This window comes from Micromys minutus, assembly GCF_963924665.1.
Source record: "Micromys minutus genome assembly, chromosome: 5".
NCBI classification, from domain to species: domain Eukaryota; kingdom Metazoa; phylum Chordata; class Mammalia; order Rodentia; family Muridae; genus Micromys; species Micromys minutus.
The window spans coordinates 81,944,693-82,016,781 of NC_137974.1; the positions used below are offsets into that span (position 1 = coordinate 81,944,693).

The 72,089-nt window shown below is 43.8% G+C and overlaps 1 protein-coding gene across 1 annotated transcript; it reads left to right on the forward strand.

Annotated features, from left to right (window-relative positions):
- Window positions 1-6,862: 6,862 nt before the first annotated feature.
- On the forward strand, window positions 6,863-48,447 carry IL1RL2 (interleukin 1 receptor like 2). Its single transcript, XM_080917061.1, has 11 exons — window positions 6,863-6,966; window positions 7,745-7,814; window positions 8,562-8,796; window positions 10,056-10,254; window positions 21,497-21,659; window positions 24,958-25,029; window positions 30,198-30,327; window positions 31,026-31,162; window positions 38,487-38,630; window positions 45,035-45,196; window positions 47,317-48,447. The coding sequence occupies exons 2-11, from the start codon at window positions 7,757-7,759 to the stop codon at window positions 47,724-47,726; spliced, it is 1,710 nt and encodes a 569-aa protein (XP_080773187.1). The 5' UTR covers window positions 6,863-6,966; window positions 7,745-7,756; the 3' UTR covers window positions 47,727-48,447.
- The last annotated feature ends 23,642 nt before the right edge of the window (window positions 48,448-72,089 follow it).

Genomic DNA, 72,089 nt, shown 5'->3' on the forward strand with positions numbered 1-72,089 from the left:
TACATAGTTTTCTAAAGTGTACAACACCTCTAGTCATCAGGGAGATGCAAAGTAATAGTGCTCTGAGATGTAACCTCTCACCTCCGTCAGAGTGGCTGTCACTAACAAATCTGACACCAGATGCTAGGAAGACTTATTCTACACCAGTGGCGGTGCCACTTAACACGGTCATTATGGCAGTCGGTTTGGGGGTTCTTGAAACTTGAAAAAATGGACCGCTCAGAGACCCAGCTATTTCATTCCTGGGCATTGTCCAGAGACCTCTACAGCTCTCCACAGAGATATTCGCACTCTAGTTTGTTGGTTGCTCTATCAGCCATAGCAAGGAAACAAGACCAACCTAGCTGTCCATTCAGATGGATGAATAGTAAAAATGAGCTTTATATTTACAGAAGGAAATCCTGCTCTGCCCTGAAGGAAACAAAACAAAACAATAAGAAAAACGAGTCACAAGATTTTAAGGAAAACAAGTGGATGTAAATGTGAAACATTAGGCAAAGTCACCCGATCTCAGAGAGAGAGAAACCGTGTTCTCCTTATCCACAGATCCTAGCTGGTGTGCTTTGTAAAGCCAGTGGTATGCTTTGTAGAGCACGGTATGGTGCTGTGTGTGTGTGCCTTGGAGGGCACATGTTGAGGGACCCCCCCCCCACAGACAAGTACCAGCCATGAGACAGGTCTAATATAGAATGAAGTTTATTTGGGGACGAGCGAAGGGGAGTTGAGAAGGGAATAGAGGCAGAAAGAGAGGGGACAGGAAAGGACACACACACACACACACACACACACACACACACACACACACTGAGAGAGATTGGGGGGTGGGGAGAGAGAGAAGAAGAGATTGGCCAGGAGCATGTGGGGAGGAGGAAGGGGAGAGAGGGAGAAGGAGTTAGATAGATAGATAGATAGATAGATAGATAGATAGATAGATAGATAGATGATAGATAGATAGATAGATAGATAAAGACAGACTGACAGACAGACAGAGAGGCAAAGGGAGGCCAAACAGTTACTTTCATAGCAAGCTAGGCCTACAAGGCTGTTGCTAGGTAACTGTTGGGAGGAGCCTTAGTCAGAATGCTAATACTAGCCTTTAACATACACAGGTTTATATAACTGCATTGTATATATGCATATATAAAGGAGCATGCATATGGCCATAGTTTAATATGCAATAGGAAAAATAGCAAAGGGCAAACATCATGTTATGAGCAAGGACCGAATTCGGACAGTTCAGGCCACATGAGTCATAAAAGAGAATATAAAGAATACTGTTTAATTATGTCACAGGTTTTTCTTTTCTTTTCTTTTTTCTTTGTGGTAGCTAAGTGCAGTTGATAGTGAAGGTGTAAAATCTGCAGGGAAGCTCCACAGTGCACTTTGGAGCAGTTCTTGTGTGTAGAAAAGGCTACTCGGACGGGTAGACCTCTGGTCTTTGTAATATTTTTTAACTTGCAAATTATTCGTAATAAATGGATTAAGAAAATAAACCCAGTCTCACGTCCTTTGCTAGATTTCACAGTGGAGGAAACATGCCTGCTGCAAAGCGTAGGTGGATATTCTAGGAGCATTAGACGTGTGCAAAAATTAGAAAAGAAGAAACTCGGATTCAGAGAGAGAGAGAGAGAGAGAGAGAGAGAGAGAGAGAGAGAGAGAGAGAGAGAGAGAGAGAGAGAGAGAGAGAAGGCTATGAAGAAAAAGTCGCATCGCGAGCATGCTGGCCTTTGCTCTCGCCCCGCCCCGTGTGGTGTGATTGACAGCATGGGTGGCCCATGCAGTCCTGAGCAGCGCCTGCTGTTGTTCTTTTATAGACAGCCATCATTGGGCCTTTGCTTTTGCAGGCGTGAGAGCTCTTATGCAGCAACCAGCAGGCTGGACACCAGGATTCCTCAGCTCTTGGCAGCAGCCAGCATTACGGCTACCGGCCGTAGGTGTCTGACACCGCTGCTCTTTGGCCTGAGAACTTTCCGGAACTCTCCAGACACCAATGCCTTAGTTTGTCTTCTCTGCCTCTGCACACTGGTCTTTCCTCCATCAAGATTAGCGGTCATCCTTTCTCCTACTATCCTTCCTCCTACCCTGGCTGCTGACTTGAACTTCGGGTGTCAGAATACGAGAATGATTGTTTTTTTTTTCTTTTTTCCTCTTTTTTTTTAGACAAAAATCAAGGTGTGTATGTGCATGCCTGAGTGTGTGAATGTGTATGTGTGTGCGCGTGTACATGTGTTTGTACACGTGTGTGTACTCAGACAGGCTTTAGAGAACGGGAACATTATAGGAGATGGAATCTTTCCCCTCCTGTTCAGCAGTTAGATAACCTGGCATTCCAAAAGGAAAGAGTACGTGGAGATAGGAGAAAGCTCCAGGGCCTGCTAGCCTGGCTTATGTAATGGCAAAAATATCAAGAGAGACCCTGCTTCAAAATAAGGTGCTTGTCTGGTGAGATGGCTCTGCTAAAGGCACTTTCTGCAAACCAGATGACCTGCGTTCAATCCCTGGAACCCTTGTAAAGATGTAAAAGAAGAACCCACCACACAAGTTCTCTGATGTCCATATGTGTCTTAGCACATATATTCTTCATCCTATAGCGAATGCATGTGCACACCACACACACACACACACACACACACACACACACAATGATGAGACAGGAGCCAGGTCCTCTAACTCTCAGACAACTAGTTCCTCTTTCTAACCACCCACTTTCTCCAGATGACACTGAAGAGGGATGGATGCAAGTCCTTTTATTTTTGAGAAGGAAATATGTCCAAGCTAAGTTTGAAAATATGGCCCAGGATCATCAAGAGTGGGAAAGAATTTAGGGTGTTAATGTGCAAGCAGGGTGAATCACAGCTCTTGGTGGAGCCAAAACAGGCCAGCAGCTCCTGGACACTGTGACTAGGAGCCAGCACCACCTGGAGGGTGTCAGCCATGGCTCCCTGCTCACCAGGCCGGAAAGACTGGGAGACATCAACTACCAACTACCAGGTGAGTGTCCTGAAGACCTGTTGGCACATCTCACTCTAGCTTCTTGTCCTGGAGAGAAGGGTCATTGAGGAATCAGAGTAAGATTAGATAGATGAACAGCCATTCTGAAAACTAGCTTCCTCTGTCTATGGACCCCGAGGAAGAAGAGTCCCTAACTGAAACCCCACAGCGAGACTTCCTTTTTCTAGTTGGAGAAATGATTTGCTAATCATAAGGACTTTAGTTTGTAGTGGGATCTGTTGGAGGCAGTGAGTTTCTTCAAGCCCAAGTAGAAGGAATCCTGAACGTGTGCACTCATCACCATGAATGTAAATAATCACACGGTAGCCCTTAACTTCTGAGGCTCTGTGGGGCTGGTTCTTGTACCAGACATCGTCCCAAGTATTTGTCTCTCTTCCTAACATATCCAGACTTTAGGTTCTACTCCGATGTATGATTTGTGGGTCTCTAAGTTTCATGTTAGACTGAAACTGAGAGATGAGATTCATATCATAAGCATATAGATCAAAACAGGGAGCATCTCCCTCTGATATCTGTAGAGAGCTTGTCTGACTGACCAACCAGGGCTTTCCCTGGGACCTAGTGCATGGAGAAGGATAGGGGTCCTTCTCTAAATCAGGAATACCTTGGCAGAGCCAGTAATGGTCTGGGGACAGGGCCTTGGGGGAGCTGGGAAGTCAGATCCTGACATCTCAGCTTGTCGAACTGTATGGAGCTATGGTTATCAGTCCCAAGGCCAATGTATGTGTGGCCTATAATGTGCTCCAGAAACCCTATGTTCCCCTCATGCAACATTGTTTAATGAGCTTCTTACTGACTTTGTCCCATCGTAGGATAGCTTCTTCGTCCAGCCCCATCTCTCCCCCTAGAAATATTATATAAAATGGTGTATGTTTTAAATAAGCTTGCTTGGCTCAAGCTGTAGTTTGTACAAGACCTTCAGATCCCAAATTTAAAAAAAAAAATTTTTCTCTCTCTTTTAGCCTCTTTATCTTCTGATCTCCCCCTACCCCTAACCACAAGACCCTGTTATTGAAGAAGGACTTGCTAAGCTAGGCCCCAACACCCACTCTCTGAGTCAAAAGGGGACACAGCAAGTTCAATGGCATACACTGACTTTCCCGGCTTTGACTATTATATCTACTCCCATCACCCTCCCACGTCCCCCTAAGCCTCCACCTTACTTTCCCCCCACAACTTTATATATTTCTGGTTTTGAAAACCTATGGAATCCACTTGCAGTCTTTAGCAGTAAGGGTACCATTGAAACAATGAGATTATATCCTTCCTGATTTAAATATTCTAACATCTTTTAGTTTTTCCAATAATAAACTCAGCCATTGAACTGTTGTCCCCAGCCCCATGTGATGTAGCCACACATACTTCCGTACTTCACTTTACCCAACTCTCCCCTCTGTCGTGTGGTGACCACTCTTCCTTCACTCAGTTTTTTTGGAGCGTCCCAAAGTCTGTCCTTCAGAGATTTTGTACTGATTATTCATTCAGCAGGAGATGGTTTGCCAATTAGACGTGGAAGCAGATGCTGCAGAGGACCTGAGTTTGGTTCCCAGAACCCGTATCAGGAAGCTCACAACCACCTGTAATTCCAGCTCCAAGGGAACTGACACCCTCTTCTGGACCCTTGGTCACTTGCAGTCACATGCACATACCTGACACAGATATACACATATAATTAAACATAATAAATCTAAAACTTAAAAAGTAGAAAGAGAGAGGTCTTCTCCCAGACACCTGCCCGCTGGGCTCTAGGCACTGCTCAGGAGAAAGGCTTCCCACCCATCTCTTTGCTGTATTTGCTATCGTACATGCTTCTTAATAGTTAAATATCTTTTTTTAAAAAAAAATGTTATTTACCATAAAATAATGGCTTCAAGCAGTGGAAGGGCCCACGTCTCTAAGCTGTCTTTCCAACACTCCGTGTGTCATGGGACACATTCAGATGCCTTTAGTGTTTGGCAAGAACATGGGACATTGAAATCCTTCCCTAGAGAAGGTCACGGAAACAGTCAACCAGAGGTTTGCCAGTTCAGTCGAAGACACGCAGACACACTTACCTAATGATCCTGGAGCTGCTCTCAAACATGTAAGAGGCACGGCCTCAATGTGGCAGCCAAGTTATGGATAATAAGTAATCAAATGTAAAAATGGATCAACCAAACTGGCTAAGGAAGAGAGAAATACATCGGTGGCTCATGCTCACACGATGGGATGGGACTTTCTACAGGAGAAAGCATTTATTGAGAAGCACACCACCTCAAAGGTTAAATCCCGTAACTAGAGTGCTTTATTAAAAAGTAAGTTATTTAAGTGCCCGGTATAGTAAATTTAATACAGTGACTAGGACAACTTATGTAAGAATACCTTGTGTTGCTTGAGGAACTTCCTCTCTCTGTCTTGCTCTCTGCTCACCCCCCCTCTCTTACACACACACACACACACACACACACACACTCACACATACACACACACACTCACACTCACACACACACTCACACACACACATACACACACACTCACACTCACACACTCACACACACACTCACACACACACACACTCACACATACACACACACACTCACACTCACACACTCTCACACACACACACTCACATACACACTCACACACACACACACACACACACACACACTCAAAGCTCACACACGCACAAAGGGAGGGGGAAGGAAGAGAATAAGCACTAAGGCTGGGAGTTTGGCAATGGGCAGACAGACACAGGAAGCCGGGAGAAGATTCCTTCCGATGTTTGTTACTTACATGACATAGCTTGTTTGGGATTGTGTAACCCTTGACAACTGCTTGCCACACACTTCAAGATATGAAAATGAGAAGAATAGGAGGTCATGCGAGGAGACTGAAGTCAGTAAGTTTCTACCAAAGCAGGGTTTCTTCTGGCCATCCCAAACAAAGCTAAGATTGTCCTACGGACCTCTGTAAGTACGCGCTCAGTTCCTCCCTTCGTTTCTCTGGGAGGTTCTGCGTGCACACATGTGATAGTTTTGTGCTTTTGTTTTTAACACTTCAACCAGTTTTTCCCCCCTAATTTTATACATTAATGGGGTTTGGTGTGTACTAAGTGAACCCAGCCTCTTTTTACAGGGTTCTTCGACCCACCCATTATCTCTCTTCAACATCTTAGTTTCCTGTTTGTTTAGTTTCCATATAGGCAGCACTTGAAGTATGTTTCTTCTGTTTTTTCTGCTTAACATCATACTCGCCCCCACCCCCTGCTGTAATTGAAAAGCTCAGGGTCTGTTCCATATCCAAACCTAATGATTAATTCCTTATGCATAAACACACTTAATCAACACAGAGATCATCCCAGAAGTGTGAGGCAGAGTCCTTCTGCCAAGGGACAGTCTCTCGACAGACACTTGTCCATCTTAACTTAGTGAACTTGGGACAGAGAGTCAGTCTGACCCTGTGGTTGCTTTGAAAGTCTTAAAGCTTCTAATCCACAAAGACCACCAGGAATGCCCTCTAAGAAGCAGCATTTGCTTTCTCTGCTCTTCCCCGTGACCAGTGGGATCCCCCGTTTCTCTGGGGGCAGCAAGACAGGTCCGGCTAGCATCACATTATGGCAAGTTTAGACTGCAGCGTGCTCAACCTGTTGGGAGGCCGCTTTACCTACGATCTAGCACAATGACAGGGTTAATGGTTTTCTGCAGAAGCCATGTGGAATGGCTTCCACATCTGGAATAGTCCATATTAGGGCAGTGCTGGGCATGTAAGAACCTCACAAATAGTGTTTGGAAAGGAAATGATAATTTTTTTTTAGCGATGATCTGGAGTATATTTAAGCCAACATTCGACATTCCTGACAGATGAACTAGATGAATGTGTTAGCGTGGGTTCCCGGCAAAAAAACGAAACAAAGCAAAAAACAACCGAATGCCTTTCTAAGGACAGATTCTTTCTGTTCTGCTCCACTTGGGGAAGGTGAGTCTGCCCCGCCCTCGGTGGAGAGGCGACGCGCCCAAGCTGCGGAATGCGGAATGCGGTGACCTACTGGGATCCGGTCCCAAAGGGGTTTCCTCTGGACTCTAGGAGACCCCGCGAGCTCTCAGACCCCATAGGCAGGTGGAGCAGCCCTGGGGTGGCATCCTTGCTAAGGGAGAGGGGAGGGAGCTCGCGATCGTCCCTGGGCCGGCTAAGCGACTCTGTCCTGGAAAGTGGGCTGAGACTTGGGTCAAACTCCGGGATTCCTGCTGGCCCTTGCTCTTCCCAGGTGGGCCTGCGCTCACTCCTCAGCCAGCGGGTATCTGGGGCTTCAGGGGAGTCGCTCAGACCCAGGAGGATCACAGACGCACGTTGGGCGGGTCCACAGCCTGCTCTGGCTGCCTGCCGTGTGATCTCCTGGCTCTGGCTCAATCCAAGTGCCACCAAATCTGGCCCTGGACGCTAACTCCCCAGCAGTCCCCTTCACAGACAGGCCTGTCTGAGTTTCCTGGCTTCTGAAGGCTGGGACAGAAAAGCTGAATGGAGTGGGAATGGGGGAGAGGCCAGCCCTGGAATGGGGGGGGGGGCAGATGTGGAGGTCTCTGCTTGCAGAGTGAAGACCGGTGACCCTGACTGGGGTGACTGGGACTGACATTCTGGGTTCTTGGAAGTCTGAGTCCCATTGTGTGCCCCACTATGTGCGCCCCACTATGTGCGGAGAAGGTGTTAATCTCAGAGCATTCCTTACTTCTGCCATGGTCTTTTTCCCCCTCTGTAGCCTGAAATCGGGATGACATCCTTGCTCTTCTGTGGGGTGTCCTTCGCGCTTCCACTTTTTGTGGCAGCAGGTAAGTTCAGTGGGTCTGTGAGTCCTTGCATCCCTGCAGCACGTGCCATTTATCTCACATTCAGGGGTGGCACCCTTGCTAATCAAGGGCGGGATGGGGGCGGAGGGTGGGGTGAGATGGAGGGTGGGGGGATGGGAGAAATAGGAAAAGTTCATTCCCAAGTTTTTGGAGGCTCAACTCCAAATGTCACCTTGGAACTTCGGACTAACTTGAGTGATACTGAGAAGTCCTCATTCAAGCCGTACTCAGTTCCAATGCTTAAAGCCATAGGTTACTAGTGGTATCTGTTTCATATAAAGAGTTATTGATGGTCCAAAGATGCCAAAGAGTACAAGATTCTAAGAAAAACTAACTTGGTCGGAATGGGCCTTAAAACCAAGCACTGTGCGGTGAGGATACATGTGGCCACAGGTACAGGCAGGGAGTGACCAGGTTGGGTCTATGCTAAGAGAGGGCAGATACAGACACAGGGGTGGCGATTCTGTGGAGGGCCCTGGGGAAGCCTTGTCCTCCATGTGAGTTTGAAGGTCTTAGCATTATGTTTCTAAATGACTGGTTTGGGGAAATGGCCAAAGTAAACAAATCCCTAAATAAAATTTCACATTGCCCAGAGCAAAATATTTTCTGAAAAGAATAATGACTCCAGTTTTCTGTCATTTTAAACATTATTTTATTATTTATTTTTATTATTTTATCTTATTATTTGTTTTATTATTTATTTTATTTTATTTCTTTTGCTTTCCCTAGGTACATGTAAGTATGTCGAAATGTACCATGAGATGATTTCAGAGGGCCAGCCTTTCTCTTTCAATTGTACATACCCTACAGTAACAAACAGGGCAACAAATCTGACATGGTACAAAACACCCAATAAAAGCCCGATATCCAACAACAGACAGCTTCGAGTTCACCAGGACCAGACCTGGATTTTGTTTCTTCCGTTGGCACTGGAGGACTCGGGCATCTACCAGTGTTTTATAAGGTGAGTGCCTCATCTCTCACTCTCCGTTTCTAAACAGCTCTTTTAAGAGAATGGGTATTACTGACTTTCGTTTCTGAGACTTGTTCTGTCACCTAGACCAGTTTCCAACTGTTTTCTAAAGCTCTGAAGTGACAGATGTGAACCCCAACCAGCAGATGCGCAAACGGGGGTGGCCTTAAACTGGTGTGAGATGGCTTCCAGCAAACACATTTGGAAGCAGAGCAGTTTTAGAAATACTGTGTGGAGCACAGGCTGCATTGTCCTTTTCACTGAAGTGACCAGACCAGCTTGCACGGTGTCATTATCAAATACTATTGCTACTGTTTCTGAAGATGCCTAACGTTTTGGGGAAACTGGCTGATCCGGACCCAAATGGGTCATTTAAACACTTTTGATAAGGAATCTGCTTAAAGCAGACATTTAAAAGCTAGCAAATCTGGGATGTTCTAGAGACGACATGAGTCCTTGTGCCAGATGTAATGTTTCTGTAGACTATTGCGCTAGTTCCGTGGAAGACGCTTTAGCTCGGAGGGCACTTGAATCCATTGGAAAATATGTCTCATCAAAGGCTCTTCTTTCCTCCCTCTGTCTTGTCTTTGTCTTGCACTGACTGTCTCTCTCTTGTTCTCCCCACTTACCCACTCTCTTCCTCTCCTCCTTTTTAGTTTGTGAAGACTTTCAAGACATCAGTAAAACCTTGCTGTAAAACACATTTGGCCTGAGAGTTGTAATTCGGACTTTCCACCGGAGCCTGAATGGCAACAATGTATTATCTTCTCTCCCTAAATTTTGGGTTTTTTTTCCCACCTGTAAATTACATGTGTTCCTTATGCCTTTGATCTCTGTTAACCTGGAGCAGTTCTCAGCCTTGAGGTTTCACGGCATCGGTAGTTTTAAGGGATATAGGTTTTGTAGTTCGCCAATCCTTTGGTTTATCGGATGTGTCTTCACGAGTAAGTGTATGTGACTTTTGTAGCGGAAGTGGAATGTGGGCATGGAAATGAAGTATAGAGTCTTCAGAGAAATAGTTCAAAAGACTCATGGAGACCCTCAGCTTCTCCTAGCCCATGCTGAATGAGATGCCAATGTCTACCCTGCATGGAAACTACTTTTCCTTGGACAATGCATGGTTTGCAGAGGGCTTGTGTGGTGTCTAGAAATTAATAAGAAAAGGTGTGGAAATCGTTTACTGAATTCTGAGACGGCGTCAGAGTTCATTGGCTATGTCCTGCTGCATTTCTTTGTTTTTCGTTTTACAGGAATGCCCACAGCTGTTACCGAATACCTGTAAACCTAACCGTTTTTAGAAAACATTGGTGTGACTCTTCCACCGAAGAGAGTCCCATAAATTCGTCAGACGAGTACTGGCAAACGTTACCCATAGGAAAATCGGGCAGCCTGACCTGTCATCTCTACTTCCCAGACAGCTGTGCTTTGGATTCAATAAAGTGGTATAAGGTAAAAAACAAAAGACAAAACGACAACAAAATCCTCTGTTGATAATGTTTTCTTCTCCTATATAAAACCCACTCCCCTCCCCTGCCCCCAAGGGTAAATAGAATCCTTCAGGGCAGGTTTGGTATAAAGTTGATGTGCCTGGGACAACTGGTAGTAACCCTGATAATTACTTTAAACTTGCGGTTGCTAGTGTTTGGTGATGCTGCTTTATCTTCTGTATGCCCACAATGATCCGTTTTTCAAGCTCCCGTTGTGTTATTGTCATTCACCTTGGTTTGTTGGAATGGCTCTGAGATCCGGTGCTTGGACAATTACAAATGGCACAAATTCATGCCAAAGAAAGACTCCTGCCATCTCCGTCCCGTGGCTCACCAAACACTATCCTAGGTATCAACTCCTGCCTCACACAGCCTCACCTAATGCTCTGTTTAAAAGCTCACTTGTATCTTAGCTGCTCCTCTTCGAGATGTGAACAGCTTCCCATGTTCCTCTTCTCCATCCGGTTTTCACTGTAACCTGGCTTTGTCTGCACGCGGCACAGTTGGATACTGCAGCTCAGCTCCCTTGTTCCAGTCTAGCCTTGACTTTCCTTTGGGGCAATGCTTCTTAGCCTTCCTAACACTGTGAGCCTTCAATACTGTTCCTCAGGTTGTGGTGACCCCCCCTTCCCCTGCCCCCAACCACATGATCATTTCTATTGCTACTTCATAACTGTAGTCTCGTTACTGTTACAATTTGTAACATAAATAAATGTCTAGTATGTGACTCCCATGGGGGTCGTGACCCCCAGGTTGAGAACCACTGCTTTCTGGGTTTTGATCCCTTCCCCCATTTTGTCTCAGATTATTCAGATGTCTAACTTTTGCTGTGCTGAACTTTGGTAGCTTTTCCTTTCCTAGGAAATGACACATGACTTTGAAGGTTTCATTACACTGGTAAATTATTTATCCTCTCTTCCCTCCTTGTATGTCTACTTCTGCATTGGAGATCGTGTTTGTTCCTCATTACAGGGCACAGACTCTCTCAACTCCCTAACCCAAGCCCCTTTGCATGAGCAGCTTGTCCTTCAAGATGAAGCCTTCTGTCTTCTTAGAAAGCCCACTTGGCTCTTGGCGATCATCTTTATCTGCTCCGTGTTCATATTCTCTGTCTCCCTTTGTGGAGTGTGGGCAGGAGCATCCTGACACCTGTCTTGTGAATCTTTGACAGAGTGGGAAGTTCTCAAGGGTGCTAGACAACCACACCTAAAATTGCCAGATGCTAAAGACACAAATAAATAACTCAGCGTTCTACCGGTGTTACAGATCGCTTCCAAAACTTTAACTTAGTTTGACCCAGTAGGACTATCACCCATTTCTTGCAAACTTAAGATAACTTCTTGTGTAAACAAAATCAATTTGACCTGGGAAGCAGAACTAATGTGTGATCATCTAAATTAGGAAAACAGGTGGATCTTATGAGTTTAAGGCTAGCCTGGTTTACAGAGAGAGTTCCAGAACAGCCAGGACTACAGAGAGACCCTGTCTCAAAAAGAGAAAAAATGAGAAAGAAAGAATTAAATCAAATCAGTGTGGTGAGCATGAAATTGGGTAGTTGAGTTATCCTCTGTAATTACCAATTGATTGACCGTTGGCCATTTGTGTAGCTTATTGTCCATTTCTAAATCCTCTTCAGTGCATTTCTCTGTTAATTTGTTTCCTGTTTTATTGAAAACTTATGGGGGGATTCTACACATTTCTTTAAGCTCTTGGGAACCAACTGACATGAAAAAGTATTTTTATAACTTGAAGCCTAACATTTATATGTAGAAAATAGATGAATGACCTACAGGTAGACAAGGATAGTCAGAAAGTGAATACACGTTTAATTGCACTTACCACCAAGGTCTAAATTAACTGTTACCAATAGGTCCAAACACTGCCTTGGTAACTGTAAAACCAACCAACCAACCAATCACCAAACCCCATGCCTTCTTCATGCCCAGGATCACCTGATCATCAGATCACCCCCTTCCTAACTCAGAGGATCTCACAGTAGTTTTGCTTATTTCTGAACTTCGTGTTCAAATTATCTGTGAGTAGTTAGCCTCTTTGGATCAACAGTAAACCTGTGAGAGCCATCCACACTGCATTCTGTACTTCCAGGCAATTGTCCATGTCCACTGGAAGTGTTGTATAACACTTCATTATTACCGCTAGACTCTCAGACTGTTTCCAGTTAGAAGCTGGTGGGAACCTTCTTGTAAACGCCATTCCTTGTGCACGCTCTTTTTTGTGCACACCACTTGATGGGCATGCCATTTCTTGTGCATGCTAACTTCATGTGCACACCATTTGGGTCACACATGCATAGACTTTTGTCGGACGTTCTGCAGACGAATGAAGCAGTTATGTCATAGAGAATATGGCCAGTGGTAGAATCCTAATGTTTCTGTATCTGATAGAAAAGGATGTAGTTAACTGGCTCCCCCTCCTTTCCCTTCATTCCTCAGTGCTGGAGATGAAGCCCAAGAACAAGCTTTGCCCTGAACTCCCTGCAGCCCAGCTCCCTGAAAACCTGTTCCCTGTAGTGCTGGCTTTTCAGAGGATAGACTGTCCCATTCTGTCTTTATTACATTTCCAGATGACTGATAGGGTTGGTGCTTCTTCAGTTTGCTTGTTGGTAATTGCATATGAGTGAGTGAGTAAGTGAGTGAGTGAGTGTGTGTGTGTGTGTGTGTGTGTGTGTGTGTATGTGTGTGTGTATACTCCTGCCTGCCATAGCATGCATGTAGAAGTCAGGGAAAATTGTGGAGCTCAGTTTTTGCCCTTCACTTTGTGGGTCCCAAGGATCAAATTCATGTCCCCAGGCTTGGATGCAAGTGTCTTTACTGATAAGCCTTATCATCATCACTCTTTTGTTAAGTTTTTTTTTTTTAAGTATGTAGTGTTAGTTGGGGTCACATTTAACTTATTTTTTTTCTCTATGTGGATTTCTTGCTCATTTTCATGCCAACCATGACTTTGGTCAGACTGATGCTTGTGTGTAGCTCTGTTTAGGAGGTCTTGGTTTCATGACATGCTTTCTTTACCTCTTATTGTGTTAGTAGTCCAGTCTTGAGACTTTTCTGCAAACTCCCTAGCCTTAGCGTTCTCCTGTGGTAGAGAGTAATCATTCCCCTGCACATCTACACAATTTCATATTCACATTGCTCGTTTTTAACAGCAAGCTTTCTGACACTTAATTCTACTTTAGCTGGACTTACTGTGTTGGAAATATGGGAGGATTCCTTTCCCCATCCTCCTTTCAGCTTCTCCAGGCTTCTGCAGTACTTCACGTGCTCACATGGATTTTAAAGTCAGTTCATTCACTTTCACAGAATAATATTTTAGTTTTTTTAAATTAAAAAAATGAGATTAATATAATTACAGCATTTTTCTCCTTTCCTCTTTCTTCTTACAAATTCGGGTGTATAACCTTCCTGCTCTCCCTCAAATTTATGGTCTCTTATTAAATGCTATTGCAACCATAGATGTACATGTGTGCATACGTATATACATACATTCCTACATATAAGCTCAAACTGTATAGGATTTTAGATTTTAGTTAAATGGTGGTATCCATAAACCTCTCAAAGGTTGATAGCTTTTACAATTTTGAAACTTTTAAGTTATAGCACATCATTTTTTCCCATTTAAAGTTACCTCTGTGTACATACATTGCTAGCGTTAAATTTACTTTTTGTGTGCTGATGTTTACCGATGCTACTGTCTCAGTGTGGTTGTGTTTTCCTATTCTGTGTGTTGCTGCTATAGGGAAACACAATCTCTTTTTGTACATTAGCCTTGTATCCAGTAAGGATTTCTGTTCTTGTCTGGTTCTCCTCACCCCTTTGACTTTTGGTTTTAATTTTTGCTATTATTTTATGAGCATTGTAAGGTAGAGTCTTCTCATTAAACCCAAGTTTCTGGTTTATATGTGTAAGGTCATGGCTTCCTTCTAAGCGGCATCTTGGCTGATCTGCACAGGTTTTGTTCTGTTGTTCCCTAAGCTCCCCATTCTAGTCATGCCAATTTTCCTTGTAACTTCTCCTTTGACTCCAGATGTTTTTGGAGGACTACTTAATTTGCAAATGTAGCAGTGTTTGGGTATTTTTAAATTTAACTTTTCTGTTTATGATAGGAAGGCAGCATGACAGAGAACATAATTCCAAATAATCTTGGAACTTTAAAATATTGGGCTGGGTTTTTGGACCAGCATGTGTTCAGCCTCTGTAAATGCATCTTGTGTGCTGCAGAGTATAAACACTGACAGCCAGGCTTGTGCTACACAAGGTGGTGAGAGAGACGTGTTAACATACATCAGTGTGATTATTCATTTCGCTGAACATCTGACATTATTAATGTTTGCACTATGCTTTTGAGATATTGTTTACAGAAATATTTTAAGTTACCCCGGCTTCCTGCTGCATTGAGTTTCTGAGGTGTGCCTTTTTTATGTTTCTTGGAGTTTGTCTCCCTTTGGTACTAATGCAATAATACCAGTTTTCTTGTGGTAGCTGTCAGGATGCTGAATCATTTTTTTCTATATTTTTTGCCTTTACTTTTTTCTATGTATTTGCATAATCTCAGGGCATACTTAGTTTTAATAGCAGGTGTTTGGGTTTTTAAAATCTCTAGCCTGGGATTCTTTACTCCACATATTTCTCTGCAACCTTTGCACCCCTCTGCTGCTGTTTCCTACCAATCATTCTGGTTCTGAACTTATTTTCTAACTATTTTTTTACTGTTTTTTTTAATCAAGCATTTATTATTTATTTTTATTTTTATGAATTTCATGGTGGACATATTCAACTGTCATTGGCTGGTTATTTCACCCATACTCAACCTAGATTTACTGCAGCTTTATAGGGACTAGTATTTTATCACCTTCTGAGGAAATGAAGGGCTTTAGAGTTTTACATTCTCTCTAGCAGGATTTTGGCTTACACGCTACTCTAACTATTGATTTTTAACTTTTGGATGACTTAAATACCAAAGACATTCATGCTGTAGCTAATTGAAATTCTTTTAGAGTTTCTTTACACATTAAACTGTATCTTCTTCTGAGTTTAGTCAGTATCTCCAAGCTGTGTCTTTTTGTAAGACCTCTTTGTTTTCAGCTTGTGTGGTCAGTGTTCTGGATGAGTGAGTGTAAATAGAGGGAGTGCACAGGAGACCAAAAGAGAGCATCAGATCTCCTGTAACAGGAGCTACAAATGGTTGTATCCACATGTGGGAGCTAGGAACAGAGCCAGGTCCCCTGAAAGAGCAGCAAGTGCTCTTAACTCTTGACCAGAGAGGCATATTTGCAGCCCTTGGGATAATTACATATAATATTTGTCTGTCCAATTAGCATCTCTTAGGGCAAATTATGTCATTTTCTAAAAATGTTTTTATTTTCTCCAATCTTTTTTATTCATTTTGTAAACTGTTCTTCATAGATTGACATTTATTTTTGCTTTGCACTTTCAAGCCATCATTCAAGAGTTTAATATTTCCAGGATTTCCCATGCTCCTTGGACCTTTTTATTTCTGTCTTTCTGCCCTTTTTAAAAGTAATATGCCCGAACCTATGAACTCCTCAAAATCGTTCTCCTTGACTCTGGAGTTTAGAACTCTGGTAAGTTAAGAGAGAGATTTCTATCTCCTTTCTCAATGTTTTTTGAAATATAATGTATTGTGTCTTCTCACCACTGTTCCTTAGTTAACCCTTTCTTCGGCATTTTCTTAACTTATTTCCTTTTGTCTTCTTTGGAACGCTAATTCAATATATAGTACATCCTTTCTTTTTTCTTAAAATGTGTTTTCTGAATCCCATATGCATTTTCCTGTTCTAGTACTTTCTGAGCATTTGCCAAAGTGGGAATTTCTTCCTGGCTTGCTTTCCAAACTTTTATTCTTGGGTGTGTAAAGCCATCTATTAAATCCATTAGTAAATTTCATTTCTCTGAAATTTTTTTTTTCCATTTTGCATGTGTGTATTGTGGATATTTTTGCATGCATGTGGGCGAGTGTGCAAGAGTATGCAAGAGTGTGCAAGAGTGTGCAGCAAGTCATTGTCTGGCAAGATTCATCCTCAGTTGCTTTTCTATGTCATTTTTGAAGGACAGCCTCTTCGTTAAACCCAGCACTTAACCTTGTGGCCAACCTTGCTAGCAAGCTAACTCTGCAGACCTGTCTCTGCTTTCTGAAGCTGAAATCACAGGTTGCGGCCACGCTCACTGGACATTGAGCTGGCTTTCTGCAGATCCAATTTCTGGCCCTCAGCTTGCAGGGCACTTTCCACATCGAGATAGCAGAGTCAGCTACTCAGATCCCATCGGTAATTTGTCATCGTCATTTTCGTAATGTATGTCGTCATGGAGGGGTCCCCTGTACTGCTGATAAACCCCTGACCTTCGGGAATGGCCTGTCTTAACCCTCAGAAACTCTTTGCGGTTTGGGGGTTGTCATTAGTCTATCTGTTGCTGAGTCCACCTTCTGTCCATCTGTCTGTCTTCTGTCCATCTGTCTGTCTTTGTGTGTGGTTTGGGGGTTGTCGTCAGTCTGTTCTTGTGTCTGAATCTATCTATACCTACTTGGTGACTTACTGCCTCTTGCTGTGTGTTCCTAACAAAGGGATAGGAATGAGGGCTACCTTATACAAATTTTTAACAGAGTTTTATAAGGGACTAGGTCACTGTCTCCAGCTGATCCCAAAGCACTCAGTTCTAAAAACATACCATTTTCAAGTGACATCTGTATATTGGACCCAGTATTTTTGGTGGATGTTTGTATATAAGATCTCTTTACACCCATTTGATGCTTTCAGGATTGACTAGCATAACATGCATCCATTGCTCTCTGCAGCAGGAGATAGGATAGTGCATAATTTAAAATTACAGATATGTACTAACTTATGTTAGGACTGGTACATGGAAAACCCAAAGCAAGTAAAGTTGGCTGTTATGTTATTCTCTTAAAGGTAGGTTAAAACCAGGCCGAGTACATAGGAGGACATCAGGATAAGTCTTAAGAGGTCTTAAGGCACATTAATAACTTGGCTATATGGTCTAACAAAAGTTCCAGTCTCTCAGAAATAAGATCTATTTTCATAAGAATGCATCTCCATAACAATCTAAACTGGAAAAGTATAGATGACTTCTACTGTTATTATTTATGCTTTAAGTCTTGATAATCCCCCTGGAATTAAAATAAATCAAACCAGTAGAAAGTTTGTATCCTCCAGTAGATTGGGAAAATGACACTTCAGGTCACTGCAAGGGGTGGGATGTTCCTTACAGGGCAAGGTAAGTATTAATGTGATTGGTCATGTGGATAATTGGAAGAAACAATGAGTCAGAGTCGGGATTGCTCAACCATGAAGCTCGGCGAAGTTTGTGCCTAGCCAGGGAATCTCCAGTTGAACCTACAGGAGAGAAGTTTTTGAAGTCTAAGAATTTAAGTTTTGTGACTTTGAACCCCGAAGAAGTAGATCATGAAACTCATACAACAGCAAACTAAAGACAAACCCGACACCACAAAATACAGGTGGACAGATGACGCAAGGTGGGAAGAAGAGAATCCAGACGTGAACTTGCATTCAGTCAAGTCAATCCAAGGTTTCAGTGATGATTTTTTCCATTAAAAAACATGTAGCAGACATGTTTTGGTACCTCTGGGGTAAGCTTTAATGTGTCTAATGGATATATGCTGTAAATAATCTAAGCTCAAGATGCCACATAAATTTATATGTCTTATCCCCTTATTTTATAGGACATATCTAACTACAAAAATAACTGACACTCATCTGAATGCCTCATGTATTCAAAGTGCCCGTTTTATTGTGAGGGGTGATTCCTTATTCACCCAGTCCCTAATAGTTGGTCCCACCTACTGTAGCTAAGTCTCTTTCCAGAGTATCTGTTGACACAATTTATAAGGAACTTAAGAAGACAGGGGTATGTTGTAGATAAGCGTTCTGACACTATTCATGAATTGCCTGCGCAGAGTAGATTTATTCTCCTCTTCTGAGGTGGAGACTGAGGACTCATTCGTCTGCGACTGGCTAAGTAATGAGAGAATGTAACACTGAGTTGGTTGCATTTTTATTGACTTAGGATTTTATCTACTTAACTATTAGACTGTGATCTTCATGAGAACAGTAAATGCATCTAATTTCTGCCTGGCCAATGCCTCTTATTATGCTGGGAAATAAAGAAACTCAAATATTTGAATAAAAATTGGACTCAGCCAACCAAGCAGTCTCACTGTGGAGTGGAGCTCCTCAAGGAAAGGAACAGGTTTGAGCAAGTGTTAGAAGTGGGTGTGTGAGGTAAAGGCGATTAGCTTAATGCAGGGAGTTACTGGAGCATAGAAGGTGAGTGGAAGGTGGCTCATTTGGCAAGATGTTTGTCTTGAAAACACGAGAACCTTGTTTTCGCCCCATAAACACATTAAAAAAAAAAGCTGGCTGTGGTGGTGCTAGCCCAGCCACGTCAGTGTTGTCTCAAAATACAAAGTAGAAAGAGACAGAGGAAAACACCTGATATCTATGTCTCATCTACACACAACACACACAGAACATACACACATACACATAGACATTCACACACAGACACACTTATATAGACTCACATACAACACAAACATATATACAATACACACACAGACACACACACACCACACACACAGACATACACACACACCACACACACACACACACAGACATACACACCACACACAAAGACATATACCACACACACAGACACACACACAGACACACACACAGACATACACACACACAGCACATACACACACAGACACACACAGACACACACAGAGACATACACACACACAGCACACACAAACACAGACATACATACACACCACACACACACACACACACACCACACAGACACACATACACACACACACAGACATACACACACAGCACACACACACATACAGAGACACACACACAAACATAAACACACACACACACACACACCACACACACAGGAGGGGCATGTAAGCCCTTTCCAAAACACATTAAATGTGAGGCTTTCCTTGTCTGTGGTTGCTGGAATGGCAAGAGAGAAATGCGCTTTATAGACTAATGATTGGTAGTTGTTTGAGCCCTGAAGAAGTTCTGTGAGGTGTTCTTGTTATAGATGGATGTGTGTTCTCTTTCATCATTCAGGCCTCCTATATATACACTGGATTCTATAAAGCAAATTTCTCAGCAGTGAGGAGTTGAGTCTTTTGTGTGGTTGAAACCGTTATTATCCAATTAACCTGGGCTTGCAATCCTGGCAAAGGCACTTGGCATCATGGGGTGGGAGTCTGCTGGGAGAGATGGGACTTGAGGTGGAGAACATTCCTCTGCGGTAGCCTTCTTCCATAAAATCTTTGCAGCTACACAAGTTTCATTCTTCTCAACTCCTACTGGACTTAGTGTTTGTATCACCCATTTCAGCATGTAAAATATTCCTTACCAAGTCTTCTTGAGATAGAAGCAAACAGATCTCTCTCTCTCTCTCTCTCTCTCTCTCTCTCTCTCATAAATACACACACACACAGACACACCACACACAGACACACACACTGACACAGACACACACACACACCACACACACACCACAAACACACAGACACACACAGACACACATACCACACACACAGACACACACACACACACACACACACACACACACACACGCACACACACACAGACCGAGAGACAGAGACTAAGTGATAAGTGTCCATGTTCCCTTTCTCTATGTTGATTGTCAACATGATCTGATTGAGAAGAGCCAAAGAATTTAAAGAGCACCTCTGGGTGTGCCTGTCTTGATATTTCCAGTGAAGACTAATAGAGAAAAATAGCTGCCCTGCATGTGGGTGGCAGTGTCTCATAGTCTGTGTTCCAGATGAAACAAACAGACAAAAGAGAAAGCTGATTACTGCTGCCATTCTTCGTTGCGGTAAATATAATTAATGGAAAGTCTTATCTCTTTTTTGGCCCACGAGGTCTCACTCGAGGATACCGCTCTAGGCCCTGGTGCTTCTGCCCCAGACTGTTTCTTCACCCCACATGACTCTAAGGCCTGATAGCTTTTCATGTAGGTTTATATATTAATTCCCAATCCACGAACCCTCTATACCATATGATTACATAAAATGGACAAAGATACAAACTGCCCTTCTCTAAGAGATAAAAGACCTATAGAATCCCTTAAAAATATTCAATTCTACCTAATGCCAATTACGGCCACCAGGATCCAGGTCTGCTTTTGCCCACTACATCTTGATCTCCTCTAATCTCTCTTCTTCTTCCGTTTTCCTCCTTTTCAGCGCCTACCTCTCCACTGTCCAATCATGTATTGACTTAACATAAATCTACTATTCTTTCCAGTCCTGGCCTCCATGGTATGTTCTCCTGTGTTCCATCCCACACTTCTCCGAGTGATGGAGAACTTCTGAATCCACAAGTATATTAAATGATGTGTTCTTTCAGTTGTTCATGTGGAGTGTTTTTGTTAAAGTGATAAAATGTGACTAGCGCAGTAACCTCCATCTTTTGTTCATTAGCCTAACTATCCTACTGTCTGTCTATCTATCCATCTGTCCATCCATCCATGCATCTTTCTATCTTTCATCTATTCTTCCATCTATCTATCTATCTATCTATCATCCATCCATCCATCCATCCATCCATCCATCTATCTATCTATCTATCTATCTATCTATCTATCTATCTATCTATCTATCTACATCATCATCATCTATCTCTGTCATTCTGCCAATCATCTATCTTTCTATAATATTTATCTATCAATCAATCATCTATCTCTGCCTATCTATCTCTCATCTCTGTCGATTTGTCATATGTCATTGTTTCTAGTTTTATGGTTAATATCTAAGATTTAGGTTGTAAGTGACTATGTAGATATTGGGCAGTGGTTCTCAATCTTCCTGAGGGTGTGACCCTTTAATACAATTCCTCGTGTTATGATGATCTCCAACCATAAAATTATTTTGCTGCCCCTTCATAACTATAATTTTGATGCTGTTATAAATCATATGTAATGGAAATATCTGATATGTAACCACAAAGGGGCTGCAACCCACAGGTTGAGAAACAGTGATGTAGACACATTTCCCCACAGTTCATAGGGTAATGCTAACAAAGTGACTAGACTAGGCCAGCATTCATTCCCTTCTTGTGTGTGTGCATTTAGGGTTGTGAAGAGATTAAAGCAGGGAAGAAGTACGGCACTTCAGGAGCAAAGCTTCTTGTGAACAACATTGGTGTGGAGGACAGTGGAAGCTATGCATGCTCAGCCAGACTGACACACTTGGGGAGACACTTCACAGTTAGAAACTACATTGCTGTGAACACCAGTAAGTTTTCCTCAAATATGGTTGCTTGGTTCTCAGCTTTATGGAAGCCAGATAAATTCCTGTTTCAGGCTTTGGAAATTGGATCTTGATTTTGCCGAAGGGTAGCAGAGCCCCAGCCATGTTACTGTTAGATCAGGGGGCCAGAGAGTGAGACCAATGGGCACAAACTGCTTACTTTTCTCTCCTTTAAGAACAGAATATTCCAAACTCTTAGCTGGAGAACACTGAAAGAGATGGTGTGAAGGGTGAATTTCCTGGGTGCCTAGCAAAGTGTCAGCATCCAACATGAGGTAGATAGTTCAGATACTACTCTCATTTCCCATCATCTCCGCTGTGAGTGTTGTGCTGCGTCTTTCCAGGGTTGGACCTGCTGGAATCCTTGAAGTTCAGGGTCTGTGGACAGGGCTCTTAGATAACCTACCGGTCAAGCCAGTTCTTTTGGGAGCAGCCATGCCACTGCCCTGTCACCGGCACACACTGCCTTTGAACACATGATAGTCTGCAGACTGTAAGGCAGTGTCTTAGATGAGGCCAGAAAGCTTCCAATCCTCAGCTCCAGCAGACTCTTGTACAACTTCTCAACAACCACAGAGCTCATTAGAACCATCATCAAGGTTAGAACTGTGGCCTTTTGTGCCCAGGAAAATATTTTTTCCTTCTTTCCTACACACTGAATGAAGAATTCTTTTGTCTTATTTGGTTGTTCTTCTGCTTGGGCCTTCAAGGTTATTATTGCACCTAAGGGAATGCAGCTTCCCTTTTCTTTCAGACTTATTTTTATGTTGCATGTGTCAGTGTATACATATCTGTGTATCGCTTGTATGCCTAGTGACCAAGGACATCAGAGACCCTGGAACTGGAGTACAGGTGTTTGTGAGCCACCATGTGGGTGCTGGGAACAGAACCCAGGGTCTATCAGTAAGTGGCTTTGCTTCTTACCATCTCACTATCTCTCTAACCACAACATAGCTTTTATTTTCTTTAATGGACTTGCACCTTTGGGCTATCTGCTCCCATGGTGGATTCCTGCTGCTTCCGTGAGCTGCTCTGGAAAGAGTCAGGTGGATCCATGTTTTCTGTATCTCAGCCTTGTTCTTCCCATCACTGTTCTTCCTGGTTTATCCTGCACTCCTCTTAGCTGAAATTATGAAATTTAAATATTTGAGATATAATTTTAATATACAATATTTAATATATTTTATATAATTTAAATATATTATATAAGATAACAAGTACTTAGAATATAATATGTAATATTTGAAATATAATAAACTAAATATGTGTTATATTATAACATGTAATATATAATATAATATATGGTTATATATTATACAAGTATATAAAATATATAATTATATGTAACTATAATATATAAATGTTTAAATATTTTGGATACTCTTCACTTTTGGTTTTTCTACCTCTTCATTAAGAAAAGTTGCGATTGATTTTGTAATTGTCCAGCTCTTGGTCTTTCCTGCTGATGGTGTCTTCTGGAAGCCATCTTGAGCTTATTTAGAGCCCCCCACCAGGAATAGATCCATTCATTGACTGAATAGCTGACAGGCACAGTGCTTAGTCTTACATACATAGCTGAGAGTGTTTCTGAAAAGGTTAAATTCGTATGACATTGTTGAATCTAAGGTCCCTACACCACATCAGTAGAATCAACATTTATGTACAATCATGAGGTATGAGGCTGGTTTGTGATGAGAGGAACTGGCCACGGGATGGTTTGAGGAAGGGGAAGTTGAAGCAAGCCTAGAGTCCTGGAGACCACCTAGGATACATTGGCAGCAACCAGCAGTGTTGATAGTCTGGTCTTGGGCACAAGGATTATCTATTGACTTTTCACTGAGGGCCTAGGAAACAAGCCCTGTGCCAGGTGGAGAGGAAAGAATAGTGTGTCATGCAGGACAGACTTGAAGCCTGAAAGCAGGGGAAGCAGAAGCAGATGATAGAAAAGCCACTGTGAGAGCAGTCATTACAGGGGAGATGATTGCTTACATGCATGATTCAAGAGCAGTACATCCATTGATGGAATGGCTAAGATGCCTAAAGAAAGAAGACCAAAGCTATGGAGGCCTTGTGACAAGGGGAACTATGTTTTCTCTGAGGGATGGCCTCATGAACAGTGGGTTTGATGGCACAGGAGCACCTCAGTGTGCTTTTGATGTCTCAAGCAGTTGACTGTCACCAGAAAGAACATTAGGACAGTGGTTGGGGGGCAGGTGCAGATGTACAAGAAAGACATCGTGCAGGCACAGGCACATGCTAACATGGATGATGGGGAGATGCAGCATCTTAGGGTTTGACTACTGTGAACAGACACCATGATCAAGCCAAGTCTTACTAAAGACATTTAATCGAAGTTGTCTTACAGGTTCAGAGGTTCATTCCATTATCATCAGGGCAGGAACATGGCAGCATCCAGGCAGACATGGTACAGGCAGAGCGGGGAGTTCTACATCTTCATCTAAAGGTTCTGAGCATAATACTGACTTCCAGGCAGCTAGGATGAAGGTCTTAAAGCCCATGCCCACAGTGACACACCTACTCCAACAAGGCCACACTTTCTAATAGTGCCAAGCATATACAAACCATCACATGTGGATAATGTCAAAGCATCTCCAAAGGGGAAGTGTATACCTTTTAGTGTTACTTCAGTAGAAAGGAGGAAGAGGTCATGGGTTCTAGGCCTTTCGGTATATGATGCAGAGTGGAAAGTGACATTAGCCAATGAAATAAAACAGCTCAAGGAGAAAACAGGTGTTGGAGAGATTTGGTTAGGCAAGTTGAGCAGGGCATGCCAGAAAAGTGGAACAGGCCATAACATCTGTCGGTCTGGAACTCAGAGCGAGAGCTCTGGAGTTAAGACTTCCCGAGGACTGTTGTTTAGTGGGCAATTCAAGCTGTGGGAAGTTAAGATGGCCGTAAAGAAGTAGATTATAGAAGGCAGATGGTTCAGAAGTGGAGACATAGATTCATTGGAAAGCTAAGTGTGTTATGCTGTGTGGTGAAGAAGTTCAGGAGAACAGTGAGAGAGGGGTTGACTGGAATGATCTCCTGGTTTGACATGTGTGACCTAGTAGATGGTGATCATTGGCTACTCAGCTCTACGCATGAAGAGCTTCACAGAAAGCAGCCACATTCTGTTATCCTACAGTCACACTCTTGACTTTTGACTTTGCTTGACCCATGTGTTTGAAGGCCTTCTCTTCATGCCATTACATTAGGTTTCTGGGCAGCGCATGATTTTTGTGTTTCTAATGAAGTTCTTGTGCGTGTGATTTCTTATCAGAGGAAGTTGGGTCTGGAGGAAGGATCCCTAACATCACCTATCCAAAAAACAACTCCATTGAAGTTCCACTTGGTAAGTGAAGCTGTTGAAGCTGTCCAGTCACCATGGGGAATGCTCAGTGCACGTACTTGTTTCAATGAATGCATTAAAATATTGTGGTAGAGGCAACAGCTCTACAGGCCTAATTTCCAACTTGGGTGTGCCTGAGCTCACCGGGAAAGTCACATGATCTACGGGAAAGTACATTCAGGGAGTAAGGGAAATAACTACAAGACAGCCTACATTTACACAGTAAGAGACTGAAAATTCAATGCCCCAGAACTGAGACTCACATGTTTCTCATGTAGAGATAGTGCTAATAAATACACATCATGAGAGCACTTCTGAAAAAGAAAAAAGGCAATTAAATCAACTCTTCATTGAAAGGTTTCCTCAGGTTCAGTCACTATTGTAATTCAGTTAGGATTTTTATTGGTCCAATAGCTTTTCCAAAAGAGACGTGTGTAAAAGTGCATGGTTCATAAGATTAAAAATAACAACACTAAGAAGGTATGATTTACAAAAATTATCATAAAAACCAGTTTGGGTGTTTCAACCTAATAATGATCTTTCAAGACTCCAAAGAGAAAGTTACAAATTGAGTCACTTTATTATAATTAAAACTGCAAGGCTTTTCAAAATACTTTGGTGTTGTTGTTGATACTGTGATTAAACCAATGGCTTCACACACACTGGACAAGCAATGTACCAGGGTTTATCCTGAGTCCTTTCACTTCTTTATTTTGAGACTAAACTGAACTCACTCTCTATTTGGGGCAGGTCTTGAATTTCCCATTTTCCTGCCTCAGCTTCCAGAGTTACTGCTCTTCCAGTCCTAGAAAAATAGCATTTTTTTATGCCACCATGAGTCAAATACATAAAGTTAAAAGTCTTAGAAATACAAGAATAGTACAACTTGGCAGCACAATTGTTTCCATGTAATAGGAAAGCTTGATATACCGGAAGCTTTGACAAGTTTATTAGGCAAGTGAAACCCCAAGATACTGGAGATGCTGCCTGAGGAGGGGACATTGTACAGACTGCATCTGGGAACCGGTAATTACATTCAAAACAATAAAAAACCCCACTCATTAGACATGTGAGATAGCCCATCTGTTACTTAGCTTTGTCCTAGTTAGGTTAAAATGGCGGCCATGAAACTCCATGACCAGAGCAAGCTGGGGAGAAAAGGTTTTATTCATCTCACAGCTCCACAGCCCTGCTCACCAATGGAAGTCAGGATAGAAACTGAAACAGGGCAGAAAACTGAAATCAAGAGCTGATGCAGAGGCTATGGAGGGGTGCTAAGTACTGGCTTGCTCTTCATGGCTTGCTCATCTTGCTTTCCTATAGAACCCAAGATGACCAGCCTCTGACAGCTGGGTCCTCCCTTATTGATCACTAATTAGAAAACTGCCTACAGCTGGATCTCATGGAGGCATTTTTTTTTTTTTTTCAATTAAGGCTCTGTCTTTTCAGGTAACTGTTGCTTGTTTGAAGTTGACACAAAGCCAGCCAGTATAGCATGACTTAGTTACTCCATAGTATAAACACATAAACACATAGAAACATGTTGTACTGTTTAAAAATATACCAACCCCATTTCTTCTTTTAGAATTTTTAAGATTTAAAAGAAAGAAAAGTTAGACAAACCACATTTTCTACTAATTTGCTTTCTTGGTTAGAAGTTAAGTCATAGAGTTAATTCACAAGACACTGACAGTGAGATGCTGCCAATCAAATGTCATGGCATGTGGCCAGCGATGTTCCCAAAAGACATTGGGGCTCGTAAATTCCATTATAATTAGGTGTATAAATAATTGAAACACTTTTGTCTCTCTCTAAGCAGCAACTACGTAACAAAGATAAATGTGGAAACAATGTATTTCCTGCTCCTGCTAATAGTGCTAGTGAGAGAACAAGGTCTCAGTGCTGTTTCAGGAGGTGGGGCTGTGACTGTGGTGGGAAGGACTTAAACCTCCAGGGAATTTAAGCACCAAATAGCAGACTCAGAAATGTGAGCATCTGCAAAACAGTGTTAAGGACATACACATCTGCTTGAAAGACCCAGGTTAGATTGTTTTAGAAGCTCTTTAAAATGGTTGGAGAGCTCTGAAGTCCCCGACAATACCCTGGTGTACTGATCCCTTGCCATGTGGACACCTACAGACTTCACAGATACGAACCAAGACTAGCTATTAATAATTTATTTGACTTTGTTTCCCCATTTTTTAGATCGGTAGCCAATATATTTAGACAGTTAAAAAAATGTGCAGGGGCTACTGAAGTGGTTCTCAACCTGTGGGTTGCAACTCCATTGGGGGGGTCACATATCAGATATTTACATTATCATCCACAACAGTATAAAAAATTTCAGTTATGAAGTAGCAATAAAATAAAAAGTAATTTTATGGTTGGGGTTCACTGTAAAACACAAGGAACTCTTTTAATGGGTCTCAGCATTAGGAAGGTTGAGAACCACTAGGTGAGAGAGAGAGACAGAGAGAGACAGAGAGAGAGAGAGAGAGAGAGAGAGAGAGAGAGAGAGAGAGAGAGAGAGAGAGAGAGAGCTCCACAGGCAAAATGCAGAGTAAGCATGAAGACCAGAGTTCAATTGCTAGAAACCAAGTAAAAAAGCAGGGTGTGGTGACATGTGCTTATAGGAAAGGCACAAACATGTACATTCCTGGGGCTTACTGGTCAACCAGCCTAGCTTATTTGGTAAGTGCCAGGCTAATGAGAAATTTTGAATAAAAAAAAATAACATAGGTAGTTTCTGAGGGATGACACTAGAGATTTGTATCTGGCCTTCAAATCACACACACACACACACACACACACAGACATACAAAGACATTCCCTACACATGAAAACACACACATACACACAAACTCATCCCCTTCACATGTAAACTTACTGAAACACATACCTATCCTAAACATACATGCACATAAACACAAATGCACATGAGAGAGACAGGGATAGTGGAGTTTTTAAGAAGGGGGTAAACAAATCATGTTGCAGGACGTTTTTTGATGTAATATTCTAAAAAAAAATCTAAAATGACACAATAACTAATATTTTTCCTTTAAGACGATTCTCATACAATAAAGCCCTCAAAGCTGGTTTTACATGCTTGAATTACTAGTATAATATCTTGATATTAACAACATATTGTTTTGTAAATGACCCTGCCAGGCTGTTTTCTTAGGTTCAGAGGTACTTCAGAGCATTTCTTGTTGGCATACCTTTGTCTCGTTGGGCACTCCCCTTCATCACCCATCTCTGAGGTACCAAGAACACTTTTTCCAAGAATATCGGTATAATTATGTTGATATCAAGACAGTTGTTAAGGCAAACACTTTATTATAGGCCAGTAGAGGTGTAATAATGAAATTTTATCTTTAAATATGTAAACACTTTTATGTATCATGGCCTTAAAAACTTGTGCACACAGAGGAACAGTGTTCATAGTCAAGTATTGACCGTTTTTATAGGTATCTCAATGGATTACAAAAACAGTTTATGTGTTCTTTTCCATAGCTTTCTAACCAATGTTTGGCTTTATAAGAATCCATGAATTTTAAATGATTAAGAACTAAGTTGTAAGACTAATGGTTTCAAGATATGTGAATAGTATGTATAAAAGAATTTATACAGTCTATATAATAATTGAAGAAAATATCAGAGGTGGACTCAACATACACAAGGCTTTTGAATTTTTGATAAAGATTACAGAGAAGTAGATAAATTTCAGTCTTTAAAAGGAGAGAAAGTTACACATAGCCCAGCTGGTTTTGAACTCCTGATCTTGCCTCTACCTCCCTAGGTGCTAGGTTTATAGATGTGTACTACCATACTGGACTGGAAAATTAAAATTGTTTAAGTAAATAGTACTTGCCTATTAGATGTAATATAGAATAAAATGAAACTTGACCTCTCCATCACATAATATAAAAATAATTCTGGATGGATTGTAGGCACGAATGTGATATTCAAAACAATACATGGAATGTGTTATGCATCATAAGCACATATATGCACATGTATGTATCTATACATGGAATGTGTTTCTGTGGGCCTCAGGAAGCATACACAAGAGAGTTCCAAGAAGACTCTCAATCCAGTATCAAATATGATAAATGTATGTGGCACAGATGAGTAGGTCTTGATTTAGAGGAAATAAAGGGAAGTGGTGTATTCTACTGTGAACCAGCAAAGATGGGCCTTGAAGGTAAGTGTTAAGCAACAGGAGCCAGAATCTGGGGATAAATATGTAATTGGTGCCAAATAAAGCTAGGAAAGAGAGTGTGAGGAACTCCAGAAATCTCGAAATAAACTGTTTTCTTCATGGAGGAGACAATATGGATATTTATTTTATTATAGTCCACAGATACTTAGCTATACTCCATGGTTCTTATTAAACATATTACACATTGGAATGAATTGTAAAATACCACATAGAAAAAAAGAACTCTTTTTGAAAGATGAAGTGGGCCTCATTGGACTGAATGATACAGATTTATTATATATCATATAATATATATGTGTGTGTGAATGTAGGATAAGGAACAGAAAAGAATGGAGGCACAGGCCACATCTATTAATGGGGAATGTCATTGAATTTGAGAGTGAGAAGGCAGAACCTCCCCCATCTATTAATGTGGGATTATCCCTGGATTTAAGAGTAAGAAAGCTGAGTCTATTTTCCACGTCTCTCCCCAAAGCATGAGTCACCCAGAGGAAGTCACTCTGTCTGTCTGAACCCAAGGTCCTCATCTGACACCCAAGGACTACCTTCCAGTTTTCTGCTTTGCTCAATTATATCAAAGATGCGCCCCACAGTCCTGGAGGGAAATGAGCAGGAAGCACTGGGTAGACTATAAAGTGCATCACTGCCCTCTGTGGGGGTTGATGGAGTAATAGTTACATCTCCTGCCCTGGGAGACTCTCCTCAGAGGGGTGGCTGCTGGGCAGTGTGTGCAGGTCCCTTCCCAGCACAAATTCTCCTCCTCCTTCCTCCTGGCTTTTGTGCAGAGAAAGTATCAGCCACATTTCCATTAGCCTGGAGGAAGCTTCTGGCAGTTAAGAGATGGCAGGCTCAAAAGCAAGGCGCATTTGTTGACTAGATGTTGGTAAGTCTGACAACTTGAGGAGTCTGTAGCATTTCCAGTCAGTGTCTGTAACCTCCATTGCTCCAGGCTCCACCCTCATCGTGAATTGCAATATAACAGACATGAAGGAGAACACAAACCTGAGGTGCTGGAGAGTCAACAACACCCTGGTGGATGACTACTACCAAGACTCCAAACGCATCCAGGAAGGGATCGAGTAGGTGTAAGAGTTACTCCACCCATACGGAAATGTTGGTACCACTGCTTTTGATGGATAGTTCCACCATCATTTCTTCTCTTGTCTTTTCATGATCGGTGTTGCTGTATGTAGCCAGGTGTCTGTTTCGGGCAAATGCAAGATGTTTATGTTTCTGACCGAATCAATGTCAGTGCAGCATGAACTGTAGCTTAGAGAAACAGCATAAGTATGTCAGCTACCACTCAGATCCAGCCCGTCCCATCCAATGACGTTGTGAGCTTGCTGGCCTTTAGCTTGGAGTTAGCAACATCAAGATCACTGCAGGGGTTCTTGTGGGAGACTGTGCATAGTCAGTAATACTAAAGCACAACATATGGTTCTACGATTATATATGATGTAAAGGAAACCAGGACTAAGGCTCACGGGGAGGCTGGCTGTGTGGATATATCAAGGTATAATCTGGGACACAGAAGATGCGCATTAGAACTGCACACAGGGCTGTAGTTAGCAGAACTACACTTTCTCACGACTGCCCAGGAGAAAATGCAAATTTACACCTACAGAACCTCTATACATTCAACCACCCTCCTATGTATTCTTAGAGTAAAACAATGGCCAGAGAGTTCTTTAGGGATAAAACAAACAAGTATTTGTAGAAGATAAGCTATACCTTATGTTGGGTGATGGCTCGTGTATTGACGGCTGATTCTTCCTAGAACCAATGTGTCTTTGAGGAATCACATTCTGTACACAGTGAACATAACATTCTTGGAAGTGAAAATGGAGGACTACGGCCATCCTTTCACGTGCCATGCTGGAGTGTCTGCAGCCTACATCATCCTGAAACACCCAGGTAATGCCCAGGGTCTCACCCGCTGCTCAGAGCGTTGAAAGCCATGGCCATGGAAGGTTTAGTAATGATAAATGATGCCATACCTTCAGGAGGAGGAGGAGGAGGCAACAGGGGGCATTCAATACAGAACTTGGGTTCACCTTTTTGTTAAAGATAGAATATCTGGTAGTCAAGAGAGAGAACTCAGTCATACTGACTGTTCCATTCAAGATGGTGCCGTGTCTGATAGCTGTATTGGGATAAAGCTGTGGTTCTATCAAAGTGTGTTGTGGGCTGAGTAATCTTTATAGACATTGATATATATATATATATATATATATATATATATATATATATATATATATATATATCACCGAAAAGTGTGCATGGTTTCTCCCTAATGAACTTGGGTAGGCTCATTCCGTCTCTGGTTACATCAGTATGAGTGGACATACAATACTGGCTTCCTTGCCTCCATCTCTTGGGGTCCCTTGTGGCTGGGTTGAGTGGAAGGAGCATAGATCTCATCTGTATCCACTACCTGCTTGTCCTTCTGGCTTTTCAAGATATTTTTTTCCTCAGGTATCCCTGACAAGAACTCCTTTAACCTCTATGTCCTCACCCTGGCAACCTTCTTCTCTGTGGCTTCCACTATTACCCCACGGCAGATGCAAGCACCTTCTTGTATCCAACTGTGTTCTCTCTTCTTTCATGGCAACTTCATGGCCGTATCTGCTTTTTACTAGTCTAAAGATTTAAGGACAAAGATGAAGACGATATGTAACCTCCTAATTCTTTTTTTTTTTACCTTTGCTAAACAGACCCCCATATTTCCCATGTACTATAGGATCAATATCTGGTGTCATCTTGGTCTTTTCATTTCCTTATCTTGTGGAGATGGCTGACTAATGTGTTTCCTCTTCCACAGGCTTGTCTGCTACATCCTGCCCACCTGCCCATTCTACTATCTGGCTAGATGCTGGGGTGCTTCCAATCTAGGGTCTAAACATTAACATTTCTGTGTTTAAGTCCTGGCTTCAGCACCAGTGGGCTGTGGGATTGATCATCCAGTATCTGAATTCTCTCATCTGTAATTTGATGGTGGTACCTTCCACACTATTGTGGGGAAAATGCTTTGAGAACAAATTGGAATTTTCTTTTTTATTGTCAAACATAACATACACAAAAAGTGGCACACAACAGTTACACTGCCAATGAAATTCAAATGAGATTACCACGCGCATTAGAGACAAGGGATAAACACCGAGCCGGAAAGAACTTCATCCACTTCTTCAACTAGATCTCTCCTTTCTGCTTTGACCTGCTTGCAGGAGAGTCATTTTTCCCCCATTTGTGATATTTGTTGATTTCCCTAAAAATAGTTTATTTTTGTCTGCTTAGGGGCTTTGTATTAAGAGCGTTAGATGGCATCATTGTGTCTGTGACTTGGTTCTTTTCTGAGAGTACGTTGGTGCATAGATAACATAGCAGTTCACTGGTTCTCCATCTGAATTCCACTCTACTCAGAAACCAGTTACATGAAAAATGTGTGGTTATCTGGACAGTTTCCAGGTTGGGACACTATGGAAGCTTCTGCATGCCCCACGTGGAAGCATTCCTTATGATGCATTTTTAGAGTAGCATTGTTAAATAAACCCCGGTCGGTCATCAGCTTTTCTATATAATGCCTTATCACGCCACGTGGTGAGGGTACCAGTTTATATGTGCACCCCACAAAGCAAAGGGTGAGACAATCAAGTGAGATAATTCTGCAAAGCGAACAGAGACAACCGGCAAGCTCTGAAACATTGAGTTACTAGAGTTGCTACGAGTATGGCTTGGGCCGGTTTTTCTACTATTTGGATGACTGTTTTCCAAATGATGTCCTTACCTGGAGAACTTTCTCTAGGCCAGTATAAGTCATTTCTCTGAGGTTGGGGGACCCTACCATATGGACATTAATGACCCTTATTTCCTCCCGAGATAGAATAGACTCTCTTGGCTTGGCATTCTGGCCCTTCCCAAAGGCACCATATTTTGATAAAGTTGGTGACTTTAATCCAGTGAGGATATGTTTTCTCAGCCAAGGACCAGGGAACCTGAAGAGATTCAGGTTCTCGGCTTTGAGTCAAGATAGGGCCTGGCTTAGTTAGTCAGAGAAAATGATGTAAGGCCAACCCCGGAGAAAAGAGAAAATCTCACTGTAGGGCGTGCTTTGGAGGATTTTCATGATATATAACATGTCTCCAGTCTCAATCTAATTCAATGTGTTTGACCGCGTATTCAGTTGCTGTTCTGCCCCATTCTCTCTTATGCCCACAAGACCAGCAAGGAGTTGACCCAGTTGCAATCGAACAAGGGTCTCTTTTTCAAGATCTGGTTTGGGCCACACTGTAGTCTCTGAAGCAGCAGAGAGGGAGGGTAAAGGCCCAAGCTCTCAGAAAGACAATGTTTTATAGGGAATGGCAAGTTATCGAGGGGTTTTCAAGCCTGGCCCACATCTGATTCGGGGGCTGTTATGGAATTTTGATGTCCTTTAAAATAACTGGCTGGTGCAGGGAGCCAAACCATAAACTTAACTTCTGCTTTCCTTCTGATCATTGGTTGTTAGGAAGTAAAGTGTCATGGGCGGGTTTGTAACCTGGAGGCACAGGTTTGTTGGGAATAACCTAGAAACTGGTGCTGGAGAGTCCAACCTTAGGACAGGTTCTCTAAGATGGAGTCTGAACCCAAGATCTGGTCTCTCATTACCAAGCCCCAAGAGAGCCAAGACAGACCCTGTTCATGCTAACTACCTGGGAGCACTATGCTTGGAAGGATTTTGAGGTCAAGTCCAGGCTCAGAGAGGTTAATGTTAACAGTTAATAAGCTAACACCGCAATAAGGTGGTCAGTAGTGTGTCAGAGGAAAAGGGCATTTACAATTATTATATATAGGCAGGTTTATTGGGAAGCTGCTCTTGGGTAGGAGAGCTTAATGGCCCCCAAGGACTGAGGGCAGAGAAGTAATCATGGGGAGAGAAAAATCAGGGGACATACACCCAGAGAGAGAATGAGAGAGAGAAGGGGGTGGGGTGGGAGAAAGAACTCGATTTATTTGTTTTATGTACATTGCCACTGTCTTTAGACACACCAGAGAGCCCAGGCTTATAATCACTGGTATTATAAGAACAAGACACACCCAAAGTCTTTTTATCTGCCATGGTGTCCCTGATGTCTTTGACTTGGGACAGAAGGAAGCAAAAGTGGATGGACTCCCACTTTGTGGCCACATGGTGTCAGATGAATAGGAACAGCTCTCCTGAGGCACTGGAGGCTGCCTGTATTTGCTCCAACAGATACGTGGTAAAGAGTTGTGGCAAAATTGGCTTTCATATCCAGGTGAGGCTCCACCCTTTCCACGTCGTCTGTATCAACAAGATGTGGTTCTGCACTGAGACTGGCAGGCTCCAGATAGGTCTATGTGGTGCCTTTGGGAAGCCCCACGGCACAGTCTTTATGTTCATCTGCACCAAGCTGCAGAAGGAACATGTGACCGAGGTTCTGTGTAGAGCCAAGTTCAAGGTTCTGATGGCTGTGGTGTTGAGTATATCCTCAATCATGGTCCTCTGGAAAAGTGCAGAGCCCTGCATTCCTGGAGGCTTTCTATACCCTACCAAATCATGTTCAGGAATAAGTCTTGTACCCAGTCAACAACAACAACAACAAGAAAAACCAAGTTAACACTTGCCAGACATGTGGGAGTAGGAAGAACTCTGTTCCTTCTGTTTGGACCCAACTTAGGAAACTCTTGGTAAACTTTTCTTGGCTGCTCCAGGTGCCCAGTCCACACAGCCCCACATAGTGGCTTTTCAGTGGTTGGTCATGTGCACCTTGTTATGTTTGCCTTGAGTTTTCAGGAACCCCTCCCTCTTAAGTCTTAACTTTTTGGTTTACTCGCTGGAAGCTTCTTCATTTGACTTCCCCAAATTCTTTGCTTCTGAAGATATCTGCAAATTTGACTCTTACTTGGTTCATCTGGAGCAGAATTACTAGAAGGTTGTCTGGGCGGGCTGTCTCTTTCTGTGGAAGTTTTTAATTTTGTTTTCTCCTTCTGTGTCTTTTGATAATCATGTATCCTACACTCCTGCATCTGGAGGTTGCTGATTACAGTTCCACGAACTCAGACGACAAATCATATTCTATTTAAGAATTCATTATTTGTCTTCGTGTTTTGCCTGCATGTACAGACATGCACCATGTGAGAGACCAATGCCTGTGAAAATCAGAAAAGGGCAATAGATCTCTTGGAACTGGAGTTACAGGAAGTTGTGACTAGAATCCAGGTTATTTGAAAGAGCAGCTAGTACTTTGAACCTCCGAGCCATCTTTTGAGCCCATATATATCACATTTTTAATAATCTGGTATATCAGCAGTGACGTCTGCTTATCTGAGCTTCCTCCCTAATAAGACAATTCCAATGTCATCATCTTTGAGCATGTTCACAGAGCCAAACATGTCCACACTACTCCGTGCAAGGAACAGTCCGACCACACTGCGGCTGCCAAGGATTCTTTGAATCTCATTAAGTACCATGGGCTTGGTCATGGAATAGTCACATCACAGTTTATAACTCTCAGAGAGCTATCATAGACTTAGACTCTCCCAGATTAGTTCCTCCCAAAGGGAGAGACGGCATTGCTCACACAAATCTGATAAGAGTTGGCAAAAGGAAGCAGAGGATAGACATGGGGGAGACGCCATCTCATCGTTAGAAGGCAGATGACAAAGGTTATAAAGTGGAGGCGGGGCCAGATTGGGCAACAGCCTGCAGATCAGTGTCCACTGGCTGCCGAGGGTCTTGCTCAATGGACTGATTTGTGATGGGAGTGGTACCAAGTACTAAGTACCAAGTACCAAGTACTAAGTACCAAGTACCAAGTATGTTTTCTCTCTCTATACTCTGTTGAGCTGTCATGTCTAAAGAAATGCAACAGCTGCAAACGTTCAATGGAAAAAAGACAGCCTATTCAACAAATGGTGCTGGTCCAACTGGCACTCAGCATGCAGAAAAATGAAAATAGACCCTTTCTTATCTCCTTGTACAAAGTTCAAGTGTAAGTGGATCAAAGATCTCCACATTAAACCAGATACACTGAAACTATTAGATGAGAAAGTAGGGAAAACCTTAGAACACATAGGCACAGGAGAAAATTTTCTGAACAAAACAACAATGGCTCAAGCTCTAAGGTCAAAGATGAACAAACGGGACTTAATGAGATTGCAAAGTTTCTGTAAGGCTAAGGACATTGTCAAGAAAACAAAACGGCAGAGCAGCCAACAGAATGGGAAAAGATCTTTACCAACACCACATCAGATAGAGGCCTAATATCTAAGGTATACAAAGAACTCAAAAAGCTAGACACCAGAGAATCAAACAACCCTATTAAAAAATGGGGTACAGAGTTAAACAAAAAGTTCTCAATCGAGGAATATCGAATGGCTGAGAAACATCTAAGGAAGTGCTCGACATCCTTAGCCATCAGGGAAATGCAAATCAAAACAACCCTGAGATTCCACCTCACACCAGTCAGATTGGCCAAGATCCAAAACTCAGATGACCGCAGATGTTTGCGAGGTTGTGGAGAAAGAGGAACACTTCTCCACTGTTGGTGTGGTTGTAAACTGATACAACCACTCTGGAAATCAGTCTGGTGATTCCTCAGAAAATTGGACATAGTACTACCTGAAGATGCAGCTATTCCACTTCTGGGCATATACCCCAGAGACACTCCAATATACAACAAAGATACATGCACCACAATGTTCATAGCAGCTCTATTTATAATAGCCAGAAGCTGGAAAGAACCCAGATGTCCTTCAGTAGATGAATGGATACAAAAATTGTGGTACATTTACACAATGGAGTACTACTCAGCTATCAAAAACAATGACTTAACCAAATTCTTAAGAAAATGGTTGCATCTAGAGAATATCATCCTGAGTGAGATAACCCAATCACAAAAGAACACACATAATATGCAGTCACTGATAGTGGGATGCTAACCCCAGAGGCTCAGACTGCCCCAGAAACAACTCACAGACTGTGAAGTTCAAGAAAAAAAGAAAACAAAACAAAACTAACAAAAAAATAACATTATGCTCAATCCTTACACACCAAGAAAATGTTGACTAATTCTGGGTTACATCCTGTTTTACATGTACGTTTGGCTCATTGTAACTAGTAAGACCTTAATGCAGAGTATTAAACCTTAAAAAAAAAAGAAAAAAAGAAAAAAAAAAAGCCAAGCACTGACAAAAATGTATTTGTATACATTTATGCAAAAAATGTTTAAATTTTTTTTCTTTTATCTTTGTTTTTTAAAATAAAGTTTTAAAAAAAAGAAATGCAACAATATGCGGGAAATCTTAGGCCCTCAGATGTATGTGTGGCCTAAGAAGGATTTAATAACATTTTCAATGACTTTATAAACTGGAAGCTCTTGTCCCCTTGAGTTATAAACTCAAACACTTCTCCCCTGCCCTGCCAGACCCACGAACCCCCTTCCAGAGTGAGTGGTCAACCTGAATGGGCTGATGAAGGAAGTGGTTGATTTGGTGGGTTCCTTTTTTTTTCTCCTCCCTCATTCCTAGGCAGCCCTCCTCTGGAAGTACCCTTTTGGGCTGTGGCAAGTTAGGCTGCTGTTGGTTCCTCTTCCTGGTGTTCATGAGCTGTTCTGGCAGCGACCATAACTTCCCCTCTGGAGTAACTAACTCTTCCCCCAGCTGTCTGCTCCCCCCCCCCCCCCCCCCCCCCCCCCGTCATCAGAACCGCTCGCAGCACACTTGCACAGCAGAGCAGGCAGGAGCACCACCTCAGGAACTCTCAGGCAGACAGCAGCCCTGACTTCAGGAGCCCTAGGGAAGGGCTGCCTGAGGACTGTCTTGCCACGGTCTCTTGTGGAGCCAGCCCGCCAGGTTTCTGGGCAGAGGACCAGTGGCTTTTGCCATTTTTTCTAGGGGTCCTCTGCTAGCTTTGAGGGTCTTGAGAGGCAGTATGGTGGGACTGTAATCCAGATTCTCCAGGGGAACCCTTGGAGGATATTCTAGATACAGTCAGATTCTACTACACAAAGACACCCAGACTGACATGCTCCGAGACAGTTTCCAAGCAGCCTGAGTCCTGTTGTTCCCTCATCAATGTTTAGGGCTTCCCAGCTTTCAAGGAGACCATTTGTTCCTATCTGTGAAAGTTGAACTTAAACTGTCCAATGCACAAGGAAACTTAGAGACACGTTCAGTCAGTATACATTTCGTGGAGGTAAAGCTAACCTTCTGCCACCGCCTTTTCCCCTGTCGTTCGTAGCTCCAGACTTCCGGGCTTACCTTATAGGAGGGCTTGTGGCTTTCATACTTCTGGTTGTGTCTGCTCTGTGTGTCTACAACACCTTTAAGATCGACATCGTGCTTTGGTACAGAAGCACCTTCCACACTGCCCAGACTCCAGACGGTAAGTGTGTGTGGTGGTTTTGGGGTAAAGCCTCAAAATTGCTGTCCACCCACCCGAGTAACCGCTTTAGACGTTTTTCGCTTATTATTATACAAGAATTATCCTTCCTCTTGGCTGGAAAACTTAGTGTGCAGCATCTCAGCAGGATGTCATGTGTGTCAGAAAAATGGTTTGTCTCAGCCTTCCTCATCAATAAGTTGGAGTGCAGGTGATGCCCATGAAATAGTCACTAGGCAGCAGCAGACGGTGGCAGTGGGCCATCCTCTTCCTTGATACACAAGTATGAGAAGTACGGAGTTGTCTTCCAGAGCAGTCAGTGTGTACCACCCCCTCAAAGTTCAGTGGGTCCTACAGCAATGCTCTCCTCTCCTCAAACCCTGCACTTGGTACCTGAGGTAATTTACATCTCTAGCTTCCAAATGAGATCTGCCTGAACTTACTTAGAGCTCTCCATTGGGTGGCTTGGTGAGATGAGAAAGATATTTTAATCTTTCTCTCGGTTACAGAAGGGAGGTCATAAAGAGGGAGAGGAAGGAAGGGATGGAGAGAGAAGAAGGAAGGGAGGGAGAAAGGGAGGGAGGGAGGAAACGAGGCACATGGGGGACAAAGAGAAAGAAAGGCAGTCGTTTCTCTCAGTCCTCAGTAGAAGTCTGAGGAACAGGTTCCCTGTCACTGCTCTGAAGGTCAGAGCTATGTCCCCGGCTCTGCTCAGGGCCCACACTGGTGTCTCTGTCCTGCCACCGTTTTTTGACACAGAAATGTCTCCATGTGTTCCAGAACCAGCATTTCTCTCTGTTTGTAATTTAAAAACAATCTTGGAATGAATGGGATCTAGCAAGGCCCTGGGTGGAGGAAAACCAGCAAACCATTCAATCTACACTGACGTCCCTTATTCGCCTATAAAAACTAATCAAAAAGACAAGAGAAATCTACACAACTGGTGTGCACTGGGATGAGTCAATGCACATGTTTTTGGGCCAAACATTTTTCTTGAACAGGGACAAGAGAATGGGGGAGCTCAGAGTCCAAGCACATCTAGCAGATCCACCCCTCCCCCAAAGCCATTGGTTCCAAGAAAGAAAGAAAAAAAAAAACCCGTTGGTTCTAAGTAGCTGTTTGTGCCCGAAAGTCACCACACAAATCATTGTGTACACGTGGTTGATAAAACACAGATGCTGTAATTCAAACTGGATTTAGCTAAAGGTCAGAATTAAAAAATGGGTAACCCAGAGACTGGGGTGTAGCCGAGTGTCGATGGCTGAATGAAAAGAAAGAAAGGACTAGAAAAGGACGAGACAGCTTCTTGGTGTGGTGGAGGAGGAAGTTTATCATAGATAAAAGAAGAGCATAGGGGGCTGGGGAGATGGCTCAGTGGTTAAGAGCACTGACTGCTCTCCCAGAGGTCCTGAGTTCAAATCCCAGCAAGCACATGGTGGCTCACTGTTAACAATCTGTAATAAGATCTGATACTCTCTTCTGGTGTGTCTGACAGCTACAGTGTACTTATATATAATAAATAAATCTTTAAGGGTGGGGGAGAGCATAGTGTGTATGTGTGTGTGTGTGTGTGTGTGTGTTTGTGTGTGTGTGTGTGTGTGTGTGTGTGTGTGTGCGAGTGTAGGGGAGTTAGGCAGGGATATCAGGGGGAGTTTGTAGCCTTTGAGGAGAGGGGAGAGCAACTGTTGACCAAGAGGGAAGCCTGGGCTAAGAGAGTAGACAAAGGGACCAGGTTACCAAGAGAAAGGGCAGCTGGAGGAAGATCAGTTCCTCCCCTCGGAGAGTTGAGGTTGCAGGCAGGGTATGCCAGTTCAGTCAGGAGGATTCTGTCACAGGTAGGAACCAAGTGATCCAGGGAGAATCGGGCAGTCATCATCAGACGACTTTGTTCTGGGTTTGACACTGAACAGTGGTGATGTAGCCTTGGCCCTTGCTGGCCAGGCCAATACAATCTGAGATGCTGGCCTGTCTTCCTCGTTGTCCCTGGGTGAGAAGATCATACCACTTCTTTCTTTTGCAGTAGATAAGAGTGGTCTGCCTTCTTTCTCTGTTGACTCAAAGAGCATGACATTATTTCATGTGGTGTTTCTGGAAGCTCCAGCCCCTCCAGCCCCTTGGTGTTTGTGCCTCTGACTCACTGTAACTCCCAGAAGTGTGACTACAGCCTTGCCTTAGTTACAGTGAACACATAGTGTGATAAAGCTGCTTGGCAGAGAGGTTGAGTTTGTCAGCAAGAGACAGAGGGAGGAGTGACTCACCCCTGCAGAACCGGGGAACCCAACAAATGACACATCAGGACCCACCCCACCCCCCAGATCAGCACAGCCAGGGGTGGTGGCTTTGGAGATTGGAGCTGACAACCAGCCAGGGAGCCTCATGATTGTATTCTAAGTTAACTTTTTAATTTTGGAACGTATCCTATTCCCCCCCCCCCTTGTCCACCTACTCAAATGTCCCCATGATAGAACTCTGAATAATGTCTTTAAAATGAGTAGCTATGAGCTTCTGAGGCTGGTCACCAATCCCGCTGACAGCCTGAATTCTCTTGGGAGGATATTCTGGAACATATGTAGTATAGTGAGCATAGATATGGAAGAGGGAGAAACTATGCCCTTCTTGGTGAAGTTCCCTCTAGCCTGGTCGGTCAAGCTTTGCCACACGTAGGTCAAGATAATTGACTCATGAGTTAAAATATGGCAGCCATTCACAAACCTGGTTGAAGACGGGGAGTTTCATATGTTTGTGCTACCGCAGGTTCTATCAGAACTGGACTGGTAGGTGTGCCCCGGTGTCTGCCAGACTAGAAAGAATAGTCAGTGGCAGGTCTACTGAGAGCTATGTGCACTGCTGTCTTTAGTCCATTTCGACTTATGTGCAGTGTGCACATGGACTAGAATGGTTAGAACTAAGCCAGTAGGTGAACCAGGCAACAAAGGGTACTGCAGAGGGACAAACTTAGCAAGATGCAGAGTTAGTGAGAGGTCTTTGTCTCTAAAGGTAAATGTGCTTTCACAGCTAAAGCCAAGTCAGTTAATCCTGCCTTTTCCCACATACGTTTCTGTGGTTTGTGAAATAACACAGATCATTCTGCGGCTCATTTCCAAAGACAGTTTCCTGTGGAGAGTCCCCATTTACTGCAGTGCTGTAATGTAAAGACTCTGGTGGCCTTTAGCATTTCCAAAGTAAACGTGACCCTGTGTGTTACGTGCATTCCTTCAAGGCTTCCTACTCGCGCTGGGGTGGGTGGATGCTCCAACCCTCAGGCAACTTGGCGAAGGATCTTGCAGAAAGAACTTTTTAAATTCAAATTTCCTCTATCAACTGCTTGGTTCGCCATGAAATGTCACACGGAGAGAGAAGGGAACTGAAGAAGCATTAGGCAATTTCTCACAGATGTTAATCTATAAATGTGATCTCATTTGGGTTATACAGACAGAAATAGAGGCTTGAACAGATGCTTTGGGTTATAAGGATGGTTTGATAGCCTCAGTGGGGGAGGGGGAAGCTTGACAAGGCCAGACATAAATTGCCACCTCCACTTTGGAGAGATGTGGATATTGGGAGCAGCTATCAGTACCCCCTGAGTTTCCTCAGAACAGCCACCAGAAATTCTAGAAATCCCAGGAGGCAACTGACTCATCATCTGTGCTGCGGAATGCTGTTTCCTCTGCTGCTTTTCCTTTAACTACGGTTGGTTGGTTGGGAACGAGTTACCTCAGAACTTCTCAGTGCACAGCAGCTTTCATAATGCAGGTGAGTCATGTGGGTGGTGTAGATCAGAGCAGGCATCGGAGGCCTTAGTGGTCGATTGGCAGCTACGATTGGCTCTTGTCCTCACTGCAGATCCCCAGAGGCCATCTCTTGTCAGCGTCTCAAGGAGGAAGAGGAAGTAGGACTTCCTGGAAGTATAATGTTGGCTTTCAGGAGATAGGCCAAAGCCTTGTTTTCTTGTGTTTCCTCTATCTGAGGTTTCAGGGTCCCTTCATCACACAGGACTTTAGAAAACTACTCAACTCTAAAGTAGGGGTCTTATGCAGCACTGTTTTGTGAGGATCTGCAATGTTTTTGAAGTGAAATGGTTTTGAATGGAATGTTTTGAAAAGACATGTTTAACCAGAAGCATATAGGTTGAGGCATGGAGAAATCTATCCCAGGCTTTTGGTTCCAAATCATGTTTGGCCACACCAGGAGAAATGAGCACCTTGGATTTAAAACACTATGCACTCCTCTGAGAAATAGCGCAGCCCCATTGTTGTCAGCTTCCCTCCTAGGACCTTAGATTCAAGTGTACTTTGCGAATTTTATCAGAAAGTGCCCCGTGCCACTGTCTGATCCTGTCCTCCAAACATCAGAAGACGTGGGGTTGGAGAGATGCTCAGAGATTAGCAGCAGTGACTGCTCTTCCAGAGGACCCTGGCTTGATTCCCAGAACCTCCAGTTCAGGGGATAATTGTCTATATTTTCCAGTTCCTGGGGTCTGATGCCCGATTCTGGCACTCCTTGCGCACTGCATGAACATGCTTCACAAATACAGGCGAAATGTCCACACATATGGAATAAAATAATAGCAATTTTTAAAAATTTGAGGGCTGTGCCACAAAAGGCCAATGTGGGATACAAATGGGTCTTCAAAAGCAATGAATTCCCAAATGCACGTGGAGAACAAGTCCCTAAAGGATACCTTTGCTCCAGATCCAGTCTGAGGGCTGGCAGTTCAGCTAGCCCAGTGGTCAAGCATATTCACCACCCTGGGTTTTGGCCTTCTACATGGGAAAAAAAACAAGCTTAGAAGAAAAATAAAAGACATACAATTTGGGGGCTTGTTTTGTTTTGACTTTTCAGAACATGTGGAACTCTGTGCTGCTGGAGCTCTCTCCATCTGTTCCGAGTATCAGAGTTGGAGACCTAGGGGAACAGTGTCCTCAGATGCCTGGTTTTGAAAGTTGTTTTCAAAGAGGACTGGGGTTCTGTCAAAGAAGAAAACATTTGGCAAATGTCTGTTTCGTTTCTTTTGTTTTCTGCTTTGGTGAGGCCAGCGGAGGGAGAAGGAGAAACTAGGAGAGGGGAGAAGCTGGTGGTGGCTGCTGAGCCTGGGGCTGGGATAATGTTGGGTGCTAACCTGGGAACTGCACTTCCTGAGGAGGATGCTCCTTGTTGTAAGTGGAGCATCAGGGATCCCAGGCTTTCTGAGGATGTAAGTCTGAACGCGTCTTTACAAGGGAAGGTTCAATTTCCTTCTTAAACAGTCAAGAGGTAAGAGCTTATGAGATACTCACTTCTCAGTCTCTTTTAATCTTTTCTTTCACCCTCAAAACACAACAGCAGCAACCACAACAACAGTAACAATAACAGTAGCAACAAATTATTTTTGAACTTTGGGAAGCCATCTGTTTAACATTAGAGTCAGTGGGTTTGGTTGTCTCCAAACACAAACCGCTTCCCCCACCGTGCATATGATCCCTAAACTTGTGACCCAGCCCCTCTTCTTCCCTTACCATAGATCTTATTGTCAAGCTCTCTGAAGATGTCTGGTCATCACTGATGGGGTCTCCCCAGGTTCCAAGTATCTCTACAGCACCTTCCTTGCCTGACAGTGGCCGGGGAGACAGAAACACTGGTGCTGACTCCTCTCTGACAGGCATGGTGGCTTCTCTCTCACATCTGTAGTAACCTCTACTCTTAGATCCTTACTCCCCCCACCCCCATCTCTCTCCACTGCTTCACAACCAGGAGCTGTTATGCACCTTCTAGGAATACGGTTAACCACGCTCTCCAGACAACGAGGAAGCTTTTTGTGTTCCTCTGGCTGTTTTCATCTTAAACGCCGTCTACCATTTTGTTTTGCCCTTGTGAGTGGTGTGAACAGCTTGATGGTGTGTCTTGTTTGTCTTTGCTCTGGTGCAGACAGTAATGGCTCTCATTCCTGGTTGTGCGGGAAACACTTGTTATCAATAGACAGATTGGCCCCATGTGCTGTTGTCCTGGACTTCTCAATGATACAGGGCAGGTTAGGAGCCATTTAAAATAATGAATTTCCTCGTATGTTAGATTGGGAGAGACTCAACTGCTTTAGCTTGGCATAGTTAGTGCCAGGTCTCAATTGCCAACATCTGCAATTAGTGAGAGGCAGTGGGAGATCTAGGATGCAATTAGGAATTTCAGAAATGACACCATGTGTTCAGTCTAGATTTGATTCCCCTGTGCTGAGTGAGAATGGGCCATGTCGCTCACAGTTTAGCTGTGAGAATGTAGTATCACAGCATAGACTTCCCTGTCCCCAACAGGGCACATGGAGGTCACTGGACCCAACCTGCAATGTATCATTGCAGTGACCCAGAGCTCACGCTGTTTACTCGAGAGATGGTAGAGTCACGTCTTGACCTGGTCTCTTTTCTCTTTTCCTATAGATGAAAAGCTATATGATGCTTATGTCTTATACCCCAAGTACCCGAGAGAAAGCCGGGGCCATGACGTGGACACGCTGGTGTTGAAGATCTTGCCCGAGGTGCTGGAGAAGCAGTGTGGATATAAGTTATTTATATTCGGCAGGGATGAATTTCCTGGACAAGGTATGTTCTAACTGAGCCTTTATACAACAAATGGAGAAAGGTAACATAGAACTTTGCCAAGAGTCTACGCGCAGAGACTCCTACTTTCTTCACCCCTTACATTCAGAAGCTAGGTCTTTGCTTCATTAGGTTTATTGCTACAACTCAGCGTTGGGGCGTCCTGGTTTCAGTAATGTTAGTCTGTTCAGCATCAGCATCGGGATACAGTGAGCTCAGTCATGGGGACAGGCAGCAGACCGGGACAAAACTGAAGAGAGTCATGTTCCTCACTTTACTGTGAGAATGACCTCACTGTCGTTTCAGTCTGAACATGCTCATGCTGTTATGTTTAAAGCTGACTGTATAAACCACTCCAGTTACTGTTATAAAACACCCTGCCAGAAGCAAAAGGGAAAGGGGGTTTCCAGTCCATCAGGTGAGGAAGACATAGTGGCCGGAAGGAGAGGGAAGGAGAGGCCAGCCCAGCAGTCAGGAAGCCAACGGATCATATTGCATACCTGCATGGGAAGCAGAGAGAGGAAGAGCAGGAAGTGGGGCCAGGCTATAAAAACCTCAAAGTTCCCTGTGAAGTTCCCATTGTCCCAAACAGCGCCACCTCCTGGGGACCAGTGTTCAAAGAACCCATGGGAGACATTTCATATTCAAACCATGGTGTCCTCTGTCTAAATAGAATGGATGGCTGTTTTACGGCTGTTTACTGGCATGTGGTTTAGGGAAGTTCGTGAGCAGCAGCATTTGCATGGGTGAGACAGGAGTGAATGTTTCCCTGGCTTAAGAGACCTGTAAATCCCATCACAGGGCCTGCTTAAGCTTACACCAATCCCTCTTCCTGCTCTTGGCTCTCCATCTTGGAAGGCCACACAGCAGAGTAATTGGATACTAAAGTAAGCACCCCTTTCTTCCCACTAGGAAAGGCAACGTTTTTCTTAAGATTTATTTATTTGTTATATATGAGTACACTGTTGCTGTCTTCAGACACACCAGAAGAGGGCATCAGATCTCATTACAGATGGTTGTGAGCCACCATGTGGTAACTGGGATTTGAACTCAGGACCTCTGGAAGAGCAGTCAGTGCTCTTAACCACTGAGCCATCTTTCCAGCTGGGCAATTTTTAATATTGTTTAAAAGAAATGTTTTAGCTATTGCTAAATCACTGGGCAGTTTATATAGTAGAAATAAAAAAAAAAAAACAATTGAAAAGAAACTGTTCTTAGAAATGGCAGCCTCCTCTTTTTACTCCTCACCAGAGGCAACTGCCTACCAGCTAAACTGTGTAAAGTTAATACCAATGGGCTCTTTCTTTCTCTTCCCATGAAACCATCCTGGTGCACTATTTGGCTTCAATATTAGCGATGCTAACCTCGAGCATTTAAAGAACCCAGAGAGAAGCTCTTTGCTCTTTAAAAAGAGATTTTAAAATATGCTTATTAATTAGCTTACCTTAGACTCAGCTTGCTCTGGGAATGGGTAATGAGAGAGACTTGGGGAAAGAGACTGAACAATGGATAACAGAACACAGGGTAACCGCCAAAGGAAATAAACAAGAGGTGGCTAATTGTTGTGTTTTACGAAAAGATAAGGGAGAGAAGGAATACATTTGGTGGATGTGCAGTCATGTGTGGGGAGGGGCTGACTCTGTGTACCCATGCTGAGGCATCCTTTCTCCCTGAGGGACCAGCCACAAGATGGTATATATAGCTTAGAATAGAGTTTATTCAGGGAATGGGGAGGGGAGTGGGGTGAGAGGGGGAGGGGTGAGAGGACAGAGGGAAAGCAAGAAGGCACAGAGGTGGGACAGCAACTTCTTTTATAGTGAGTCAGGCACATCTGGCTGTTGCCAGGTGACTGTGGGGCAGAGCTTAGATAAAATGCTAACACTGATGGACACAGAGAACCGGAGCTCAAACCCCACCCAGAACAGTGGACAGCATTCCTCTGAGAATCAGTCCTGCCTATATTCAAAGTCTCTTTCCTTTACCTGGTGCCCATTTCTCCCATTTCTGGTAGCATCATAGTCCTGGTGTATTCATGCTGGATTGAGGGGGGAGGGGGGAGGAGGAAAGGGAGAGGGGAGAGGGGGAGGCGGTGGTTTCTTCCGAATCCTTCTTCTCAATTGCAGCTGTGGCCAGCGTCATCGACGAAAGCATTAAGCTGTGTAGGAGGCTGATGGTCCTCGTGGCACCAGAGTCGTCCAGCTTCGGCTTTCTAAAGAACCTGTCGGAAGATCAAATCGCGGTCTACAATGCCCTCGTCCAGGACGGCATGAAAGTCATTCTGATTGAACTGGAGAAAGTCAAGGACTACAGCACCATGCCCGAGTCCATTCAGTACATCCGACAGAAGCACGGGGCCATCCAGTGGGACGGGGACTTCACAGAGCAGTCACAGTGTGCCAAGACCAAGTTCTGGAAGAAAGTGAGATACCATATGCCGCCCAGGAAGTTTCCGCCATCTTCTCCGGTCCAGCTGCTGGGACACACGCCCTGCAATTGCCAGTGGGATGCTGCCACAGGGCTCGTAACACCCTAAGAGTGGTCAGTGTGTGGTGGCTCACACTACATACTCTTAGAATTGTCTACCCCTGGAGCTTACTTTTTTTGAGCTCGTGAGCGACCTTATTTCTTGTCCTTGTCATTTTTTTGTTTGTTTTGTTTGTTTGTTGAATGCTTTTAATCATATCTAATCCTCATTACTCCTGTTTGATTCATACTCCCCCGAGCATGGGGTGGCTATAAGGTTGGACCTCCACGTCAGTGGGATACTGAGGATGACAGATCAGGTGGCCAGGATGCTTAGTCCTGGTTTGAGATGGGAGGCTGGGAAGTCTGAGGTTGCCAAGTGGGCAGCCTTGGGGAAGACCACAGTAGTACAATGTGTGTTTGCCCAGGTCTGGTCCTCAGGCACTGTAGGCTGCATTTGAGTCCCCTTCATTCTCCTACCGAATTTAGATAGCTAGCCATTGTGGGAACAAGACCGAGGGCTGGGCGTTGCGGGGAAGAAAGAGATGACAGAGTCACATGATGAGTCCTGGGTCATCAGACTCTGAAGACTAGCATCAGGGTGCAGGTCTGAGTTTACTGCACAGTGCTTAAGCTTATATACAAAAGCGGTTGAGCCTCTGCCCCTTTGCTGTTTCCCGGATGCTCCAGGAGTCACAGTAGACCTGGTGCCGTGTGCAGCAGATCAGGACTCTTCCAGGAGTCGCAGGAACCCGTGGCACCTCACTCTCTGACCCACTTTTTCCTTCACAGAGACCTCCACATCCCACACACCATGGTACTAGCACGATGCTCCTAGAAGCTGCGTAGATGTCACCAGGACCAATGGTCTCCATTTCTCTCTTTCCCAACCCTTGTGAATCTGACTATTCTAGAAATTCAAAGACATACCTGTGCACCATTTCTTATTTTACAATTGGCTTCTTTCATACACCGTGGATTCCTCAAGTGCCCGCAAGATTTGCCTTTTGTTTTATTGCTATCACTACTCTGTCTTTCTCTTCTTTCTCTTCCTCCTTAAATTCCCCTCTCCTTATGGGCACACTGAGAGGAGCACAGACTCTGCATGCCTGAGCGTGGTGAGCTCCCTGAGGGCCCCTTCCATCACAAGCTTGTAAATTTTACCTTTTCTCGTTGCACCATGGGAATTGCAACTCCTTACAGAGTTCTGGTAGAGTGAGGTGTTGATTGCTTCCCAGGATGTCACTGACTGGTTCCTCTGTCTTCCTCACCCTGCATGGGTTTCTGCTTCTGGTCGATTCCTGGAAATCGCCAGTAGTACTGGAGAAACCTAAGGAGCTGGGCTGACTAATGGGACTTGGCCTTTCTTTATTGGAGCCCAGGACACAGAGCTGCCTAGTGGGTCCTGGACACACCACTTGGTTCCACGCTGTTCACTGGTAATGTATCTGCCTGTCTGACTTTCTGGCAGTACAATCTGGACTTTTTTTTAGAGGAGTAATGAACATTGGGTCTTTTGGGGAGGATGTGGAGGCATCTCTCCCCATCTAGATTTGGGCTCTTGCTTCCAGGTTCATTTCCCTTTGAAAGATTCGGGAGGCAACGTGAGTAGCAGGGAGATGTCATCCTGGGTCTTCTCTAGGAGGCCCCTTGACACACCTGTGACCACTAATTTTAGAAACAGAGACGACACGTTCATTTCCCTTGTTCCAGCCACACTTATAGAGATATTAGCCGAGGCTGTTGGAAGAAAGGAAAGTCAACTCATTTGAAATAAATATTTTCCAGAAATCCCTGACTTCTGTGAGGCCAGTCATGTTGAAATATTTTTCAACTGAATTTTCTTTTTCGGTCAGAAAGCTTTCCTCTTGCCAAGATTTCTTAATTTTCCTTTTTGCTTAAGATTACTGGAGATGTATTACAGATGCTAAGGTGTGAGTGTGTTATATCAGCACATTGACATTTTTAATAAAGTATATTTTAATAAAACATGAAAGCTCTTGTGCTCAAAGGAATTGCCACCTCATGAGCTTGAATGCTGGGCATGTGTTCTGGAGTTGGATACATTCTGTTGTAGGTGATTGCTTTCTGGAGTTGGATACATTCTGTTTGTAGGTTATTGCTTTCATGTGGGATTTGTGAATATACAGATGCATATTTTAATGTTGGACAAGGTTCAAGTGATAGGTGTGAGCCCTACTGCACTGGCTGGTTTTGTGTCAACTTGACACAAGCTGGAGTTGTCACAGAGAATGGAGCCTCAGTTGAGGAAATGCCTCCATGAGATTCAGCTATAAGGCATTTTCTCAACTAGTGATCAAGGGGGAGGGCCCAGCCCATTGTGGGTGGAGCCATCCCTGGCCCAGCCCATTGTGGGTGGTGTCATCCCTGGGCTGGTAGACCTGGGTTCTATAAGAAAGCAGGCTGAGCAAGCCAGGGGAAGCAAGCCAGTAAGTAACATTCCTCCATGGCCTCTGCATCAGCTCCTGCTTCCTGACCTGCTTGAGTTTCAGCCCTGACTTCCTTTGGCTACAAACAACAATGTGGAAATGTAAGCTGAATAACCCCTTTCCTCCCCAACTTGCTTCTTAGACATGATATTTGTGCAGGAATAGAAACCCTGACTAAGACATTTACTCTCTTCAAAAAGTGACTCCACTCTGATAATTTGATAAAAGCTATGATTTTTTTTGTTTTTGTTTTGTGTTTTGTTTCTTGAGAGCAACCTACATGTGCATACCATCTTGACTATATTTTCAGGAGGTTGATAGGTTTCTTACAGCCTTTCATTGAGATTTATGGCATAGGATGGAAGGGAGAGAACCAGCTTCACAAAGATGTCTCACAGCTTCCATACACACACTATGCATAGATGCTCCAACACAGGCTACATGCATTAGACACACACACACACACACACACACACACACACACACTGCTGCACTGGAGGTAAATCTGAGAGAGGTAAGTGACTCAGAGATAGAGTGACATGCAGGTTTTAGCCCCTTTTACTCTGGAGTGACTAAGTCAGTCACAAATCTATTTTACCACGATATGACCAAGAAGGTGACCTGAGAAGTCACTGGAGCACACTCCATAGGGGTTTAAGGCAGGTGTGGGCTTTCACTGAAAGATCAACTGGAATAAAGAAAATTTGTATCTATTTGTCTATGTCTGTCTTTGTCTATATAGATATATATCTATATCTATTTCTATAAATTTATGTCTTTATATAAATAGATATTGACATAGAAATAGAAATAGACATATATATATATATATCATCCTGAGTGAGATAACCCAGTCACAAAAGAACAGACATAATATGCAGTCACTGATAGTGGGATGCTAACCCCAGAGGCTCGGACTGCCCCAGAAACAACTCACAGACTGTGTGAAGTTCAAGAAAAAAAGAAAAGAAAACAAAATAAAAAACAAAACAAACAACAACAACAAAAAAAACCCGTCATGCTCAATCCTTCCACACAAAGAAAACGTTGACTAATTCTGGGTTACATCCTGTTTTACATGAACTTTTTGCTCATTGTAACTAGTAAGACCTTAATGCAGAGTATCAAACCTTAAAAAAAAAAAGAAAAAAAAAAGCCAAGCATTGACACAATTGTATTTGTATACATTTATGCAAAAATGTTTAAAATTTTTTTCTTTTATCTTTGTTTTTTAAAATAAAGTTTAAAAAAAAGAATAAAAATAACAGAAGAATGGGTACTACAGTACAATAAACAGAGCACAAAATTAGTGTTAGCTTTGTTCTCCTGCAAAATAAAAGATATAGATAGATCTAATTATTTATCATATCTCTATATGTATGTATGTATGTAGCTATCTATCTATGTATTTTTGTATCTATCTTATCTATGTATCTATGTATTTATCCTATCTATATCTATCTATCTATGTATCTATGTTTCTATCTCTATCTATTTATCTATCTATCTATCTATCTGTGTGTATGTATCTCTTTATATATCTTATCTATCTGTCTGTCTATGTATATATGTATGTATGTGTATATATATATGTATGTGTGTGTATCTATCTATCTATCTATCTGTGTGTATGTATCTCTGTATATATCTTATCTATCTGTCTGTCTGTCTATGTATATATGTATGTATGTATATATATGTATGTATGTGTATCTATCTATCTATCTATCTATCTATCTGGATGGATGAATGATGGATGGATAGATAGATGGATAGATGGGTAGATAAATAGGATAGGTAGATAGGTAGATAGATACATAGATGGATAGATAAATGGATAGATGAATAGATAGGTAGACAGACAGACAGACAGACAGACAGACAGACAGACAGATACACAGAGGTTTTACACTATAAAGCAGAATTCCAGGCTCTCATTCTGAGCTGTGTGTACAGCTCTGCCTCCAAGCAGCCCAGGGAAAGAGACTGCAACGCTAGGTCAGACTCCATCTGGGCTCAGGACAGAGTGTGCACACATGCCCAAGGCGCTGGTTTGAATACACCCATGGACAGAGTGTGCACACATGCCCAAGGCGCTGGTTTGAATACCCCCATGTTACTGTCTTCCTTTTCTCTCGTATGCTATTTCCAGATGCAGGGTGAGGATGCATTTGCGGTGTGGACACACAGATAATTTCTCTCTGCCACTGCCCCCAGAGTCCAAACCCTCTGGTTGGACAGGAGGTGGGAGCCTCACATGGGCTTTGGTCCCAGAGTCTTCTGGAGACCTGGGACTGGGTGGTGTTTGTTTTTTCCCCTCATGTTTCCTCAATGAAAAATTAAATTGTAATTGTGAAAATAAAAGATATCCCCTCAATAAGGGTCTGTCCTCACATCTGAAAACAAAGCAGAATTGTTTGATGGGCACCTATGTGAAAAATCACAATTTTTGTCTATTTAGCCAGAACCGATTTCTACTCCAAGCAAACATCCAGTTTGGATGTTCAGGTCATTTTTCACTTGGTCTTCTTCACCTTCACTATCCGGGATGGGGTGTCATCTCAGCAGCTTGGCAAGACCTGTAGACTTGCAGAAAACTAAGCCAGAGCAGCAAGAGGCAGCTAGGAAGCCAGTTCTCTTGGGGAACTCTTGCAAATGTGCACTGTGCACAGGAATAGTAGTTTCCACGGGCCACAGAGAAGAACCGAAATGATACTGTTTGCAGGAAAATGGAGCAACCAGAGGTCATGGTGCTTTCCTATGCTCATGGACTTTCTCATATGGCATCTTGATCTTGCAAAAAGATATGAAGCAGAAAGGCAACTCCTGGGAAGATTAAGGCAGGGGAACATGGCCCTAGCTTCATAATGAGAGTCCTGGATGCCCTCACTTCATAATAGAAGTCTTGGAGGCCCAGAGTTGTAACACTGAAGCCATACAGTCTACACTTGAAAACTGCATCAGCCCAGAGAACGGGTAAACAGGGCAGCCTTCAGACTGGGTGCAGAACAACGGTATTTATTCCCCTCACCCCCGCTCTTCCAAAAGATACGAACTTTTGTAATGTCTACCATTGGCTGCGGAGTCTTATCAGTTAATATCCTGGCACTTGACTTTCTCCCCTGTTCTGGTTTGAGGAGCCTGTAGCATGTAGCAGACTGCTTGTGACTGTAGGCTAAACCCCACAGCACCTAGCCAAATAGGCACCAGCTGTCAGGAAGGGAGGGAGCATAGGGTCCTAGTGCCCCCCGGTCATCTGTGATTCTCGGAGGAAACTCACTCTGAAGATGTATCGGAATGATCTGTTTCTTAACCAGGGAATCAGTGCAGGGTCACAAGAGAGTAAAGAGGAGCTGATGTGGTCAACGTTCGTAAGATATACATGTCTGAAGGTGTCACGGAGAATTGCATTATTTTGTATGATTAACACACACTAATAAAGATATCAGAAAGTTAGGTGGATTATGTAGAGCATGTTTTTCTACCCTGTAAGTGAATTGTTTTTGACACTGACATGCATGGTTGGGTTTACTCATGCTGTGTGTCCCATGTTGCAGTCTGTGAACCTGGGGAGCTCTCCACACCCAAACTTATTTTCTGGTGGGGTCCAGGCCTCCTACCCATCTCCGTTCTATTTCTCTCATTAAGATTTACCCTCTCCACAAGCAAGGTGACGTGAAGGTAGGGGCTGGACTCTGAGTTTGAAACAACACACCGGCATCAACCACCCACGAGGGCCTTGAAAAGAACAGTTTGTAAACTGTGACAAAGTGCTTGGGGGGATATACTCATTCTATTTTGAACTCAATATGTTGACATTAGGACAGCTCCTACCCCCAGCGATGGTGCCACCCACAGGTGACAGGAACCTGGCACATCCATTGCTATGGAAACAGTCTAAACATTCCCAGGATACATGGGTTCAGAAGCCCACCTTCACCTGGGAACAAGTGACATCATTGCCCCTCCTTCTCTCTCTCCTCTCCTCTCCTCTCCTCTCCTCTCCTCTCCTCTCCATCCTCTCCTCTCCTCTCCATCCTCTCCTCTCCTCTCCTCTCCATCCTCTCCTCTCCTCTCCTCTCCTCTCCTCTCCATCCTCTCCTCTCCATCCTCTCCTCTCCTCTCCTCTCCTCTCCTCTCCTCTCCTCTCCTCTCCTCTCCTCTCCTCTCCTCTCCTCTCCATCCTCTCCATCCTCTCCTCTCCTCTCCTCTCCTCTTCATCCTCTCCCCTCCATCCTCTCCTCTCCTCTCCTCTCCTCTCCTCTCCTCTCCTCTCCTCTCCTCTCCTCTCCTCTCCTCTCCTCTCCATCCTCTCCTCTCCTCTCCTCTCCTCTCCATCCTCTCCTCTCCTCTCCTCTCCTCTCCTCTCCTCTCCTCTCCATCCTCTCCTCTCCTCTCCTCTCCTCTCCTCTCCTCTCCTCTCCTCTCCTCTCCTCTCTTTGACCCTGACCCCTGCTCTGTCCCGATCTATTAAACCTCTCCATGTGAAACCGTGTTGGTTGGTGTGGTTTGTCCCAGCATGAGCCAAGAAATCTAACTAATGACACAATATATCCATACAAATACAGGACAAAGACCAGGGTCTGTGATCTTTGTTCTATCTTGGTTTAGAAACTTTGTTTTAATGAACCACATTTGCTTTTGTTATTTGTAGCCTTTTAGTTACCTGTCAACTTTGTTTCCAGTGATTTTATTTTTCTGCCCTTGTGAAAAGATGACGTCAAGAGAAAAAGAAAGCAGTTCATGGCAAAGAGCCCGGAGAACGAAAAAGTCGAGAGGTCAGGGAGAAAAATCATGCCTTAATTTGCCAAAGTAGAGCAGAACCCATTTGCCATTTCCCCGTGGCGCTGTCGCGCCCTCTCGTGGCGATTCTGGGAATGCTTCTCCTTCTCGGACAACTGAGTCCTTCCCACACCTGAGTAGGCGGGTGGGTATGAGCAGGCTGGACACACTGCTTCTAGAAGGTTCTCGAACTTCAGGCTAAGAATGTGTTTCTTCCTTTTAGTCTGGAATATTGTTTGTGTGGGTCACTGCTTCTAAAATGAACTGGATTTCTCCTCAGACAAGCCACACTGCCTATGTTACAGCGCCACACACTCACCATACCTTTTAAGAAAATGTGCTGGTGAGACCGCGATGAACTCCCGCACGCTGCTGTCACGTATGAGGTGATCTTTGTACAAGACATTTGGGGTCATATCGATTGAAGCCTTCTGATCTTTGGGGGCGGGCCTTGAACTATTTAAATATGCGTAATGAGATACTTTGGGGCTGGAACCCAAGTTTGATAACGAATTATATTTATGCCTCATAACCCAACCTCCAGATAATTTAGTTCTTATGTTTAACTCACTCTGATTTCACATCGCTCGAGGGCAGGCTGGCTTTTCTGTCAGAGGTAATGTTGCGGTCAGTGAAAAAAAAATGTTGCCCGTTTGAGAGCATTTCAGACTCCTTTTAGATGAGTGACTCAGCCTGTAACTGTGATAACAATTATTACTCCTACCACACGAATACTTTTATTGCTACATTGGATCCAGCAGTGATGGTATCTGATGTTTACCGGATAGGGACAATGGGTTAGGCAGGAGCTCCAAACACAGCAGCCATCACAGCTGACTCGAATGTGGCTTTCCTCTGTCAGGGCCACCAGCACCTCTGCTGTTTTGGTAGAGCAGCCCAGTGGGGTCTGGGTCCTCAGTCCATAAACCATGAGTGTGGGAAAAATCTGCAGCCACGGGCCATATTGTGTTTACTGGCGAGCTGTTGGCTTCAGCTATTCCTAACGGTAACTCCATCAAAGTGTCCCTTTGCAGGGATGCTAAGCCTTCTTGAGTGATCCTTCCCTTGGTGTTAAGGATAACGTCACCTGGTGAAATAGGTTTGAGAGGGAGCACAGGTCACCTGTGGCACAGGTTGTTGGTGGCTTACCCAGGACTGGAATACCTGCGTTGCCAAGTGTTGCGACCTCTCTCCCTAAACTCTTCTGGGCACCAGCCATGTTGTAAATTTGCATCTTAGCTTGGGGTTTTGTACAAGTTGAATTTCAATCCCGAATCCGAGGCTTTAAAACCCCAGCGGAAGTACAGCTGGTGGGTTCCAAACCCAAGCTTTCCACATTGTACAGGATTGCTTCTTTTGTCCTGCAGGGGGCACCCTCGTGCGTTTCCCTCTGAGTAGAATCTGTTAAGAACTAGGTTAGCTTATGTAATACTGGAAGGCATTACACACATTACTGGAGGTAGTGGGGGGAACCATTAGTCTTACTGAGCTGTGAAAATCATGACCTTCAGGATGCCTACTGGAGCCTTAACTACACATGGTGTCAGCCCTGTCTCTCTGATACTCTTAGCTGCTGCCCTGGTTCACTGCCAAGAATATCAAGTGGATTTTGGTGACATCTTCATGTCCTTTGACAAATTGGAATCTGCCCAGAGCTCTGACAGAGGAGGTCCTGGGAGAAATATAACTACGCTTAGGCTGACATGCTGTGATTAGCCTCTCATGGTTACAGAGGCGGAAAGCCCTCCAATCCTAACTGTGGTAGCCATCTTGGTTCTTTCATTCCCCCAGAGAGAAGCATCTTAGGGTACAGATAGAACGAGTAATAGTCAGTAATTATTTTGAGCAGCCAACAAAGTAGAAAGTACACCTTCCAAATAGAGAGTGTACCGAGTTGTGGCCGTGGCAATCAGCTACTTCTAGGATGGGTCTCATAATTTGTAGTCAATCGTCTCTCTTCCCTTTCCCAGCTCTGAGGTGGTCTGGGGTCGTATCCCTGCCCGAACAGAGGCTTTCTTAGGATCCATTTTCACTTGCCATTCAATCCCTTACAATTAGGTTTATTGGATAAAATTCTACGTATAAAAGTGTTAACAGCCAATAGAGCTGAGATGTTTGCTAGAACAACAAGCTTTCTAGGAGGCAGGCTGAATCAGCTGCGTCTGGTTTTGGTGTTTCTCGGAACCCTGTCCTTTCTCTTCACTAGTTAGCTTGGCTGGCTCATGCCCTGCTGTGACCCCCCCCCACCTCCTTTTACCTCCCCCAGCCTTTCTGGCCTTGCTCCTTAACCCTTTAATGGTAGCACTGCAGCATTCGGCCGGGGTCCACATGGTTCTCTATCCCGAAAGTTCTTCACCCAGCTTCCTGCAGATACATCAGCCTGCTCAGGACCCTTTTCAGAAACCAAAAAAGTTTACACCCAGGTATGAACGATTGCCTACATGTTTCTCCCAGTCTCTAGGCAGCACCCTTCAGGGATGAGCAATTGTCTATGCCTACGTTCCCCACTAGGAAGCACCCCTTTTGTAGCTTTACACTGTCTATTTTAGAGACACAGGGTCTGAAACCAGCCAGCTGAGCTGACACAAGGCAGGGTTACCCAGTTCCTCTTTCTTCCTGGTACTCAGTTCTAGGAAAAGTTCTCTTAAGATCCTTCTTCCTTCTTTGCCTGTTTGGGTGAGGAACAGATACGTTCTTTCATAAACTAAACACCCTCGATCTCTTCAGATGAGTAATGATTGGCTATTGGGCTGCGGAGCTGGCAGTCATTGTTGGATGCAATTTTCATTGTTGACTTGAGCTGGAGCTTCAACTGTAGCTCTGCTGAAAACCTGGGACCAGAGGAAACACACCTATGGCGTCATCATTTGTCTCCAACATTTACCTGAGGATGGTCAGAACGTTTGAGGTAGCCATGGTATAAGAGTTAGGTGCCTGTGTCTGCCACTTCTCTGGGCATCACCTCGGGAGATACTGCGCTGGAAATGGCCTCCTTCCCTGCAGTTTAGTTTATTCTGACTCAGCACACCCAGGAAGCGATTTTGGTACAATGTGCACTTTTCTATAAAGCCATTGTAGATGGTTTTCCCCCTCGAACAAGAGATTTCTAAAAAGTCACATTAAAATTGGGTTGCTATAATTGCAGTGGATTTAAATTATGAACTAGCTCAGAAGTAACTTGCATAAAATATTTATTGATGGGTCTGTAAATGTGTCTGCTTGTGGGTACATACAGCACCCATGTGCAGGTGCCTGTAGAGGCCAGGAGAGGGCGCCAGATACTCTGAAAGTAGAGATACAAGGGTTGCATGTAGATGGTTGTGATTTCCCCAAAGTGGCTGCTGGGAACCAAACCTGTGAGCATCAAGTGCTCTTAATCACTTCGGCTCCAGAAGCAACTTCTAATGCATCTATTCTTGACGTCTTCTGCTTCTCCAGATCTTAGATGTGATTGGCAAAGCTATACTTTCCTGACTGAGCCCTTTTATGCATTCGGAAACGCTAGCCATGGGCAGACATGGCTATCCTTTATTTGAATGCAGCCGAGTGACCCACAGGTCTCTTCTGTGGGTGGGGGAAGGCCGAGCAAGAGAAAGCAGGTAAGCAAGAGATGCGGGTCCGCTACTGCACACAGTGGTGATTCAAGACACAGCAGCTTCTCAGAGTGAGCCAGGCTGTTTTCAGGATACAAACCAACCACAGTTTCTAGTTGAGATGGGTATGTAATAGAACATGGTCCTTTGTCTCCTTCTGTGCTTCCCATTCAAACAAAGTGATGAGATTGTCTTTCAACGCCATGTGGTTTGGACACATTTGAAAGATCTCCATCTCTTGGCTCATGTGCTGGGACCTGGGTCCCTTCTCGGCAGTGAGAGGTGGTGGAGCATTTAGGAGGTGAGAACAGGAGGGAGTCAGCAGGTGACTGCAGGACCAGTTTAGGAAGCAAGCAGTGTAGTCCTCCAGAGACACCCGGGGCTTTGTGAGAATCGGTAATTATAAGAGTAACACTCACCATCGAATCTCCCATGTTCCTGTTTGAAGGACTCGATCTTTCCACCCGTGTTAGGAACCATTTCCACACATCAGGCCCTGGAATCACTAGGTGGGAGAAATAATCCCAGGTTCTTTACAAAGTTGCCCAGTCTCAAGTATTTTGTCACAGTAACAGAAAATGGCTATTGTGAAAGCCTAGCGAACTTGTTACTGTGCAACTTTTCTGTAAGAGTGAAATTAGGATCTTCTGGGTCTGTTTGTTGTGTTTGCTCTGGTTGTTGGGAAGAGGAGAAGGTGTGGAAGTGGTTTTCTGGGACTTGTGGAAAATTTTTCTTTTAGCTGACTGCATCTGCATGCTCTACGAATCAGAGCATGATAAGTCTACCTTTTCCTGCTTTCCCCCATCCTGTCCCCCATCCTGCCTCCACCTCTCCTTCTCTCTCCTCTCTCTGCCCTTCTGTCTCTGTATGTCTGTTTCTTTCTGTCTCTGTCTCTCTCCTCCCTTTCTTTCTCTTACTCTCCCTTTTTTAACCTTCCTTCCTCGTCCCCCTTCTTCTTCCATCACCCCTTCCCATCACTCTTATTTACTTGCTTATGTGCTTTTTAATTTTTTATCATTTGAGAATGCATTAATACACACAATGTGCTTTTATCAAATATGCTCTTTTCCTTCCAATGTTCTCTATATATCTTTACCACTTAACTTTCCAACTTCATGTGTTTTTAAAACAAATAAAAACACACACTGACACACACACACACTCACACATACATACTGATAAGCACTCACACACTCATAGAAACACCCCACTGTTTTTAATACAAACAATATATATATATATACACACACACACAAACACACAGAAACATGCCCCCACTGTTTTTAAAACAAATACACACACATACTCATACTGACACACAAAACACACACTTACACATACTCTCACACATACACTCTCATACACACACACACACACACACACACACACACACACACACACACACACACACAGAAACACCCCACTTTACTGTAGCCTGCATGTGTGTGGGTGTAAGATTATCTACTAAAGCTCTTTTAGCCTTACAGAAAACTGACTCTCCCTGCCCCCTCCCCCAGTGTCTGTTCATTTTCAGTACATCTTGGGCTAGCCTTGGGACTTCATGCTCTATGTTGAGATTCTGCCTGGCTTAGTACTGTGGGTTTCCAAATCAGTCTCAGCAGCTTAGTTCACGTGTGCAGTTGTGATGGCCTGCCTGTCACTGCAGACACTCCCTTCCTCTGGTCCTTACAAGCTTTTTGCCTTCTCTTCTGTGATTATCCCTGAGCTGTGGCACAGGAGGTACAGTATAGATGCTTTATGTAGAGCAGAACACCCACAGTCTCACTGTGGAGAGCAGGCTAGACTTCATGCTCCCGTTCCAGCTTTACTGATCACTTGGTTTGGGATTACAGGAGACAAGGAAATGCCAGAGAACAGTCCAGAGGTTAACACATGTGGGGTACATCCCTGGGAAAGTGGTTACTTCTAGTATACACAGGCTTCATTCAATCAAGGGGCCATGGCCAGGAAACCCCCACTATATAACCCAGGGAGCACAGGTCCTATACTAGTGACCACAAAAGGTCACAGTGGACCTCTTTCACTTGTCCCCTGTTTTGTCTTTGCCACCTTGGAGCCAAGCCATAGTGAGATGTAGCACACCTCTCTCTTCCTCTGTATTCTTTTCTTAGTGAACTGTTTGTCTCCTGTTCCATTCCTATCCATGTGTCTCTCAACAATTCATCATAGCGGTATAAGAACCTGGACTCAGGGCCAATCCCCTGTCTCAAACCTGAGTCTATTACAGCATTTGCTGTCATGCCCAATGTCCAAGTCTGCTCTTTTCTTTTAGCCAGGAAGCCCTGACCTTACCACTGTCAGCACGTGTGAATCCATACACCAAAAAGGTGAGTTTGCCTGCTCACAGCTTCTGAACAAAGAGTGTGGGTTTTTTTTCTCTCTCTCACTTCCTTGGTTTATAACAGCAGGTCTCATACTAAGGTGCTTCCTTTTGCTGAACAAGAAAATAAAGTAAAAACCGAAGAGAGATGAGAAAAACGCATCACAAGATACCATTGGCAGATGTCAGAGGAAACTCCCAAAGATCTGAGAGGTGGGAGGGGCCACATGTGAAACTTCCTAGAAGAGACCCTGAACATCAAATCCCACTTAGTGACGCTCACAGTTGTCACCAGACCTCTGCCGCACATCCCAGCGAAGGCCCTCCTTAGGGGCTCACGAAACTTCGTTTCAAATGTGTACCACCTTGTCTTGAGTCAGGTGTCAAAGGTCAGGATGCTTCTGCAGGCAAAAGCTGGGGGACAGAGACTAGAGGAAGCACCAACCCAGCTCTTACTGACGTGCAAAACGTAATTGGTGCATAACACAGGGGACCCCCACCCCGAGAGAACCATCGCCCCAGCTCCGAGCTCTCTAGTTCTTTTGTTGTAGCTGAGGATGAGTTAGGGTGATATGAGCTATTGGGTGCTCTCTCTTTCTGGGGGGAGGGGGATCCTTGTGCATGAAAAGGCAGTTTTGGGGAACTTCTCTATGTGTTGTGTGGAGTGCCAGAGTACAACCATAGAGCACACACTGGCCCTCCTTTACCAATACAGGGTTGGAGACACCATGAGAGCTTATACGGTGGTGATTGTACTCACCAGGGGCTACAAGACTCCTGTGTAGTCAGGGTGTGTGCCTTTCTCAGTGGAAATGGCCACCTGCATGTCGGTGGGGTCTATGACAGTGGGCCCCTCCTCTCATGATTCCCCACCGCCCTCCACACCCCTGGTGTATTCCTTATTGACATTTTGTTGACAGGTGTTTGGAATCTGGCTGTTGAACAAGACTGTAAATACCCACCCCCCCCCCCAGAACCAACCAATTTGTGTCAAATATCCTGGCTTGAAAGCCATTAACTTTTAAATTATTTAAAATGCTTGAAGGTGTTTATGTCTGGGTATGTGCACGTGAATTCAGGTGCCGGGGAAAGCATCAGATTTCCTAGGGCTGGATGTATGAGCGGTTGTGAGCTGCCTAACGTGGGTGCTGGGATTAGAACAGAGGTCCTCTACAAATGTGCCCTTAACCTCTGGGCCATGTTTCCTGCCATTGCTCCTTGTTTTATATCTAAGGTTTGCAATGGGATCAAGACACAGCAAATAATGTGTGAAGGAAAGAGACAGAAAAAATGCAAAAGGAAAAGTTGTCCTTTGAACTTGAAAAGCCGGGCGTGCCTAACAGAGCCTTACAGTGCACCAGGGTGGGCTTTCTGGGGAGGAAATGTAAAAGGGATCATTACTTCCCCCAGCTCTTCAGCACAGCCAAGGGTGAAGTCCCCTTCCCAAAGAGTGATCCCTTAGCTAGACTGTTGACTCCCCCAACTGCATTAACTCTTATATTTTAGGGAGTTTGAAATGTCAGGGCTCCACTGAGTCAGACATATTTCATGATCTTGACCAGAAGGAAGTTGCTTCTCCCTTGAGTGACTTCCCAATACTACCACAAAAGTTGGACGCCTGAAAATTCTTGTTTGCCTAGGACTGATATTGGGACACATGGAATTTGATTTTTATCTCTGATTTTATGTTCATCCAGGACTGGTGTCACACACATGTTCTATTGGCTCAAGTTTCTTTGAATATAACTTTAAAATAATTGTTTGTATCTAGCTTTATTGTGCTATGATGTGGAAATAAAATTCTTTGCAATCATAATATACTATGAGGTTAAACAATATATGGGCACAGTTATAATTCAAGTGACGTTAGAAGCAAGATATCCATTCCCTCGTTTAACTTCATGTATGATTCACATGTTTTCAAATTTCCAATTAATTTTACAGCACTGGGTTGAGCTGAGAAGACACAGGACATGAGGCCTACGTGTGGTCACATGACTTATGCCATCGGGCAGAGGTGAACGGGGCATCGCCTCCAGCTTCTTTGCCCTCTTCACTACTCAAGAGGAGAAAGTGGTGATCACCTCGGGCCATGGGGTGGTCCGGATTTGGGGAGCCAACACTATAAGCTGTGTTAGAAGTAGCAATGGCTCAGATTCCTTGGGGAAGAGCCAACAAGGGGCCAGAGTGTGGTTCAAATTCCAGGCAGGTGATATACCCACGTGAATAAACACATTCCCTCCTGGCATGTGTTAAAAAACACCACAGCAGGCCAGCTCCTGATTTTAGTTCCCATCTGCCTTTGTTTCCTAGCCAATACCCTTAGGACTACACCTCAGGTAACCCCCTCATTGGACATTATCTGCTCTTTTCTTTTATCTCCTGGCCATAGCTCTTTTAAGTCTCGTGTCCTCATTGGTAGTGCCTTCAAGACTCATGTCTTCACTAGTAAGGCCTTCAAATCATATATCCTCATATAGTAGGGTCTTCAAGTCTGCTCTCCGGCTGGGTGCCTCTTTGGAAGAATACTTATTACGTAACAACAAATAAACATTTCCAGAATATTTCTGTTAAGCCCACTAACAATCACACTAGCGTCTTCAAGCTTCTAGTCTGGACTTGAGCTGCATTTCTTCGTAGTGTTCTTTCATATTGTTTTTGTTCCCCACACCATCCTCGAATAGTTTCTCTAAACTTGACATACGCTCTCAAAGCCAGTGCCAATGCCCATAGAGAGGATGTCATGGGTGCTGAGAAAGTCCACTCATCTTGGCTCACTCTGTAACCTCCATGTTTTGAGTCCCACTCTTTGTCACAACATCAGAAAGAATACAGACAACCCCTGTTTACACCCTACCTGATGATACAAAAGTCTAATGACTTTAAATATGTCTCCTTAAAGGACACGCAGAAGAGTGCCTCTTTGCCTAGAATATGAGATGTTCCATGGAAACAGTGGTCGACGGCTTCTCCACCCTGTGCTCGGAGCATTCGCTGATAGGCTGTATTATGATGCTCACCCACAGAGTCCCTCCTTCACTGACTAATACTAAAAAAATTGACTATTCATTTCTCACCCAGCAGTACTAAGATAGATGTAGGGACAGGCAGTTAGACTCTCAAAACCACACTGGGTACATCTCCCGAGAACTACAAAGAACACGGTGAAAAGATTTTATTTCCTTTCTCAGAAAAAAAAGTGTGAAAAATCACTTTTTCTTGTAAAGTGGTAACAAAAAAACCAATCATTTGTCATAACTGCTACTTCAGCTGCTCTCTAGAAGACACGCAGCTGTAGATACTGGTCCTTCAACTCTGCAGCTTCTCTACCCTCCTGTAGAAGGTAAACACACACACACACACACACACACACACACACACATGCACACACACACATGCACACACACAGAAACACATTCACACATACATATACACACAACATATACACACACAGAACACACAGACATACACACACATAGACACGTAGACATACACACTCATACATACATAAACAACTGACACCCCCCCATACACACACATACACAAATATACATACACATCTGAAGTAGAGACACAAACACACACACACAGAAATTAACACATGTGACACAGACACACACAGACACATATACACACACAAACACATGACAGACACAGACACAGACATAAATACACTCATACATACACACACGCCTGACACAGACATACACACATACAGACACACACATACACTCACACACATACCTGACACACACACACCCACATATAAAACAGACAGACACACAACACACACAAAAACAAACACATACCTGACACACACACTCACACACACATGCACACCTAGACACACATGCACACCACACAGAGACATACACACATGCACACATGCACACACACTACACAGACGCAGACACACAGCTCACACACATACACACACAAACACAGCCTACAAGTGTGTTCTGTATGTGCTCATACTTGGATCATTGACTTTCTAACATGAGATGAGTGTCAGCGCTGATAAGACCAAAGACTTCAGACACTAGAGTGTTTCTGTGCCAGGAGGATTGATTGTACAGTGTTGTTACGGGAGTATTTTTATTAGTTCCTAAGGAATTTAGTAAGGTGTATTTTGGTCACATCCCTCCATGCCTTCAGAATTCACCCCTTTCTCCTACACACCCAATTTTGTGTGTTTTTTCTTTTCCACCTATAAAGTCCATTTTGTGTTGCCTGAACATCTTGGAAACATGGACTGTGGTTGAGTTACCACTTACCATGGGGCAACACTCTTAAAGAAAAGACACTCCCTCTGTTAAGTAACTATTACTAATAGCTCCTCTGCGAGGCATAAGGCTTAGTGCCCACCTCTTAACAAAAGAGAATTATAGTTTAATGCAACCAGGATAACCTTTGTTTTCTCCTCGAGGAGCAGTTGTTGGACCTGCATCATCAGGGCTGGTTTTCCTTCCAAATGTTCAAATGCTTTGTGATTTCCTTACCCAACTTCTTAATAAAAATTGTTTTTAAAAAAGATAATCTTAAAAATGAACAAGTGGGTATAAATTTTTCTGGGAGTTAGTGCTTCATAGAATGTAATAAAGTTTTTTTCCTTTCCACCTTTCTTTGTTCAGAAGTAATTTGTAGAGATAGAGTAAGATTTTAAACATTTAAAAAAAAAAGATTTATTTATTTTATGTATATGAGTACACTGTTGCTGTCTTCAGATGCGCCAGAAGAGGGCACTGAATCTCATTACAGATGGTTGTGAGCCACTGTGTGGTTACTGGGAATTGAACTCAGGATCTCTGGAAGAGCAGCCAGTGTTCTTAATTGCTGAACCATCTCTCCAGCCCCTAGAGTAGGATTTTAAACATTATCAGCTAGTCTCATTGAAAATCATATGTAAACAAACACAGTGTGATTTTCATCTAAATTCCTAATTTTCTTTTTCTCTAACTTTTGGATATTTCTGTTTTCATTCTTCCGCTGGTCACCATCTCTAATCCTTTGTGTCTTCCAGTTCTCGGCTGACTGAACTGTTGGGGCTGTACTATTGGCTCTTGAGACATTTGTTTGCACAGAGAGACCTGGAAACCTTACAAAACACCTGACACTGGGTTGGGTCCAGTGGCTGCAAGCCTGAGACTCTCGGCACAGACAATCTTCTAGGCTGTTTCCATGGTTGACAGTCTGTGTTCTGACAACTACTCTGTGGGTAATGGTGGTCATGATGGCAAGTCACTGGTGCCAAATGGAATGTTGAGGTCAGCGAGTTGATTTCAGAAACCAGTGTATTTATAGATATCATTAACCCAACCTTTGACCCAAAATTATATATTTATAGAAATGTTTCTCTTCTTTTTCGAGATGGGATTTTGTTGTACAGCTCCGACTGGCTCAAACTTGACATTCTCCTGTCTTAACTTCCCGAGTCCTAAAATTATTGAAGTTTATAACCATATACTACACCCTAGCTCTTTATTATCTTTTCAAAAATATTTATTTATATGTATAAGTGTTTGCATGTATGTTTGTGTATATACACATTATAGGCATGCAGTGCTGACAAAGATCAGAAGAGAGCTTTTGCTCTCAAGAAGCTGGAGTTACAGGTGCCCCAGAACCACTAGGTGGATGCTGGAAACTGAACTTGGGTCTCCTGCGAGAGCAGCCAGTGCTCTTAAGTGTTGAACCACCTCTCCAGCCTTGTAGCTACTTTTAGTTACAGTTATTATTTTGTCTCTCTGCATATACACCTATGAATCTAACGATTATGGATACAAGTATTAATAGAAAATGCCTTTGCACTGAACCCTTACAGACTATTTCTTGTCATTTTCCTCTAGTCACCACAGGAACAACTGCTCATGGGTCACGGGAGCTCCTTTAGGTGTCCTAAGATCGGGAGGACATCTGAAGTGTGTGGGGAGCATTTGTATCTGTCATAGGCTCTTATTAGGTTGTTTTATATTAGACATCAGCATGGGTGGAGTTTGGTACCAACCGGGAATTCTGGAACCAGTATTTCATTGGTGTAGAGGAAAAATTCTGATGTTGTGACAAATATTAATTGTAATGATGTTGGCCCCAGAATTACATGAATATGTGGAAGAAAGTGAGAAATAGGAATTGTCTAAACAGTGAAGGTACAATCATGTAATGCCATACTATACCATCATTAAATTAATACTGCCACAGGAAAACATGTTATATCATGGGAGTGCAGGAAAATGCTCCTAGGGTATTATAGGAAAAATACAAAATAAAATAATAATTTGGGAGGGGTAAAATATGTGTATGAGCTCACCTTTGTGAGGCTAGGCAGCAAAATGGTAGCACCACAGCATCCTTGCAGGGGGAAATGGGGAGCCATTTTGATTTTTACTGATTTATTTATCTTATTTTCCATAGCCATTTTGTGACATTGCTTTAATTGTTTATTTAAAAATCATTCTCTGTTCTGGGTTCTTCTAGATTCACCTTCAGCCTGAATATAGTACAGTCTCAAACAAATATAAAACTTCCTTTGAACCAGGTTAGAGACTGAAGGTATAACATTTTGTAGATACTTAAAAGTATTTTAATTTGTAGGTATACATATATATGTGTGTGTGTGTGTATTTATATATATTAAAAATAATTACTTATCCTCATATTATTATCTGTATCCCTTAGACTTTCTGGTGGATCCTCTGTTTTTCATACTTTATATGATAGAACTTGGCCAGAAATCTATACTTTTCAACTCTGAGCTCAAGCAGACAACCATCTGTTTGATTTCTCAATGCTTCCGACCTTCAGTTCACCCAAAGCAAAGGAACAGGTAAATGGAAAGTACGGGCCCAACCCCAAAGGAACACATGTTCAATAAACATGTAACCAAAATGTGGGACTCAGGAGGAAATTCCAGGGTTTGGGATGCACAGGTGCAGTGGACCACATATTTATTATGCTCGAAATCCGTGGTCCCACCTCCAGCACCATAAGAATAAACACGGGGTGTGGGGGGTAGGGGTGGGGAGGATGCATTCTGAGAGATATAGAGCCTAACCAACAGGCACTGGAAATGGAAGGGCTTTCCCAAGCTAGAATAGATTTCCTTAGGTAGAGCAGCAGAAATGTATTCACTGGGTTGTCAATGTGCAAAGCATATTTGGGAAAAATAAATTGAGTTTGAGAAATAAAGGGATCAACGTGTTTAGGGGGTAATTTGGAGAAGCCCCGCCCCTTGCGATGCCTTTGTGTAAAGCAGGGAAAAGTGCTTTCTTCTGTGATCAAAATCACGTTTAGCTCGAGAATGGAGCCGACCCTGACTGGAGGTTGAGCTGAATATTACAGTCTGTTATAGCATCAGGGCACTCGGAACTCCATCCACAGGCAACCGGAACAACCACAGACACAAAGTAACAAGGAAGACAAAGAATTTCCTCAAACTCCGGTCCTTCGGTGGAGTGGCAAGCGTTTAGGAGAAAGAGCTTTTAAGAAGTAATCTGCGCATTCTTTCCAGGGTTGGTGTGAACTAGCTGGCTTTTGAGAAGAAAACAACTGAGTTCACAGAGATGAGGTCATACAGGAAGGGTCCTTAGGATGCTGTTGTTAGAGTCCTGGTGAGAGGCGGTGAGGGGAGGAAAGAAGATGGACAGCTTGGTGCAGAGTCTGTTGAAGCGTTAACCAATGTGAAGAAGACCGAGGAACCAGCCCGCCCCACACCCCCGAAACGTATCTGGAAACCATCAACATGTATCTCGGTAACGGAGTCATGAGAAGCTATCCGAACCCTCAAGAACGAAGCGCACCCAGATCTTGGAAGAAGGCTGACACTCGCAGAGGAACCAATGAGGAAGCCCGAGTGTGAGGAGAAGAAACTCAAACAGGAGGCACAAGGGGAGTGAATGGAACAAGAGTGAGGAGGCGGGGTGTTAGCGAAGCCAAGAATGGGGCTCCAGGAGGAAGTGGTCACAAAGACAGAAGAGAGAGCTCTGCCAGTGGAGAGCTAAGAACACAAGATTTTGTCAGTGAGGCTGTAGGCGGTGTTCTGTTCTTTGGTGAACACTTCAGTTCTTCCGCGGTAAAGTGACCTCAGTCTCCAAGGGCAGCTATGTGGTGGGTTGGTGAAGCCTGGTGCAGAGTTACCAGGTGAAAAGCTGAGTAAGAAAGAAAGAAAGGGGTCAAAGTGTCACACTTTGGTTAAGGGCAGATAGGTAGGGTTTCCGCTATGGTGGGGAGGGACTGGCACGGTGAGTCCATGTGGAAGCAGGTAGCTAGTGACACTCCTTTTCCAGGTAAGATTGCACTGGGAGGTGGGAGGTCTGAGGATCAAGTCTGTTATCCAAGGGCAGGGGCCGGCTGTGAACAAGGAAACACAGTTCTCAGAGAGGAGGGAGCAAAGGTGAAAGAGGATCATGGGAAATGCTGGCTAAGAGGTACTGATGTTCCACAGTCAGGAATGGTCGCAAGTGGCTCTTTAGCGTGGGTTTGAGTTGTCACACCTGGGTTGAACAGAACATCTGGAAAGGTGTTCGGAACGGAAAGGAAGAAAACGGTGAGTGTGACGTCTTTATGTATGGTGTACCAACATCCCTCCCAATACAGCCGGGTAGCACGAGTCTCTAGGTTCCATTTGGAGATGCCAGAGTTATTCTGTGCACCATTCCATTACATCATGTCTCTACTACGCACTAAGTGCTTGCTCAGAGCTCTGCTCGACAAATGAATACATTCCATAACAGTGCTGAATAGCAAAATTAGGTCTGGCCAGTATTTGTTTAGCAGTTAGTGGGGGGTCAGACCATATGCAAGACATGAAGCAAAGAGGGAACCTTGCCCTGGTCCTCTGACAAATGTACTGCTCTTTGGACAAGGATGATGACTACTTTCCGCTGCTGGCCTCAGAATACGAACGAGGGGAATGCCACAATCTCCACGCAAAGCTGTCTGCTGTCCACTTAACTTGATGCAGTGCACCATTCATGCGGATAATTGTGGTTACTGGGAGTAAGGTTTGCACAACGAGATATTTGGACTTGCACGGATCATGGGCTGAGGACCTTCTGTCACTGCAAACTGTGAGGCATTCATGGTCTCCATCTGGGATCAGCCTTTCTTAATGGCTATAGCTCTTTCTTCTGAGCTCTTCTTTCTGCTAATAAGACCTCCCTCTTTTAGTTTTTTTTTTTTTTGTTCTCTCTTAATTTCCATCCCATAATTTTCTATTTTTCTTGCCCTCCTTGCTACTCCTTGGTTCTATGTCCTTTCTCTTCTGGTCTTTGAAGCATGAAGACCTCTTCCCTGCCCAGAACCTGTGCTTCAATAGGAACATCTCTGGCTCACAGATACCGCTAGCTGATGCTCTCCTGAGCTCAGCGGACAGGAAAACTCAGGCATCTCATTCCCTGGAAGGGTCATCCTCACCCTTGCTCTGCTTTGATGGGTTTGGCTATACATATCCAAGATCCTTTTGGGGGTGTGCTTTAGCGAGTGAGGCTCATGTAAACAATCATAGGGCCCTCTCCTTTCCCATCTGGGTAAGAAAGGGGGGCTGCATTTCTCTCCAGCTGTCCCTCAACCTATTCGTCCACCTCTCAGCCCTGTCTAACTTTTTGAACGTCTCCCAAGGCCACTCAATTTCCTGCTCACCCAAGGGGCACATTTTTTTTTCTACCTATTTTTCCAAAAAGCAAACTTTGTCCTTAAGCATGGCACCTGCATGTAATGAGAAAGATGAAGAAATACAGTTATTCTGTACTTGTGGGTCTGGAGCGGCTTGCTTGCATGTTTAAGGAGATGGGTGACGTCATGCCATGTCACTTTCTCTGGGAGGGTTCAGTTCCCCTTTGCCCTGAGGCACTGGGGTGGAGCCTGATGGTTCACAGTGACTAATGTAGTCTGTTTCTGTGGTGAGCTTTCAAGAATTTGAACGGAGTCATTGGTGGCAAGAAGGATTGAGACCATGGAAGCCATGATGCCGGTGGCCACATCGATGTCTCAGTGGAAGCAAAACTTTGAACAGTCTTCCATTGCCTGTCCTGAGGTCAGCCTTTAAACCTACATCCCTCCCGAGAGTTGTACCAAAGGTAGAAGGCAGTTAAGACCTGGGGTGGTGGTAATTGAGAGACCAGAATATGACCTGGCCTCCAATCGCCCATCATGGAGACTAAATCTGGTTGTCTTCTTGGGTTGCGATGGCGCTTCATCACAGACTGGGTGACATATGACAAATGTCTCTGATCTTGGCCTTGGAGGATGGAAGGGCTATTGGCACTGGGTCCTTCTGAGGTTACTGAGGGATATCTTTGTTGTGAGTGGCTGCCCTCCCCTAGTCTTCACTTGGCCTCCCTTGGTGCATATACATCCTCTGGTCTCACTCCTCCACAAGGGACCAGGGAATCCTGAACCTCAGTAGTATGAAGTTCTGTGGGACATGCTGTGCTTTTCATACATTTGTTTTCTTAAAACAGTTTTTGTTAAGTTAGGTACCTGTGTGTCTGTATGAGTTTATGAGTGTCACATGTGCCCTTGGAGGGCAGAAGAGGACATTGGGTACACTGAAACTGAAGCTATAGGAATTTCTAGATTGCCATGTGGGTGCTAGAAAATGAACCTATTTCCTCTACAAGAACAGCCAGTGCTTTGAACCATTGAGCCATGCCGTTAGCCTCTCCTGTGAGTGTGTGTGTGTGTGTGTATGTATGCATGTGTGTGTATTCTTATGATTATTTTAATTTTCAAGTTAGGCTCAACAAGAGACTCACAACAACTTACTATAGATCGCCACTAACTAAGCATTTGCTTATTTTACCCCCTAAACATTTTCACATTTTCTCTTCAAAGAAGCACTTTCCAGTTTCTCCTGGGCGTATGCAAGTTGCCAGGGGCATCTTGCTCTCTGGCACTACTGGTTACTAATCCGAGGGAGGGGGTGAAAATTTGAGGTAATTTCTTCATTCCTATAGCACATCCCTGAGACAACGGAATGGAAAAGTTTATTCTGGTCACGGCTTTGAAGGGCTCACCCATGATGCACCAGTCCCTATTTCTTTGGGTACACAGCAGGGTATCATTGCAAGAGAAGTGTGCCATCCCTCAGAATTGCCCTCTTCATGGCCAGGAACTGAGAGTGGAGTAATGTAGAGGTTCCAGTTGTAGAGGATCACCCCAGAGACACTTGATCTCTGCTCTACGACCAGTTGTATATTTATGCGTTAGCCACTGTCCACCGTCCAAAGAAACCTCTCTGATGCGGTCTGAGAGACTCACTAATCTATGGA

Excerpts from the sequence above, each read along its gene's own strand:
- IL1RL2 (XM_080917061.1), top strand. The coding sequence starts at position 7,757 with ATGACATCCTTGCTCTTCTGTGGGGTGTCCTTCGCGCTTCCACTTTTT. Across the intron at positions 10,255-21,496 it reads ATTCAATAAAGTGGTATAAG|GGTTGTGAAGAGATTAAAGC; the intron begins GTAAAAAACAAA and ends GTGTGCATTTAG. Across the intron at positions 38,631-45,034 it reads CACTGCCCAGACTCCAGACG|ATGAAAAGCTATATGATGCT; the intron begins GTAAGTGTGTGT and ends CTTTTCCTATAG.